This window comes from Takifugu flavidus, chromosome 17 (genome assembly GCF_003711565.1).
Source record: "Takifugu flavidus isolate HTHZ2018 chromosome 17, ASM371156v2, whole genome shotgun sequence".
In the NCBI taxonomy this organism is placed as follows: domain Eukaryota; kingdom Metazoa; phylum Chordata; class Actinopteri; order Tetraodontiformes; family Tetraodontidae; genus Takifugu; species Takifugu flavidus.
This window is the reverse complement of record NC_079536.1, coordinates 12,637,699-12,709,787: the sequence shown is the minus strand read 5'-3', so window position 1 is coordinate 12,709,787 and position 72,089 is coordinate 12,637,699. Positions and strand designations below refer to the sequence as shown.

The following is a 72,089-nucleotide window of genomic DNA, read 5'->3' as shown; positions in this document are numbered from 1 at the left end:
GGATTGTGTCAAATGTGGGATGGGTTCCTTTTGTTCATATTTTTCTGCGGTAAAAGCAAAATATAATGTGAGAAATGTTTCCATTGTTCCTGTGCACCACAGTTAGTTCCATAGGGTGGCGAAAATTAGAAGCCAAAATATTTACACATTTGACCTCCATTCACCTTCTCATTTATACACTCGGAGCAAACACACAAACTGAGTGTAGGAGCACTGGGTTGTACATTACTGCACCCACAGATTGGGTGCCACGCTAAGGGGACCCCCAGACCATGACCTGGGTTATATATATGGTTACAAGACCAAATATACTTCTGTGCTATATTTCTTTAGAGTGAACATTGAGAGACTCACCATTGTTCAGATTGACATCTATGGAATCATCTGTGTCATAGAGATTTCGATGGTCCCTCCACCTCTCTGTCAGATGATTCTTGCTAAAATTCTTCATTCCGAATCCACATTTTTGATCACATCTCCTCAGAAGGGGAAGAAGTTCAGGTCGTCTCCTTTGGAAGTGTGGGTGGAAATATTGAAGGATGTTGGGCTTGTCTCCATTGAAAGGCCTGGATCTCTTAAAACCCTCCTGTTGTCCTCAGTTCAAAATGACCTGCCACTGCATTAAAAACCAAAAACAAAAATCCCCTAAATAATATTTTTTTTAACTTGAAATTGTATGACTTTTCCTAGATTGGCCCCAGCAGTAGAAAAAGTGAAATGTTGCTTTTATTCCCATTTCCATGTAAGCTGTACAAAAAAAGTACAAAGGTGGTCATCAGGTCAAAATGACCTGTGAGGCAAATAGAGTTGAAATCAAGGTCACAAAGTTATTTACACACCACAGAATGTTCGTGTTTTAGTTGTGTCTCAGATCAATCAGTAGTAGACATAAACGACACAAGATAGGTGGCGTTCTCGCAGACTGCAGAGAGAATATAAAGGTGCTGCAGATGACAGGACCCCGAATTCTCTCTATGCTAAGACCATGAGTGCGTGTTATAATGCTGAAGAGGTCCAGCATGTCCAACAAGACAACTCTGATTCAGAAGAGGAAGTGGAGGATTTATCAGAAGAAAAAGATGGGGAGGAATACAACCCAGAGCATGATGAATCATCTTCAGAAGAAGAAAACCCTGAAGCTGAAAGAGAGACTTTTCTTTCAAAAAATGGCAAAATAACATGGTCCTCAGCAGAATATGACCAACACGGCAGGCATGCAGAACACAACGTCATAAAGATGACCCCAGGACCCACAAGGTATGCCGTTTCTCATGCCCGTGACATTGTCTCTACATTTTACCTGTTTATCACACCAGCAATAGAAAAAATAATCCTGAAGATGACAAATCTGCAGGGTTTTCGCAAATATGGAGACAGCTGGAAAAAGATGGATGAGACTGACCTGCAGGCCTACTTAGGGCTGCTAATCTTAGCAGGTGTATACAGGTCCCGAGGTGAGGCTGCAGCTAGTCTATGGGACGCAGAGAGTGGAAGACCAATTTTCCGAGCCACAATGCCACTCAAACTCTTTCACACCTACTCAAGACTGCTACGATTTGATGACCGTGAGTCAAGACCAGCAAGACGTGTGACAGACAAACTTGCAGCCATAAGAGAGGTCTGGGACAAGTGGGTGGAGCGGCTGCCCTATCTCTACAATCCAGGGCCTGACGTAACAGTGGATGAGCAACTGGTTCCATTTAGAGGTAATCTATTTTCATATTTCTAATAAAAGTGATTTTTACTATTGATTTCTTTGACTGTTTTCTGTGACACTGATACTAATCACTGATGCTAATGTCTTCTGTCCAAAGGTCGTTGTCCTTTCCGGCAGTATATGCCCAGCAAGCCAGCAAAAATGGGATTAAGTCACGGGTGGCTTGCGATGCCAAATCAAGCTATGCTTGGAAAATGCAAGTCTATACCGGGAAGCCGACCAGTGGAAGCCCAGAGAAGAAACAGGGGATGCGAGTTGTGCTTGATGTGACAGAGGGACTGAGGGGTCACAATGTGACATGTGATAATTTCTTCACCTCTTATGAACTCGGACAGCAGCTCCTGAAGAGGAAGATCACCATGGTTGGTATAGTTCGAAAGAACAAGCCTGAGCTCCCACCTGCACTGCTTGCATCAAAAGAGAGAGAGGTCCTCTCATCAAAGTTTGCCTTCACACCCACCACCACTCTAGTTTCATACCTCCCAAAGAAAAACAAGAATGTAGTTCTTCTGAGCACATTGCACACAGGCGGTGACATTAGCGATCGTAAGGACAGGAAGCCAGTCATCATCCTAGACTACAGCCGCAACAAAGGAGGTGTGGACAACCTAGATAAGGTGATTGGAGCATACAGCTGCAGAAGGATGACTGCCCGCTGGCCCCTGGTCATCTTCCACAACATCATTGATGTTTCCTCCTACAATGCCTTTGTGATTTGGAGAGAGATCAACCCGACCTGGATGTCTCGTAAGCAGAACAAGAGGAGGGTGTTCCTGGAGCAGCTAGGAACGGCACTTGTAATTCCACTCATTGAAAGAAGGAAGCATGTCCCCCACACAGAAGCCTCAGCAGCAGTTGTGAAAGCTATTCAGAGTGCAGGAGCTCCTGATCAACCTGACGATCCAGCTACCACAGCCACTTCCCCAGCTAGGGCAAGTAAGAGGAAGAGATGTCAGTTTTGCCCTCAAAAGAAGGACTGTAAAACACATACTGTGTGCTGCAAGTGTAAGAAATATATCTGCAAAAGCTGTGCACTTGCATACTACCCTACATGTGCTAAATAATTGAATGGGTTATGTTATTTTTCATATTTTTGTACATTGTCTTAAAATTGTTCACTGGAGGAAAAAAAGACAGAAACTGAGTCATTGGGATGATTAAAAATGCATTCAAAACTCCTTTTTGCACATTTTTTTCCTTTTCTTAAGCTATAGAAATACAAGTAAAGAGGCAAAACTCAGGTATTAACACATTTTGTGGTGAATGACAAGTTGTTTCTTCATGCAAGATGAAATTCGGTGTTAAAAATTCAATTAAGCTGCATTTTGACCCAGAGGACACAGGGTCTATACAGACAATGAGGACAACAGGAGAGTTAAGTAAGAGATTCTGCTCTGACAACTAAGCTGAACTTGGACCTGTTAAGATTGTGCATGGCACAACAGAAAGTTTATGTTCCATGGACTTTTGTTATGTGAAGAATCCAGAAAGGGTTATTTGATTGTGCTTTCTTGAAAACAATACATTTTTACCTTTCGGCACTCCTGCAATCCTCACACTTTTTCTGTTACAAACTGAGCCTGGCCCCTTATCAGAGAAGGGAAAAGTTATGTGGCCCTCACAGGAAAAACTTTGGGGACCCCTGCCCTAACCCCTTAACCCAATTAAAAAAACATTTATGTACAGTACCTGAAAATGAGTCTTCTGTCTTGAACTGTTCATCAAAATAAGTTACATCTACAACGACCATAAGGCGCACTGTATTAAAAGGCGCAGTCTCAGTTATGGTGCTATTTCTGTATTTAAAACATACATAAGGCGCACCGTATTATTAGGCGCATGCTGAAACATACAGTAAAAAATGACAACAGAAGTAAAACAGTGAGTTTCGACACATTTATTGAACAAAATATTCATTCTTTCGCCACAAAACCAAAGTTTTCATCTTTTGTAACAGCTGCGCTATTTCAATGTCCAACATCCCGAATTCCTCTTCTTAACCATCTGAATCGAACTCACCGACCGGTTCCGGTTCAGCGTTGATTTTGTGAAAGTTCTTCCAATACATGAAGACGGTATCATAGCCCATGCGCCTACAATCCACCCGCATATGGTGGCATAACTTGCCCGCCGTTGCCAAATAGTCTTTGTGAAGGAGTGTTCGCCCTTGGTCATCCAGCGCTCTGTCCGTTTCCGTGGCAGCCGAGAACCACAGTGAACGACGACTTCTCGTGCCCCATTGTGCGTATCGCCACCGTGCTGGTCCCTTTTTCTCCACTTTGTGGGTCAAAGGGATGTTAAAAGTCAGAGGGATCTCATCCATGTTGTTAATGTGGCTGGGCGCGGTTATCTTGTCGCGGCAGTAGGTGCGGAAGATGGCCACCCTCTCCTGGTTAGGGTTAGGGAAGATGGCCACCCTCTCCTGGTTAGGGTTAGGGAAGATGGCCACCCTCTCCTGGTTAGGGTTAGGGAAGATGGCCACCCTCTCCTGGTTAGGGTTAGGGAAGATGGCCGCCCTCTCCTGGTAATCCGCTGCCAGCCGCTGCGCAACAATTGTCCTTGCACGTATGGAGAGATGCCGCCTCCTCATAAAGCGAAAACACTAAGATTGCTCGATTGCCATTTTCAGCCGCATATTCCATGGCCTGCAGTTTAAAGTAAGCCTCATACGCGTCTCACTTGACCGGCGCCATTTTGGGGGATCCTTACGCGGAGGTGTGCCGCTAATCGATTGGCGGAGCGTTTACCGTAGTGCACCCACCAAAGGTGCACCGCAGATTTTGGAACTCAGTCCACACACATGGCGCAGTATATAATAAGGTGCACAGTCGTTTTTTTTGAAAAATCTCAGTGTTTTAGGTGCGCCTTATAGTCATGAAAATATGGTACTTCTCTTTGATATTAAGTTTTTGGTTCAAAGTCAAAGCCAAGCTCCCCTTGGCTCTACCCAGAAAGTGGTAATGTGGGTATAAGAAGAGGGCTTTTAAGTACAGAGGAAACAGTGTCTGTTCACCCAAATCAGAAATGTTAGTATTTTAATATCCAAATATTGCCACAAACTGGTTGGGTGCCATTATAAGCAAATGAGAGGATGTGTTGTGTGAAGAAATAGTTGTCAACACATTAAGATGAACAACATTTGAATGTTCAGTGTTTGGTCTGGATACATGATAGTTGGGTGTTTGGCTTATTCCTTCCAGAACAATGAGTGTAGGTGCTCTGGATCACACTGCAATCAGTCTAAAGAACAAAGGATCAACACATTCATACTTTAGAGCCTCACAACTGCGTTGGATGAGTCCTACTACACTGCTACACACGGGAGAGTCTTTTCCATGGTTGCTCCTAAATTATGGAACAATCTGCCATTGGACATTAGATAGGAGGCTCCTTCCCTAAGCCTTTTTAAAAGCCATCTTAAAAGCCATTTTCACCCTGGCTTTTAAGACACTACGACACTTGATCCGGCTTTTACTAGTTTCTATCTTTTGTTTTACTGTTGTTTTAGACTTATTTTTATGAGATAGAGCATTTTGTAACATTTATGATATTAAATTGTTTTATAACTAAAGATATTAGTGGTATTTTTTAAATTTTTTAACACCATACTATAGAACAAGATTTCTATATTTGTCATCAATGTGAATGGAAATACACATTGATAATGCAATAATGGTCCTCAACCAGCTTTATTGTTTTGCAGTCATACTGAAATAATAAAGAAAATGAATACAATTAGTGAATACATTTCAAAAATAGAAAGAATCACACTATTTCCATTTGTAGGTGGATTGCCAGGTGGATTGCCAGTATTAGATTCCCTTTAGTATAAGGGGAAAATCACATGTGTAAATTCATTAGGGTCAGGGTTTAGGGTACTGATGGAACCCAAAAAGAAATGCCTTTATAACAAGTACAAAGGTATTGACAACAGTGTCAGGGCACATCTTAGCTTCACCATCTAATAATTGTTGTCAGGCTGCACAATACATTCGGCCACAAATAGAACATAATAAATCTACAGGTCAATCCTCCTATCTTTTGTAAGACTGTAAAAAGCTATACGAAGATTATTAACTTTAAGAAGTGCTGTTTCTGTGCGGTGATGAGCTCTAGAGCCTGACTGAAACATCTCAAACAGGCTGTTTCTCTGCAGGTGCTCCAGTAACTGAGTCACCACCACCTTCTCAAAAACTTTAGAGATAAAGGAAGGTTGGATATCGGCCTATAATTTGCTATGACATCAGGATCCAGTGATGGTTTTATAAGCAACGGTTTAATCACTGCCACCTTGTAGGACCGGGGTACATAACCTGTCACTAAAGAACAATTAATCTGGTCCAGGATAGAGCTGCCTATCATTGGTAATGCAGCCAGAGACAGGTGTGTTGGGAGGGGATCTAAAAGACACGTGGTGGTCTTGGATTTCTTGTTACACATACGCAGCACTTCAATGCTTCAAATCCTATTTGTCCTCTGGTGTTTTGTATAAAAGTAACTTATAATCTTTGCTGCTTTATAGCCCGCAATTTTCTTTTATATGAAGTTAATTGGATCTGCTTTGATCCTTAAGCCAAAATATTTATAAAGGGTTTCAAATAATGTATATGCTGAAATAGTTCGTCGATATATTTAACTGGCAACAGTCAAATATTAACAGAAACACCAGCGAACGACAATCATGGAATTCCGGGCTAAAGTAAAACTTATAACATGTAGTTTAATCGACCACATAAACGAAAAGAAAAAGGAAAAGTCCAGTGAATCTAGGCCACGTTTTTACATCGGCGCTCCGCCTCAAGGCAAAAATAAGATCATGCTTACTGAAGAAACTTTGACACAGCCAAAGAAGCCAGTGCCACTTATTCAGACGCTTCTTGAGCAGTCCAAACCTCAAAATCGCCAAAATAATGAAAGATTAGAGAGGAGATTTACTGCTCAAACAAAGCCCAAGGTGGTTGAAGAAAATCAAGCCAAAAATAAACCTGTTCTTCGTAGAGGGAAGCCTGAGCCTGAAGAGCTGCCAGCTTTTCATCTGCCTCCTGTGAAGGCAAGTTGGAGGGATCAGCGCCCCAGAGATCTAATCGTGCTTGAGGAAGTCATCACGGAAAAGTTAGTGGTGGGCAAGTGAAGTCTCACAAAGCACTGAGGCTTTACTAACAATTGTTTCGAAAAAGATTCAAAGCTTCGAGACTTCAGTGACGTTGACATTTGGTGGACAACTGAAGCCATAGCAACCTCTAAAGATCACGACTGGCACTGTTTCAATCCCATGACACCAATAAAAGTTCATTGTGTGCTCATCCAGGTGTTTTCTTCTTTCATACCAAATTATTATATTGTCATCACAATAAAATATGCAGATGCTCTCCCCCTTACTCTAAAAAACACATTCAAGATTAACCTAAAGAATAAATGCAAATTATATTAAGGGTTCAGTGTTGGTTAAGGGTTTTTTGAAAACTGAGATTTATTTAAAAACTGTATAAAAATTCCCCAACAGGATTAGAGATCCTTCCTACTTTTCAAATGATCATGGTGTTTGAATTCAGAAACATTGTTTTTGTTTGTGTGAAGTGTTTTTAAGGAAAACCTTTAAAGGTAACGGTTTTCATTTGGGGACTTGTATGTTTGATTTGGAATTATTATTCATAGAAGCAGACAAGTTATTTCCTCTTCACAGGTTTTTATGGAGGAAATATCATTTTTTCTGCTGTTGCAGGCCTCAGTCTGCTCCTCTTCTGGCTGACCAGCCCCCCAGCTTTGGAAAATATTCTTTCACAGGGAACAGATGATGCTGGGATGCACAGATACTTGCATGCAGGTTTCCACAGCGTGGGATATAAAGTCTTTTGTGCCACCTAGTACTTCAAGAGATCCTTGGCTCTGGTCAGAATTTGTTCTTTCAAGTATTTATGACACAGACAGTAAGACAATGAATGACTGAATAAAAAACCCTGAAGTTTCAACAGTAATCAACATGCATACCCCTGGATCTCCACTGCAGCGCTGGCACGTGCTGAGACTCTACATAGTTGTCCAATAAAGCCCACAAGTTGTGATTTTGTTCACTAGAACTGGCAGATGTTGTCTCCAGTGGCACATCTTCTGCCGACGCATCAATAAGAGTGGCACACTCTCGTGTCAGCCTTTCCACAGCAGCCTGAGCATTGCTTTGATTCGTAAAGCCAGCCTGTTTAAATCGTGGATCCAAGATGGTTGCCAGAGACAGGGAGTTCACCTTTTCCAAGCCACTGAATTTTTCATTTGAATTATTTTTCAAATGGTTGGCAAGTGTGGCACCAATACAAGGAGCCATTTGGGCACACTCAGCAGAAATGACCTGTCTCAGCATTTTGGCTAAAGGAATTGTCTTTGACCCTGACACTCTCCTTTCCTCAGAAAGCTCAACAGTTGCCTGATAGAATGGCCTTAAAACTGTTAGGCAATGGTTGATTGCTGCATAGTCATCAGCAGTGAAAGGCACTAAGTCAGTGCTAAGTGATGTCAGGACTGCCCCTAAAGGTTCTCTGCTCATAAAGCCTATGGAGCATGACACAAACGCTGTTCCATCTGGTTTCAACCTCTTGAACAAGCTTTTTTTGGGGCATGCCCATATTAGCTTGAATAGAGCACAATTTTTCCTTTGGTTTGGAACTGGACTTGAAGTGTGCCACCATTTTGCGGGCCCTACTGCACATGTTCTCACGCTCAGATGTCTGACAGAGTGATTTTTTGACAATGAGATTCAGCATGTGGGCAAAGCAATAAATATGTCTAACATTTAAAAGAGTTACACTTGCCACAATATTGTGAGCCCCATCAGTAACCATCTCACAGACCTTTTCAGTGATTCCCCACTCTGTCATCAAATTTGCAATTGCATCCGAAATATTAGCTGCTGTGTGGGCCAAAGGAAAATTCTGCATACCTCAAAGCACAGTAGCAAGATCTAGGCTGCCTGACACATCATGGTAGGTGACACCGAGGTACGCATCCATGTTGACTGATGTCCACATGTCAGCAGTCAAACCAACAGCTGAAGTCTGCTTATTTCTGCCAAGGCCTGCTCTTTGGTTATGGTGTGTCTTGCTTCCACCATTGCCTTTACAGTTTTGCAGCTTGGAATGGAGTATGATGGGTCCAGGATTTTAATGAAATTTTGGAACCCTTCATCCTCAACGATAGAAAAAGGCTGACCATCTTTAACGATCATGTCCACCAAGGCCTCATCCAGCTTTTGTTTTCTGGACACTGTGGGAGAATGGTTGCTATATGAATACGATACTCAACATCTCCAATAAAGAGACACACACATACATATATACAGTATATACACGTATATATTTAGCTTACTGTCAGGATTTCCAGTGTTGACAAGGTCATGATTGTCATCATGCCGAGCACGAAAGTGTCTCAGCATAGATGATGTGTTGTTGCTGAAAGACAACTCTTGTGTGCATTGCAAGCACTGCACGTACAAGCACTTGTAATTTTGAGACCCATTTAAAAATTAAAAATACAATTCAATTATGGAAACATAAAATGTATGCTATGAACTGCATTACTTTATTTGGTTCTATGAGATCAAAATGATTCCAAACTCTAGAATGTCGCTTATTGGTGGTACTCGCCAAGAAACTTTCCAAAATAGGCTAACTCTAACTCTCCAAATCTTTATCTCCTCACAACCCAACGATTTTGAAGCATAATAATGCATCTTATATAGCTGGTATGCCATCAAATCACTCAAATCTGTCGCACCTGTTCAGCTGTCGTTGGATCAGAATGCATTGAAACTCCATGAGACAATGACAAACACTGAAAGACTGAGCCAATGAAAGGCTTCAAAACATTTTGAAGCAAAGAAGCGCAAAGTGAAACAGTGATGAACGTCATCGGTCACGTGACACTGGTGTTTTGATACAAGCTCCGACACAGTGTTTCGAATCACTCCGCTTCGGGAATAGTGACACAAGCTCCGAAGCCTCGGTATCATTTGCCCATCACTAGGAAAAGTGCATGCAGCTGCCTCCACCATCGCACAATCATTATCATAATTTAGACAAGAACTTTGTGAGGATGTTAAAGGAGAAACAGACGAGGGCCAAAGTGGATGCAGAAAACATAGAGTTAATATCTAAATCTAAATCTCTGTGTGAACATAGGGATTGCGATGGTCCCTCCACCTCTCTATCAGATGATTCTTGGTGTAATCCTTCATCCTGATTCTACATTTTTGAGCACTTCTCCTCATAAGGGGAAGAAGTTCAGGTTGGTTTTGTTTGAAGTTGGGGTGGAAATAGTGATGGATGTTGGGCTTGTCTCTATCGAAAAGCCTGGATTTCTTGAAGCCACCGTCGATATTTGAGAAAATCTCAGTGTTTTAGGTGCGCCTTATGCTCGTGAAATTAGGGTACTTCTCTTTTATATTAAGTCTTTGATTCAAAGATAAAGCCAAGCTACGCCCAGGAAGTGGTAATGTGGGTATAAAAAGAGGGCTTTTAAGTACAGAGGAAACAGTGTCTGTTCACCCAAATCAGAAATGTTAGTATTTTAATATCCAAATATTGCCACAAACTGGTGGGGTGCCATTATAAGCAAATGAGAGGATGTGTTGTGTGAAGAAATAGTTGTCAACACATTAAGATGGACAAAATTTGAATGTTCAGTGTTTGGTCTGGATACATGATAGTTGGGTGTTTGGCTTATTCCTTCCAGAACAATGAGTGTAGGTGCTCTGGATCACACTGCAATCAGTCTAAAGAACAAAGGATCAACACATTCATACTTTAGAGCCTCACAACTGCGTTGGATGAGTCCTACTACACTGCTACACACGGGAGAGTCTTTTCCATGGTTGCTCCTAAATTATGGAACAGTCTGCCATTGGACATTAGACACGAGGCTCCTTCCCTAAGCCTTTCTAAAAGCCATCTTAAAAGCCATTTTCACCCTGGCTTTTAAGACACTACGACACTTGATCTGGCTTTTACTAGTTTATATCTTTTGTTTTACTGCTGTTTTAGACTTATTTTTATGAGATAGAGCATTTTGTAACATTTATGATATTAAATTGTTTTATAACTAAAGATATTAGTGGTATTATTTTAATTTTTTAACACCATACTATAGAACAAGATTTCTATATTTGTCATCAATGTAAATGGAATACACATTGATAATGCAATAATGGTCCTCAACCAGCTTCATTGTTTTGCAGTCATACTGAAATAATAAATCAAATAAATGCAGTTAGTGAATACATTTCCAAAATAGAAAGAATCACACTATTTCCATTTGTAGGTGGATTGCCAGTATTATATTCCCTTTAGTATAAGGGGAAAATCACATGTGTAAATTCATTAGGGTCAGGGGTTAGGGTGCTGATTGAACCCAAAAAGAAATGCCTTTATAACAAGTACAAAGGTATTGACAACAGTGTCAGGGCACATCTTAGCTTCACCATCTAATAATTGTTGTCAGGCTACACAATACATTTGGCCACAAATAGAACATAATAAATCTACAGGTCAATCCTCCTATCTTTTGCAAAACTGTAAAAAGCTATAAGAAGATCATTAGTAACTTTAAGAAGTGCTGTTTCTGTGCTGTGATGAGCTCTAGAGCCTGACTGAAACATCTCAAACAGGCTGTTTCTCTGCAGGTGCTCCAGTAACTGAGTCACCACAACCTTCTCAAGAACTTTAGATATAAAAGGAAGGTTGGATATCGGCCTATAATTTGCTATGACATCAGGATCCAGTGATGGTTTTATACGCAACGGTTTAATCACTGCCACCTTGTAGGACTGGGGTACATAACCTGTCACTAAAGAACAATTAATCTGGTCCAGGATAGAGCTGCCTATCATTGGTAATGCAGCCAGAGACAGGTGTGTTGGGAGGGGATCTAAAAGACACGTAGTGGTCTTGGATTTCTTGTTACACATACGCAGCACTTCAATGCTTCAAATCCTATTTATCCTCTGGTGTTTTGTATAAAAGCAACTTATAACCTTTGCAGCTTTATAGCCCGCTATTGTCTTTTATATAAAGTTAATATCTGCTTTGATCCTTAAGTTAAAATATTCATAAAGGTTTTCAAATAATGTATATGCTGAAATAGTTCGTCCATATAATTTAACTGGTAACAGTCAAATACTAACAGAAACAACAGCGAACGACAATCATGGAATTCCGGGCTAAAGTAAAACTTATAACATGTAGTTTAATCGACCACATAAACGAAAAGAAAAAGGAAAAGTCCAGTGAATCTAGGCCACGTTTTTACATCGGCGCTCCGCCTCAAGGCAAAAATAAGATCATGCTTACTGAAGAAACTTTGAAACAGCCAAAGAAGCCAGTGCCACTTATTCAGACGCTTCTTGAGCAGTCCAAACCTCAAAATCGCCAAAATAACGAAAGATTAGAGAGGAGATTTACTGCTCAAACAAAGCCCAAGGTGGTTGAAGAAAATCAAGCCAAAAATAAACCTGTTCTTCGTAGAGGGAAGCCTGAGCCTGAAGAGCCGCCAGCTTTTCATCTGCCTCCTGTGAAGGCAAGTTGGAGGGATCAGCGCCCCAGAGATCTAATCGTGCTTGAGGAAGTCATCACGGAAAAGTGCATAGAGCCGCCTTCACCTTCACACAATCATTATCATAATTTAGACAAGAACTTTGTGAGGATGTTAAAGGAGAAACAGACGAGGGCCAAAGTGGATGGAGAAAATGCAGAAATGATTGCCTCCAAACTGAAGTGCAAGAAAAGGGATGACTTGGAAAACATGATTAATGAAAAGAAAATGCACTTCAAGTGTGACGAGGGTCAGAAGTGGCAAGAGAGAGTGGAACTCCAGAAAAAGCTTCACACCAACTCTCTGGCTGCATTCTGGGCCAAGCAAAAGAAGGTGAGGAACAAGATCAATGGGCACGATTTGAAGACGCAAGAAGATTTCAGCGATGAGGAAGATGGAGAAGATTCAGGCACCGCACAATATTTTGTCTACAAACAGCTGGCAGACATCAAGCTGAAGAAGGCTGCCGCTCGTGCCAGGCTACAGGAGAAGCAGTACATTGAGGCTGTGACCGCTCAGAAAAATGCCACAGAGGCTGAGGAAAAGGAAAAGGAGAGGAAGAGGCTGGCAGCAGTTGGACAGTTCAAGGAGTACGTTCAGAAGGTGGCAGATGAAAGGGAAAGCAAGACCAAAAGAGGCGGAGAGCAGGAAAGAGAAGAAATGAGTCACAAAATGAAGGTGTTCGACGAAACCGAAGATATTCAGAAGGGTCTTCTGAGAGACCATTGCAAGAGTGCGAGAAGAATCCAGGATGGATATGCCAAAGCCATCAATGAAGAGTTTGCCTACAAGCAGTCTAAGAAGCGCATCCTTTGCAATGCCCCCGTCGATAAAGAGCGTGGGCCAGAGAGAGAAGTGGAGTGGCCCTACCTCACCCGGCAGGGTAATTATATGGACACCATCAAAGGAGCGCCCCTGTCTCAGAAAAGCAAGCCGCAGTCCTCCGACAGGTTCTTCTCGCCCCCAAGACTTTGTTTGACAAGTGAATGTTATACCTATAGAAATTAACAGGTAGGGGTACTTAGAGCCCAGGATTCTATTCTCATTGATGATGAGAATCTAATAGAGAAGGTCGTTCCAGGTGATGGTGTCAATGTTGCAGTCATCTGCCAATCGCCGCAATTTCGTAGGGAAGATGTTTCCATTCAGTGAAAACTTTGTTGTCGTTTTCTAATCTGAGGAGGAAATAGCCACAGTATTACTCACTTGCTAGCTTGAGCTTAATTCAATGGGTTTGTTTTAAGGATTTAAATGGGTGTATTCAAAAGAATTTTAGTATGTGCTTGTTATTTCTGGTTGGTTATTTACCGTCATGTTTATCAAATTGATATTTAGATTTGACTGTATATTGCTCACCTACTGTAGACCTAAATACTTGACCATACTTCAAAGAATAAACGTTTTTGTAAGAATCCAATTCTAACAATGTCAGCAAATATCAGCAGCACTTTACTGGAAATGTGATTGATAAGCAGCTCACCTGATTGAGGGAGGGATGACTGGGGCATGATGGGCTCAAAAGAAGATCCTACACTGTTACTGGAACCAGGGACTTCTGAAGGGACTGTGGGTTCAGAGGATTGTGTCAAATGTGGGATGGGTTCCTTTTGTTCATATTTTTCTGCGGTAAAAGCAAAATATAATGTGAGAAATGTTTCCATTGTTCCTGTGCACCACAGTTAGTTCCATAGGGTGGCGAAAATTAGAAGCCAAAATATTTACACATTTGACCTCCATTCACCTTCTCATTTATACACTCGGAGCAAACACACAAACTGAGCGTAGGAGCACTGGGTTGTACATTACTGCACCCACAGATTGGGTGCCACGCTAAGGGGACCCCCCTTCTGTGCTATATTTCTTTAGAGTGAACATTGAGAGACTCACCATTGTTCAGATTGACATCTATGGAATCATCTGTGTCATACAGATTTCGGAGGTCCCTCCACCTCTCTGTGAGATGATCCTTGCTATAATTCTTCATCCCGACTCCACATTTTTTATCACATCTCCTCAGAAGGGGAAGAAGTTCAGGTCGTCTCCTTTGGAAGTGTGGGTGGAAATATTGAAGGATGTTGGGCTTGTCTCCATTGAAAGGCCTGGATCTCTTAAAGCCATACAATTTCAGCTGGCGTCCAAAACTCGAGAACCTGGAGTCTTTGAAGCCATTCAAAGACAAAAACCCCTTCTCCATTAGACCCTTTTTGATGATGATCCCATCACCTTGTTGGTTCCAGACAATGGTGTCAATGTCACCGTCATTGACCAAGCGCCACAATTTTGTGGGGAAGATGTTTACATTCAGTGACAACTGCATTTTTTGCATTTTCTGATTCTGATCTGTGAAAGAGAAAAACATTCACTTTATTGCCAATATACTAGCTTAATGTGAGCTTTGAATTCAAAAATGTAATTTGATTTTTTCCCACATTTTTATCATATACCAATGTTATAAGTTGGCTTTTATGGTCTGTGGAAACAATAACGTGAAAAGTTATCAAAGGATTTTTGAGAGAATTTTATCCAAATGCATTCATAACATGGACTATTTCAGTGAATACTGAAAAAAGGCTAAGATAGGCTAAGGTGATTAATTCTGGAGAAGACCTAACCGTAACCCCCTAACCCTAACCCCCTTACCCCTTAACTTAGCGGTCACCAAACTTTGGCAGGATACGGCCCGCCTCCACATTTGGTCTGGCACCCTGAACAATACCAGAAAGCATTTTGATTTTTTTTTCATATATGTGTATTTGTATTTGATAATAAAGTTGGACCTTAGAGACTGCTTATATGAGTCATTTAATTAAGAGATTCTGCTCTGACAACTAAGCTGAACTTGGACCTGTTAAGATTGTGCACGGCACAACAGAAAGTTTATGTTCCATGGACTTTTTTTATGTGAAGAAACCAGAGAGGGTTATTTGGTTATTATTTATTTAATAAATAGTGTTATTTATTTCCTGGCTTTTTTGTGAAGAATCCAGAAAGGGTTATTTGATTGTGCTTTCTTGAAAACAATACATTTTTACGTTTAGGCACTCCTGCAATCCTCACACTTTTTCTGTTACAAACTGAGCCTGGCCCCTTATCAGAGAAGGGAAAAGTTATGTGGGCCTCACAGGAAAAACTTTGGGGACCCCTGCCCTAACCCCTTAACCCAATTAAAAAAACATTTATGTACAGTACCTGAAACTGAGTCTTCTGTCTTGAACTGTTCATCAAAATAAGTTACATCTACAACACCTACCGTATGTTCACGACCATAAGGCGCACTGTATTAAAAGGCGCAGTCTCAGTTATGGTGCTATTTCTGTATTTAAAACATACATAAGGCGCACCGTATTATTAGGCGCATGCTGAAACATACAGTAAAAAATGACAACGGAAAAACAGTGAGTTCCGACATATTTATTGAACAAAATATTCATTCTTCCGCCACAAAACCAAAGTTTTCATCTTCTGTATCTGAATTAAACAGCTGCACTATTTCAATGTCCAACATCCCGAATTCCTCTTCTTAATCATCTGAATCGGACTCACCGACCGGTTCCGCTTCAGCGTTGATTTTGTGAAAGCTCTTACAATACATGAAGACGGTATCATAGCCCATGCGTCTACAATCCGCCCGCATATGGTGGCATAACTTGCCCGCCGTTGCCAAATAGTCTTTGTGAAGGAGTGTTCGCCTTCTGTCATCCAGCGCTCTGTCCGTTTCCGTGGCAGCCGAGAACCATGGTGAACGATGACTTCTCGTGCCCCATTGTGCGTATCGCCACCATGCTGGTCCCTTTTTCTCCACTTTGTGGGTCAAAGGGATGTTAAAAGTCGGAGGGATCTCATCCATGTTGGTAATGTGGCTGGGCGCGGTTATCTTGTCACGGCAGTAGGTGGAGAAGATGGCCGCCCTCTCCTGGTTAGGGTTAGGGAAGATGGCCACCCTCTCCTGGTTAGGGTTAGGGAAGATGGCCACCCTCTCCTAGTTAGGGTTAGGGAAGATGGCCACCCTCTCCTAGTTAGGGTTAGGGAAGATGGCCACCCTCTCCTGGTTAGGGTTAGGGAAGATGGCCACCCTTTCCTGGTTAGGGTTAGGGAAGATGGCCGCCCTCTCCTCCTTACGGTTAGGGTTAGGGAAGATGGCCACCCTCTCATGGTTAGGGTTAGGGAAGATGGCCGCCTTCTCCTGGTTAGGGTTAGGGAAGATGGCCGCCCTCTCCTGGTTAGGGTTAGGGAAGATGGCCACCCTCTCCTGGTTAGGGTTACGGAAGATGGCCACCCTCTCCTGGTTAGGGTTAGGGTTAGGGAAGATGGCCACCCTCTCCTGGTTAGGGTTAGGGAAGATGGCCACCCTCTCCTGGTTAGGGTTAGGGAAGATGGCCACCCTCTCCTGGTTAGGGTTAGGGAAGATGGCCACCCTCTCCTGGTTAGGGTTAAGGAAGATGGCCACCTCTCCTGGTTAGGGTTAGGGTTAGGGAAGATGGCCACCCTCTCCTGGTTAGGGTTAGGGAAGATGGCCACCCTCTCCTGGTTAGGGTTAGGGAAGATGGCCACCCTCTCCTGGTTAGGGTTAGGGAAGATGGCCACCCTCTCCTGGTAATCCGCTGGCAGCCGCTGCGCAACAGTTGTCCTTGCACGTATGGAGAGATGCCGCTGCCTCATGAAGCAAAAACACTAAGATTGCTCGATTGCCATTTTCAGCCGCGTATTCGATGGCCTGCAGTTTAAAGTAAACCTCATACGCGTCTCGCTTGACCGGCGCCATTTTAGGGGATCCTTACACGGAGGTGTGTCGCTAATCGATTGGCGGAGCGTTTACCGTAGTGCACCCACCAAAGGCGCACAGCAGATTTTGGAACTCAGTCCACACACAAGGCGCACCATATTATAAGGTGCACCGTCGATTTTTGAGAAAATCTCAGTGTTTTAGGTGCGCCTTATAGTCGTGAAAATACGGTAGATCAAGGGTTTGGTTGAAGCTATGAGTTGGTTGGTTTATCTGCTGGAGGAAACCAACTGACTCAAGTAATGAAATGAAGCCATTTCTAAAGCTGCCATTGACAACATCTACAGTCTGGTGGTTAACTTTGAGTTTTATTGTTTCTACATCATAGATCCAAACATAGAACATAAACAATGATGATACTGTAAAATAAAACTGCTGAAGACAGGATGTAACGCTGTGGAGGTCAGGAAGTAGAGGAGGAGGAGGGCTTTGGGAGCTCTGGAATTGTTGTTTGCTTTATCTTTTTCCAGATCCATCTACAGAAGCATTTTTTCTTCTGCTTCTTTGATACTTGAAGCTGCAGAAAAGAGAGATTGTGTTTTAGATTTCACTGAACATCATCTGAAATCTTCTGGAAGAGGAACAAAGGTGACAGCGTCTCACCTCAAGTTGGAGGATTGCTTCAGAGCGCCTCTGGATCTCCTCTTTGGTCTTTGCCTCCTCATGTTCCCTCAAACTTTGGCTCTCTTGGTACCTGTGCTCTAGCTCTTCCTTCATATGGACCCATGTCTGAGCTGTCCTCTCTCACCGCTGATAAACATCAGCCACCATCCTGTTAAAGTTCTGTTCTTTAGCCACCAGCTGCTGCTTCATTGACTCTTCTATTTTTATGATCTTCTCATTATATTTGTGTTTCTCTTCATCCAGCAGTTTCTTGAACTTTTCTTGCTGTAGAAAGAGCTGCTGCCTCAAGGCCTCTTTCTCTTCATTAAATCTGTGCTTCTCTTCCTCCAGCTTCGTCTCAAATTCCTCCTCGATCACAAGGAGCTTCTGATGGAAACCTTCCTCCTGCTCCATCAGCTCTCTCCTGTGTCGCTCCTCTTTCTCCTGCTGCTGACTGTGGAGGGTTTCCTCCAGAGAAGCACATTTGAGGTTGCTCTCCTTCAGAGCAGCTTGTGTGCTGTTCAGCTGGGTCAGGGTCTCCACATGGGCCACAGTCCTCATCTGTCCCCTCTTCACTGCCCTGCTGAGCTGCTCCTCCTTCTCTGCCAGGGCTTCTCTGAGGTGCTGGACCTCTTCCCTCCAAGTCTCCATGGATGATTCCAGTGGTTCTTGCTCTGCCTTCAGCTGCTGGGTTCCTCTCTGTGCCATTGATGTGTCTGCTGGTCACCAGTGTGGTACAAGAGTGTTGAGCTCCTCAGGCGTGTGCTGAATGAGGTAGAGCTGATGTGTTTGATATAAAGGAGATCAAAGACTAAAATGCCAATTTAAAATCAAAGAGAAAAATGCCAAGTGACTAAACCAACTGACTCAAGTGAAGTCATTTCTAAAGCTGTCATTTACAACGTGTACATGGATATTAAAGTCTCCAATGATAATGACTTTATCTGATCTAAGGACCAAGTCAGATAAGAAATCAGAGAACTCAGACAGGAACTCTGAATGTGGCCCAGCAGGGGGCCGATATACACCTACAAACAGAAGTGGCTTTTCTGTCCTCCAGTTCAGATGGGTGATGCCAAGAGTCAGGGTTTCAAATGAACTGGAGCCATGTTCTGGTCTAGGATTAATTAATAACTTGGAGTGATAGATTGCTGCCACCCCCACTCCTCGACCAGTAACATGATATGATAGTTAAGATGGGTAGGAGGAATAGATTCATTTAAGCTCACATACTCCTCCTCCTGAAGCCAGGTCTCAGTAAGACAAAATAAACAGCACTTCTTAAAGTTACTAATGATCTTCTTATAGCTTTTTACAGTTTTACAAAAGATAAAAGCTAAAGTTTGTAACTTCTTTCTTCAGAACTTGTGCCATTTCGGTGATCAGCATTCGCCTTCTTCAGATCCGTTTGACAGCACCTGACGTGGCAGCAGGCAGATCTGACAGCCGGCATGTGCGGAAAAATCTGCGTATTATTCGTTCACTCGAAGGCATTTTTAACTTTAATCAGTCAAAAACGATAGCTTTCATCAAATTTAGCTTACTAATTTTTATAAACAAACATAACTTTACCGATCACTTGCGTATGAATGTAAACGTCTCAGGCGCAGACAGTTGACATCTCCCCCTCCTTCAGCCTCTCAGTGCAGCCTCCACACCAGCGTGAGCGAGACACACACCTTTATTTCTGCAGATTCGGGCTGATTTTTAAGTTATGAAACTGATCAGCGAACATCTGATTGACCACATGGTTCTGTGGTGGTGAAAGAGTTTTTAGGTCGACTAAATAACACGAAGGGACCAAATATACACTGTGCAATGTTGGAGGAGCTCCCACAACAGAGAACCTGGTGTTGTCACATCTTTTGTCACTTTAAGTGAGACATTATTTAAAGTTATAAAGGGTACATTTCATTTCTTATGATTCTAAAGGCAGTTCATTTACCAATGAGAGATCGCTACGGGAGAGAAATTAAGACACAAAGCCGTTACGCATGAAGTGAGTCAGAGTAGGAGAAAAAAGAGACTGGGGCTGTGTCCTAGCCACCCCCTATACCCTACATAGTGCACTCAATCGTATGGACGCCATTTTGAAATAGTGTCCGAATTCTTAGTGAGCATCGCGAGTGCACTCAATGTATCCCACAATGCACTGCGAAAAGTAGTGTACAACCGATGCACCCGGACTCGGTAATATATCCCGTCAGCGTTTAAGGTATCACGTGATAATCTGTCGATGGCGGGTAAACGAGCAGACATGACGTACAAATGTATGTAATATTATGTTATTATTATTATATGCTATTTGTTTCACATATCTTACTAGAGCGTAAAATTCTTTCACTTTAGTGGAACATTGCTGCCTCCATTTTAAATATGTTTTTTGCCTTTATTTATTTATACGTGACTATAAGCATCTTATTAGATTACGTACCGCTTTAATTCTACCTTACTAGAGTCAGTGCATTTCAAATGCAAATTTAAGGTACTGTAGGAGTGGTATTAATATAACGCAGACTGATGGCTTGAATTGATTTCTTAAGGGAGTGACGATGATATAAATAAGATGATCCAATGCCGGATGGAGAAGGACCACCTCTGCTCCGGGAAGAGGTTTTCTGCTGCAGCAGGATGGTGGGTGGTGGCCAAATGTTATTAAAGACTGTATTGTATTGCTGTAACTTGGAATCTGGTGTGATCACAATCCAGAAACTAAACTGATGGACTTCTGCAATTTGTTTATGTCCTTGTTCCAATTTGTAGAGTTGTGCTGAGGGAAATTGGCCTAATTGGAAAGCTGACTCCAGCACGAGCAGCCAAAAAGTGGGAGAACCTTAAAAAAACCTACAAGGTTTGTAATAATTGCTTTAGTCTAAATGAGACAGACTAATAATTATAGCAAATGTAGCATTACTGTTTGAATTATTTGCTTATTCCCTGTTTGTAGGAGCTTCGGAGACCACCATCAGGGTCTGGCACTGAATCTGGGGAGGTCACAGCTGACAAGTGGAAATAGTTCCCTCTCATGGATGAGGCAATAGGTGGCAGGCCCTCGATTCGGCCCCCATCCCTCGTTGCCTCAGCCTGGGGGGAGAGCCATTCTAGGTCAGGCTCCTCATATTCAGTCCCAGATAGACCTGATGGAGAGTCAGGGACAGAGGAGGAGGAACCAGGGCCAGCACCACGCAAGCGCCAGCGGCACGATAGGGTCCTGGAGCTGCTGGAGAGGGCCGAGGAAAGGGCGACACGAGAGGAAGCCAGGGATGAGAGACTTTTAGATCTCTTAGAGAAACTCTTAGATAAAATGTAAAAAAGTATATATTAAATTGTTAACTTCCATCAAAGATTGCTTTCTTCGCATCATATGGTTGAAAACAAATGCTTTATTCAAAGTTTAAATTTAATTGATACAGTTTTTGATTTTGAAATGAAAACTATTTACATAAACACACACACACATAAAGAAATTGAATTTATCCTATTGGGATTTTTTAATAACTATTTACAAAAATGGAACACAAAAATTTTTCAAATTAAGAGGAACCAGCTAGGTTCAACAGACATCATGCTCCAAAACGCTGGATTATGAAGACCAGTCCTAAATGTATATATATATTTGAGAATGTACCATCATGTCATGGTGCGAAAATGTCACCGGACACTAATTATTTGAGATAATAAGGAAGTGTTATGTTATTATTATTGACATTGTGGCAGGACGAGGAACGACTCGGACAGAGCAGGTGGTTTAGACGTCTTTATTCTGCAACCAGCAGACCAACACTAAATGGCGCGTTGAACAGTGCATCCAATCAAGGGCCAACCACGCCCATCACCCCATGCATCACCTGGGTGTGAGATACACCCAAATGTGTCCGCCACACAGCCCCCCCCCGAACACCCAGAAGGGAAACAGCAGAAAGAGGGAAAGGAAAAATAAAATTTTTACATATCAGTCCCTGACAGGGGGTTTAATCAGCCTGCCATAACGGCTGCGGCGCCCCTCTTCCGGAACGCAGATGAGTCGCAGGCAGGAGAAACCGAGTCCACAGCAGGCTGTAAATTAGAACAAAGATCATCAGACGGGACATTCTGGACCTTGGGAGGACGGCCCCGACGGGGGACCTGAGCCGGCAACACATCCTGCCCAACCAGCAAATGTGCCGGCTTCAGCCTATCCAATGTGACCCGCTCCGACCGACCACCCATATCGAGCACGAAACTCTTCGCCCCCGTCTCGAGCACCCGGAATGGGCCGTCGTACGGAGGGCGAAGGGGTGACCGGTGGGTGTCATGTCGTACAAAAACAAAACGAGCTGTTGCTAAGTCCGTCGGTACAAACGACTGCGGGAAACAGTGGAGCACGGGGGATGGAGCCAGAGCAGGCCCAGCCGAAAAGTAACTTCGGGCAGGAAAGTTACAAGGAGGCGCACTCTCCGGTAGAAATTCCCCTGGCACACGAAGCGGTTGTCCCAAGACCAATTCCGCAGGCGAAGCATCCAAATCCTCTTTAGGAGCTGAACGCAAACCGAGCATCACCCAAGGTAAACGATCCACCCAGCTGTCATCCGAAAGCGCGGCACGCAATGCTGCCTTGAGTGAACGGTGAAAGCGTTCACAAAGCCCGTTAGCCTGAGGATGGTACGCAGTGGTACGGTGAACCTGTGTGCCCAAGGACCTAGCCATAGATGACCAGAGTTCCGAGACAAACTGAGGTCCCCTGTCAGAAGTAATGTCGGAAGGGGAGCCAAAACGTGCGACCCAAGCCGAAAGAAATGCTCTAGCGACGTCTGCCGATGTCGTGGAGGAAAGAGGGACCACCTCCGGCCACCTGGTGGTGCGATCCACCATAGTGAGCAGATGAGTGTACCCGTGGGATGGAGGTAAGGGTCCCACCAGGTCCACATGCACGTGGTCAAACCGTCTGGCTGGAATCGCGAATGGTTCAAGGGGTGCCATTGCCGAAGAGGAGATACCATCGTCTGCTGCCTCAAACATGTTCAAAATGGGGTTACCAATGTGGCAGGACGAGGAACGACTCGGACAGAGCAGGTGGTTTAGACGTCTTTATTCTGCAACCAGCAGACCAACACTAAATGGCGCGTTGAACAGTGCATCCAATCAAGGGCTAACCACGCCCATCACCCCATGCATCACCTGGGTGTGAGATACACCCAAATGTGTCCGCCACAACATTAATATTTTAATCTATTATTATTATATAAGATAATAATAGGGTAAAATATTGCATTTTCAAATAAACGACCGCTGAATGTATTTGGGTATGTTTCGGATGGGTTAAAATAATTAAATGGACCTGGCCACTTTTCCCGGCGACCGGTTCGTTATTATTATGCGACAACATTACGTCATTTTACGTGCGCCGTAGTGTCCGAAAGCTAACTTTGAATTGAGTGCGCTACGGAGTTCACTCAATCCATGTCCCCCATGTAGTGAGTAGTGAACAGGGGACGAGGGTGTGGAGTCGGAAACAGCCTATATCTGTGTTTTATCATCTGTTCTGATGCTCCTTAGTGTGTCTGAGAGCAGAGCAGACTGTTCATCTGCGATGAGGAACATATAAAAAGCTGAGGAACACATTTGTATGAATCTTTAGGAAAGTTCAAAGACCACGCATCTTTCACCAGACGAAAAATTAACGCAGATAAAACCGTTGTTATCCGTTTATCCAATTTTCCATTAGAGCAACAAAAATCGGAAAAGGAATCTTTATCCGTGGTTTTATCATAGAGACGAATATTGAAAAAATAATTCATTTTCTCATTGTTTCAATTTTGGTTTTATTCTGAAAATTAACTGAACGAATGATACACGGATTGCGGAAAGCCCAGCCAACAAAAACTGCACAATATCTAAACAAAGTATTTAATTTGTCTTGGTTCGTTTGTTTAATTGTAGTTGTAAATTGTAGATTGCTACAGAGTCCCACATCGTTTTTGCGTAGTTACACACCGACTCGATGTTAATTTTGGTGACCTCCGACTGACGAAGCCGGGTGTCGTTGGCTCCGACGTGAATAATAACTCTACGTTTACCTCTCGCCAGCAACCATAAATTGGCTTCTATGTCGCCCGCTCTGGCCCCCGGAATGCACCTAACTATGGTCGCTGGAGGCGGCTTCACGTAGCGCTAAACAGAGTCGCCAATTACCAGGGTCGGTTTCTCAGCGGGTGTGTCGCCGAGTGGGGAAAGCGATGAGCCACGGGAAGCGGGTGGTGGGGCACCATGGGCCTTTGGTTTGGGCTCCGCTTCCTACGAACCGTCTCCCAGCCGCCCTGGCTAGCCGGCTGCTGCCGGGGGACCGCTAGCTGAAGCTACGCTAGGCGGCTCCGCAGCAGCTAGCTTCTCCTGGCTACCTGACGCAACTCCAGACAACTCCAAGCTGCGGAACCGCGTCTCAAGCTCGCTAAGTCTCGCCTCCATAGCCGTAAATAAACTACACTTTCTGCCCCTATTCCCTTCACTAAGGGAGGCAGAGGAGTAACTAAACATTTCACACGCTGAACAGACAAAGACACCGGGTGAAACAGACAGTGAGGCCATGCTAACGCTAGTGATCGGCGAAGCCCTGTATTTGTTTAATATGGGTTGTTTCTCACTGTTGTTATCAGGTGACTAGAATGTCCCAAGTGTTCAAATTTTAATTACAGTGAGTACAACACACCAAGTGTTTAATTTTAAGTGAATACAACACACCGTGCACAGCGCAACCAACAACGATTGAGAAGACAGGAAGTGACGCAATGCGTTACCCGCAATACGTTATTTCGTTTAAACGAAATTTGGAAGGTTTTAAACAAATATTCTAAACTCCATTTAAACAGCTTTATTTCCCCCCAGGCTCTATATTTAAATTAGACCCAATAGCTGTTGCAACCTCAGGACACTTTTATTCGTATATACAACTATTGTACACATAAAAACCAACAGAGTATTTGCATTCCAGGTACTTATGGGACAAATGTCCATGATTATTTTTTTTACTTTGTTTTTTTTGTATTTGGTTAAGAGTTTCACATATTTGACCTTCTTCAGGCAAGTAAAGCAAAGACACAAACCTTAAAATGAACATTTCCAAAATGTCCTAACCGTTAAAGCTTGTTAGCCGACACCATTATTACTCTTTCCTAAAGGTTTCGAACAGCATATTTTCTCTGTACATTATTAGTAAGTGATAGAGTGACGGTCATTTGTGAAGCAGATGTTTGATGGTTTCTACAGTCGTCGTCTGGAATGAAAGGTCAAACGGATCAGAGATGGGGAACATTTCATATCGGTCCATGAGAAAAGAAACATGCCAACGTTTCTGAAAAATCAAAAGGTAACTTATGACTGCAGAACATTTTAAAGGGTATATACTTCAACGTTTAAAGTGACAGAATTCTTTCATTTTGAAGGAAATATAATACATTTTAGAGGTTGAAGGGTTGCTGGAGATGTGATCTTATGACACATAAATAACAGTATTGCTGTTTGGTTTTACCTCTGCTTTTTATATTGAACATAAGAAAGGAAACCAGGCTGTTTGTTCCTCTGTGTATTCATTTATATTATATATTTAAAAAATCCTGCATTGTTATTTATTATTATCCGTGTTTTCTGGTGGTGTTTGACGGCTTTCTGTATCGATCTGGTCCAATAACTGATAATGGCGTGATGGTCACAAAGCATCTACAAAACAAGTGTCTATTAAAACGTAGTTACATATTCACACATCCCACAGATAAATACTGTTAAGAGCAACACTGACTCATTTAAAAACATCCTCAAAGAAGAAAATATCCACTGACGTGTGACTAAACTGGATCCGTCTGCCCATTCTCTGGGCGCCGCAGCCATCTGACGGCGATTATTACTGTCTGTCCTCAAGTACCAGTCAGGAAATAGACCTTATTTGTTCTCAGTGTTCAGTGTGAATTGGCAACTGCAGTTTCAGGAAGTATTGTTCTTTCCGTTTTTTGTCTTTGGGACCTCTGGAATGGTTGTTCAGTTCATTTTTTCCAGAACTTCATCTTTTTCCAGAACCATCTACTGAAGCATTTTTTCTTCTGTTTCTTTGATACTTGAAGCTGCAGAAAAGAGAGATTGTGTTTTAGATTTCACTGAACATCATCTGAAATCTTCTGGAAGAGGAACAAAGGCGACAGCGTCTCACCTCAAGTTGGAGGATTGCTTCAGAGAGCCTCTGGATCTCCTCTTTGGTCTTTGCCTCCTCATGTTCCCTCAAACTTTGGCTCTCTTGGTACCTGTGCTCTAGCTCTTCCTTCATATGGACCCATGTCTGAGCTGTCCTCTCTCACCGCTGATAAACATCAGCCACCATCCTGTTAAAGTTCTGTTCTTTAGCCACCAGCTGCTGCTTCATTGACTCTTCTATTTTTATGATCTTCTCATTATATTTGTGTTTCTCTTCATCCAGCAGTTTCTTGAACTTTTCTTGCTGTAGAAAGAGCTGCTGCCTCAAGGCCTCTTTCTCTTCATTAAATCTGTGCTTCTCTTCCTCCAGCTTCGTCTCAAATTCCTCCTCGATCACAAGGAGCTTCTGATGGAAACCTTCCTCCTGCTCTATCAGCTCTCTCCTGTGTCGCTCCTCTTTCTCCTGCTGCTGACTGTGGAGGGTTTCCTCCAGAGAAGCACATTTGAGGTTGCTCTCCTTCAGAGCAGCTTGTGTGCTGTTCAGCTGGGTCAGGGTCTCCACATGGGCCACAGTCCTCATCTGTCCCCTCTTCACTGCCCTGCTGAGCTGCTCCTCCTTCTCTGCCAGGGCTTCTCTGAGGTGCTGGACCTCTTCCCTCCAAGTCTCCATGGATGATTCCAGTGGTTCTTGCTCTGCCTTCAGCTGCTGGGTTCCTCTCTGTGCCATTGATGCGTCTGCTGGTCACCAGTGTGGTACAAGAGTGTTGAGCTCCTCAGGCGTGTGCTGAATGAGGTAGAGCTGATGTGTTTGATATAAAGGAGATCAAAGACTAAAATGCCAACTTAAGATCAAAGAGAAAAATGCCAAGTGACTAAACCAACCGACTCAAGTGAAGTCATTTCTAAAGCTGTCATTTACAACGTGTACATGGATATTAAAGTCTCCAATGATAATGACTTTATCTGATCTAAGGACCAAGTCAGATAAGAAGTCAGAGAACTCAGATGGGAACTCTAACCGTGGAACAGAGACTACCTCTATAGTGTTAAATATGTTATTGTTGGCAGATGAGGGTTCTAAGGAAGCAGCAGAGATGTGTGTAAGACTACAACTCTGCATCCTGGTCTGGACCCTGGATTGTCAGGTCACTTTGGGTCTAATAAAATTAGCCAAATTACTAGAAATGAGAGAGGCACCATCCCGTGTGGGATGGACACCGTCTCTCCTAATCAGACCAGGTTTTCCCCAAAAAGTGTTCCAATTGTCTATAAAGGCCACCTGGTTATCGGGGCACCACCGTGACAGCCAGCGACGGAGCGATGACATGCGGCTAAACATCTCCTCGCTGGCCAGATTGGGGAGGGGACCAGAGAATGCTACGTAGTTGCACACCGATGTTTTAGTGACCTCCGACTGATGAAGCCGGGTGTCGTTGGCTCCGACGTGAATAATAACTTTACCAAATTTACGTTTACGTCTCGCCAGCAGCCGTAAATTTGCTTCTATGTCGCCCGCTCTGGCCCCCGGAATGCACTTGACTATGGTCGCTGGAGTCCTGCGAACCGTCACCTAGCCGCCCTGGCTAGCCGGCTGCTCGGCTGCTGCCGGGGGAACGCTAGCTGAAGCTACGCTAGGCAGCTCCGCAGCAGCTAGCTTCCCCTGGCTACCTGACGCAACTCCAGCTAACTCCAAGCTGCGGAACCGCGTCTCGAGCTCGCTAAGTCTCGCCTCTATAGCCGTAAATAAACTACACTTTCTGCACCTTGAAGATAATTATTTTATCTTGTTAGCATCTTTTATCTTATTAGCATGTGTTATACTATATGTTTTTGTTTTATGTTACAGTTAGTTTAGAAGTTAGGGATAGTATATAATCTTTAGTAGGAATACACAGAAGCAAGTCAGTTGACCCTTCCTTGACATGAATACTGCTTAGACAGTTGGAGCCAGGCAGACAGGAAATGGTAGACCCCCATCGTAAAACATGACAGCATAATTTACTGGTGATTGATAAGTTCCTGGACAGGAATAAGACATCTGATCTGGCCATCTGAGAAGACGATGGAGAAGAAGGACTGCACCAACACCAAAGGAGGCTGGAAGAAAAAGATGAGGTCACCCAAGAAGAAGGACTGGATTGGACTGAATTAGCATCAATAATTTACATATGTCTTTCTATAAAAGACTGGGTCAAGGGATAGTTAGGTTGTCAGACTTCATGCCCTGACAATTGACTCTGTTGTTGCTAGGGTTATGAACTGGCCCGGGGCTCTGTAATATTTGTATCTTGAATTGGTTCTATTGCTAAATACATTTTGAAATTGGCATTTGTTTACTTGAAGTCTTCATTTAAAGAACACGCGGATTGGCAGTGACACACGAGAGGTATTGCAATCCAACAACCTATTCCCTTCACTAAGGGAGGCAGAGGAGTAACTAAACATTTCACACGCTGAACAGACAAAGACACCGGGTGAAACAGACGGTGAGGCCATGCTAGCGCTGATAATCGGTGGAGCCCTGTATTTGTTTAATATGGGTTGTTTCTCACTGTTGTTATCAGGTGACTAGAATGTCCCAAGTGTTCAAATTTTAAGTAAAGTGAATACAACACCCCGTGCACAGTGCAACCAACGAAGGATTGAGAAGACAGGAAGTGACGCGATACGTTACCAGGAAGTCCAGGAAGAAAATATAAGAACTGATCACAGAGCAGTAGATAAAATTGAACTGATAATTTCACAATGTAATCCCATTTGATCACATTTAAACTAACATTTGATTTAATTTAAACTAACATAACACATCTGATCACAGTAGATAAATTCAATTCATACATTCCTCACAAATGAGCACAACATGTCTGTGCTCCTTGCACACAGGCCTGGTGCACTGGAAACACCAGCTGCTGGCTTTTCTGTCCTTGGAAGTTGTGCAGATTGCACATCTCTTCCTCTTCCCTTGGCCGGCCTGCCTGATGTCCTCCTGTGGCTGTGTGGTGCCTGGGTTCTGTTTTATGATCCCGCATCTTCCCATAGCCTCTACAATGGGCTTTTGGAGTACGGGTGTGCTCTCCATGTGCCTCTTCATGTGTGGCATTACTAACTCCTGGCCCAGCTCTTTGATGAACAGGCGGCGTGCGTTGCTTATGCCACTCCTGTACCCCGGGTGTTGTGATGTGAAGCTTGCATATGCATTAGGGGTCGCAACATCCAGCATGTTAGACCAGAGGACCATTGGCCACCTCCTTGTTCTCTGCTTACATGTGTATGTGCTAACCATTTGATCCATTATGTCTACACCTCCTTTTTTTTGGTTGTAGAACAGGATCACATCAGGCTTCTTCTTGTGGTTGCTCTCATCCACTGCTTTGTCGTCGTGCATTGTACTCAAGAGGACAACAGACTTTCCTTTTTTTGGGACGTAGCTCACCATGGTCATGTTGCCTCTGAATCCAAACTCTGAGCTGTAGATCTCACGCAGTTTGGATGGCTTCATCACAGGTGGGATATCAGCCTTGTTCTGTCGGAGAGTGCCTACAATTGTTAGGTCCTTCTCAAGGAGCTTCTCAGTCAGGGAGACACTGGCGAAAAAGTTGTCCGTCGTGATGTTGCGGCCTATGGGAGGAAAAAAAAGATTGCACTTTATCAGTATACAACATAGAATTAAAAATTAAATTCACTGACCTCACATTTATTCTTTCTTTCAGTCTTATTTATTCTATTCTATTTTGCTTACAAAGAAGACATATAAAATAAAATGATACAGTACGACTATAAACATGGATAGAACTGATAATCTGCATTCACCTGTCCCTCTGATCCCACTGCACAAGTCTCCCCAAGCTTCTTCTTAATCTCCTCTCCTGGCTGCCTCCCTGTGTGGACAGTTCCGTCTATTGCGTAAGGCACCCTTGCATCGCACATCCAGAATATTTTTAGCCCATATTTTGCCGGCTTGCTGGGCATATATTGTAAAAACCGGAACCTGCCCCGGAACGGCACCAACTGCTCGTCAATGGTGACACAGTCACTGCGGATGAAGTGTCTTCTGCAGTTGTCCAGGAGGCACTCCCGCGCGTATCTGAATGCCGCCATGTGGTCTGTTTCCAGTCGCAAAGCCCTGGTCCTCCTGTCGTCAAACCGTAGGAAGTGACGGATATTTTCATATCTCCCGACACCCATGGTGGCCTTGTAAATTGGATTTTGCAGGGGGTCGAGAAACAGCACCCGCAAGGCAACATCCCAGCTCTTGTCCCCCCCTGCAAGTAGGGTCAAACCGATCAAGGCCAGGAATTCTTCCTTGTCGATACTTTTCCAGCGTTTTCCTTTTACTGCGGCTGCTCTGCGTCCCTCTAAATTGGTGCATTCCAGAACCTCCTCGATGATGTTGTCGCTGATGAATTTATCCCAGGCATCCTTAGGTGAAACTGCTACTGATCCAGGTGTAGGTCCTGGGCAGCTCCTCAGAATGTTATGGCTTTTTGTTCTGCCGTGAGTGGGGGGATTCTCATTCCAGTAAGACCTAAATCTATCTGACTGGGTCTGGATTTCCTCCTCAGAAGACTCATCAGATGAGCCCTCTTGGTCATCAGAAGAGTCTTCTTCATTGAGGAGAGACTCACCCATAACTACAGCTTGACCCTGAGGCACATAGGCTGGGTCATTATCTGTATATGAAATTTCAGACTCAGAATCAGGACCAATTCCATCCTCATCTTCCAGTCCCTTCTGCAGCATCTCCACAACCATTTCAGCTGTGAATCTCTGAACAGCCATGATCTGAATATAGAAAAGCAAATTCACAAAATATCATCATCAGTATACAGAGACAAGCTTGATAGTGGGGCAGCTAGGGTTTAATATGATCTCTAGGCATTTCTAGTGACAGGATCTGTCAACTGTCACACTAGTTTAGCTTTATTTTGGTGACCAAGTAATGTACTTTTTCTCAAGGTAACTTAAACCTTATGAGTTATATTTACTTATTTTTATTATTATATTTATTATTTATTTTATATTTACTTATTTATACTTCACAAGTCTAGCTAGCTAGCAGCAGTTACTTTGACAAGTCTAACTAGCTAACCAATAGGCTGGTTATTTTTCTTTCTGAAATAAGTAGTCTAATATACTTATGACGAATTAATAGACTGTATGACTGATTTTCAAGGTAACCCTTATCAATTATCATATACTTATGTTTCACAAGTCATCAAATGTCAACAGCTAGCTAGCAAGCTACTGTAGCTATGGTGGCCGATCGAAAATGTTTCCCTTTCTGACAAGAAATGAAGCTACTTATTCTTCAAATTCAAATTAATGACATAATCAATAATTATGCAGTTATCACATCAAATTTCTAATTAGGTAATATGATAATTATTGTAAAATAAGACTTACATGTTTCAGGTCTTCAAATACAATCTTCTCCACAGTGGTAAATACTGTATGTTACACAAATGTGGGTCTGACCCATGTGGACGTGGGAAAACTTCATGAAGCCTGACAAAAGCTATGCTTATTCATAAAGGAAGAACAGAACACTTAATTTGAGGATTTGTGCTAAATAAAACAATTAAAATTTAATGAATAGTTTGATTAATAAATGAGTAAATACATAGATTATAAACATTCAGCATAGAAACACATGAAATAACATGGGAAATGGTTACGGGTCATTTTAGACCCATGTTGTGCATTAGAGGGGTAGTGATATAAAAAGAGTCATTATTCAAAATGTAAAAAAGAAAAATACACAAGAAGGATGAATTATGATCAAAAACAAGTTAATTGAGGAATACCTGGAATGCTGAGTAATAAAATTAATTAATGGCAAAGATAAAGCAAATAAAAACTCAGTCGGGTCACTTTAGACCCATGTTGTGCATCAAGCAACGGCTTAATCACTGCCACCTTGTAGGACCGGGGTCCATAACCTGTCACTAAAGAACCATTGATCTGGTCCAGGATAGAGCTGCCTATCAATGGTAGAACATCCTATAACATGTGTGTTGGGAGGGGATCTAAAAGACACGTGGTGGTCTTGGATTTCTGAATTAGCGATGACGCCTCAGAAAAATATATAGGGCTGAAGGAGTTTAAGGGCTCGTTGGAGAACCTGTATGTTCCCACAGTCAGCACATCTGGTGATGGTCCAGTTGTTGGGATGGCCTGGTTAGCTTTTTCTCTGATAGCTAGAACTTTCTGAGCACATCTCCTCAGAAGGGGAAGAAGTTCAGGTTGAAGTTGGGGTGGAAATAATGATGGATGTTGGGCTTGTCTCTAATAAAAGGCCTGGATTTCTTGAAGCCATACAAATTCAGCTGTCGTCCAAAACTCGAGGAACTGGAAGCTTCGAAGTAATTCAAAGACAAAAACTCCTTCTCCATTAGATCCTTATTGATGATGATCCCATCTCCTTGTTGGTTCCAGACGATGGTGTCAATGTCACCGTCCTTGAACAAGCGCCACAATTTTGTAGGGAGGATGTTTACATTCAGTGGTGGTCCTCTCAAGACCTTCCCTTTCGGGTAGAATCGTCCAAACTGGCTCTGCAGTTTCTCAGACCTTTCGCAGTGGACCAGATGTTGAACTCATTGCCCGTGCACCCTTTCCAAGTTGCCTTTTTCCCCTCAAGCTGTGTCCAACATTCCAAGTGTCTGTGCTGAAGCCGGTGTCTTAGTTGGACCTCGTTCTGCCTTCCTGCCCCCCTCCTTTCCCCAGTGTGATCAACAGCGGAGCAGCCTTTGCTGTCCGACAAATTTTGGACATCCACCAACAAGGACATGGTCTACAGTTCCTGGTTCCTCTAACAATTTTGCTCTGACCAGCAAATCAGAGGATGGAAATCCGAATGGTGAAGGAATCAATGCCATTACTGATAGAAATTAGACAGTCTCAAAGCAAGCAGAAAGTGTTTATTGTTGCTGACACACCCAGAACCCATCACAGACATTAAATATTATTATACTATGGAGCAATTGTTAAAGAACAGTCATGATATTAAGACAGCTTCTTAAATTGGCTGCTATCCAACCAGGTTGGTCCTTCAGCAGTCATGACATCTATGTCAGATGTTTGCAGCAAATTTTCCTTCGCTTGCTGCCTGGAGTCTTTATCATGTTCCAGTTGCCTGGCTTAAGATCCTGCAGTGGTTTGGATGGAGATGATGGGAGATGTTCCTCAATCTGCTAAGAGAAAACCGCTTCTTAGTTTTGCAACCTTTTATCTTCACACAAACTCATGACCTCACTAAAGGTTCAATTCCTCCATTTGCATCTAAGACAAAAAATAGAAATGGATGCAGATGTACTAGTTCCAGAGTTCACATGATCTCCTGAAAAGGCAGAGCTTTGAATTCTAATTATAATAAGCAAGTTTACCAGGTGCAGGAAAAGAACAAGGAGAGTATAAATGAGACTTGAGTAAAACATGATCTTAGTTCATCTATTACACTATTTTAAAGTCCTCCTGTAAAGAAAATCTCAGCTATCTTTCATGGCATTCTAAACAAAAATGAATGCTTTTAAAAAGGATAATCGACAAATGATGTCTGGAATACCCTTGCTGAAGGAAGGTGCAATTCTGCAACCTCTGTGGAATTTTGGTCTTCAATCTGGTCTATCTCCATTGGGGATCCCATCTGAAAAAGTAAAATATAAAGGTTAGAGACAATTTATTAATGTTTGTTAGCTTTGAGCAACGATGTCACAATAAACCAAAGTACTCCACTGGGTGGTCAGTTAATCTGGCACCAGTGCTCACAAGATGAATCTGTTACACTAAAATTCACCAACCTGGTTAGAATCATGGCAGGGGACAAAGCCTGTGATCAGAGAGCTGCCCTTGTGCTGCCCAAGGTCTGAAACAGTTCAGATAATCCTTTTAGATTATGTCTCACAATTTAGTAGCACATCAATTTACGAGTTCAAGACACTTCTTAGCCATTGTTGTGCTGTGTGTGACAGCCCCTACTACAATGATGGGACAATTTCTATTGTGCTCGCCTGGGACCATGTAGCCAGGAGCTAACACATCTGGATTTTCTAGAATCAAATGAGTGGGTGATTTGGATCGAGATTTGGGGCCACCCTTGCATGATCCTTTGTTGGAGTCAAAAGTATATCTCATATCATGACTGGAATAGTGATCTTCTGGAGGGACCTTGGTTTTACAGCATGTCACAAGGGGGATGGGATGAGTAATTCTTCATCTAAGGTGTTTTCTGCCAAAACAGCAAAAATACAAGATGCCAAACCTCTGTTCAACTTTCCTGTGTACTTCAACTTTAGTTTCAGAGTGATGAGGATTACTATACTTTTTAAACACTGAAAGCAACACTGAAACATGCAGATCAGTTTTGTCAATTTGCAAAAGTTTCACATCTTCACATCAAGAGGCCACTTCAGTTCTAAATGAACTCTTTGGAATCCCAGAGCTACATACTGTGTTGTTGTCATAGCATCCTCTGTTAAGACAGAGGATTTTAAGGTTGAACAAAGATGGCTTCTTTTTATCCCCTTTCCTTCAAACCAAAATCTTTGGTAAACTGGATAAACTGGTGTTGTAAGCCACCTCCTTGGTTAAGTGATGGTGTTTCCCACAGGGGTTAGGGTTACCAAAGTGTTCGGGTTAGGGTTAGAGTATGGGTTTGGGTTAAAACCAAAGGGACTAGGGTTAGGGTTAGGGTATGGGTTACGGTTGAAACCAAAGGGACTAGGGTTAGGGTATGGGTTAGGGTTAAAACCAAAGGGACTAGGGTTAGGGTTAAAACCAAAGGGACTAGGGTTAGCGTTAAAACCAAAGGGACTAGGGTTAGGGTTAAAACCAAACGAAGTCCAGTTGAATTTTACTAAGCCAAGAATTTAACAACTAGACCCTCATGCAGATTTAGCTCTATGGCATCATTACCTGTGTCATCAAGATTACGATGGTCCCTCCACCTCTCTGTCAGATGAGTCCTGGTATCATCCTTCATCCTGTCGCTACATTTTAGGTCGCCTCTTCTCAGAAGGGGAAGAAGATCAGGTTGGTTTCGTTTGAAGTAGGGGTGGAAATAATGGTGGAGCTTGGGCTTGTCTCTTCTTAAACGCCTGGTGATGATCCCATCACCCTGGTCGTTCCAGACGATTGCGTTGATTTCACAGTCACTGACCAAGTGCCGCAATTGTGTTGGGAAGATGTTAGCATTCTGCGACAACTGCATTTGTTGCATTTTGTGATCTGAAGAGAGGAAAAGAGTCAAAGTATAACTCTGCTATCTTATGATTAGTTTACAAGATTTGCCCTTTATTATTAGTATTATTATTATACAGTGCTTCTTATCTGAGCAAACACACAAACTGAGCGTAGGAACACTGGGTTGTACATTACTGCACCCACAGATTGGGTGCCACGCTAAGGGGACCCCCCAGACCATGATCTGGGTTATATATATGGTTACTAGACCAAATATACTTCTGTGCTATATTTCTTTAGAGTGAACATTGAGAGACTCACCATTGTTCAGATTGACATCTATGGAATCATCTGTGTCATACAGATTTCGGAGGTCCCTCCACCTCTCTGTCAGATGATTCTTGCTATAATTCTTCATCCCAACTCCACATTTTTGATCACATCTCCTCAGAAGGGGAAGAAGTTCAGGTCGTGTCCTTTGGAAGTGTGGGTGGAAATATTGAAGGATGTTGGGCTTGTCTCCATTGAAAGGCCTGTGTCGCAAGGATGAACGGCAGTTGAGGAGACAGAGGGAGATGGGAGATTCTTTCCTCCAAAAATGTATTTTAATTTACCAAAAATAAAGCGGCGTCAGAAGATGCCAGGCTAAATCATACAATACGTACAGACCCTGCACACTCTTACACCCCACCACTTTAACTCTTTTCCAACAATTTTCTTTTTCCTCCAAAACAATGACCAACCAACTCACCAACCACCAACAAGAAGCCCTGTCTTGGGCCTACTACAGGGCTTTTATACCTGTAGCCCCTCCCACAGGTGAAACCAATTATCAAAATTATTACGCTCACTAATACATTTACAAACTCAAAATTACAACCGAAAAGAAAATACAAAATATGCGTAAAACTTCCAAAACAAATTTCCACCACCAACAACCCCCCAGTGCACAGTAAAATACATGTTCAATTTACCCCAATAAAACACCCCCGCTAAAATAGATTGTGCCGTAGCACCCCGCGAAACCCCTCCATATATACAATCATGGTCCAGTCCTTCGGTTTCCCCAAACGAGGAAGTATGTCCTGCTGGTGAGCTATGGTAAAAAGTGGTGTGTATGAAATGCTTAAACCGAGTAACCCAAGACAGAACAGAATGGAAATGAAATGTTTGTGTGTGCGTATGAAGTGTGTGCGTAAGTGGCACGGCTCACTCTCTTAAAGCCATACAATTTCAGCTGGCATCCAAAACTCGAGAACCAGATGATGGTGTCAATGTCACCGTCATTGACCAAACGCCAAAATTTTGTGGGGAAGATGTTTGCGTTCAGTGACAACTGCATTTTCTGATTCTGATCTGTGAAGAGAAAAACATTCACTTTATTGCCAATATGCTAGCTTAATGTGAGCTTTGATTTCAAAAATGTAATTTGATTTTTTCCCACATTTTCATCATATACCAATGTTATAAGTTGGCTTTTATGGGTGGTCGTCAGGTCAAAATGACCTGTGAGGCAAATAGAGTTGAAATCAAGGTCACAAAGTTATTTACACACCACAGAATGTTAGTGTTTTAGTTGTGTCTCAGATCAATCAGTAGCAGACATAAACGACACAAGATAGGTGGCGTTCTCGCAGACTGCAGAGAGAATATAAAGGTGCTGCAGATGACAGGACTCTCTATGCTAAGACCATGAGTGCGCATTATAATGCTGAAGAGGCTCAAGAGCTGATTTTTTCAGATGTCCAACAAGACAACTCTGATTCAGAAGAGGAAGTGGAGGATTTATCAGAAGAAAAAGATGGGGAGGAATACAACCCAGAGCATGATGAATCATCTTCAGAAGAAGAAAACCCTGAAGCTGAAAGAGAGACTTTTCTTTCAAAAAATGGCAAAATAACATGGTCCTCAGCAGAATATGACCAACACGGCAGGCATGCAGAACACAACGTCATATAGATGACCCCAGGACCCACAAGGTATGCCGTTTCTCATGCCCGTGACATTGTCTCTACATTCTACCTGTTTATCACACCAGCAATAGAAAAAATAATCCTGAAGATGACAAATCTGCAGGGTTTTCGCAAATATGGAGACAGCTTGAAAAAGATGGATGAGACTGACCTGCAGGCCTACTTAGGGCTGCTAATCTTAGCAGGTGTATACAGGTCCCGAGGTGAGGCTGCAGCTAGTCTATGGGACGCAGAGAGTGGAAGACCAATTTTCCGAGCCACAATGCCACTCAAACTCTTTCACACCTACTCAAGACTGCTACGATTTGATGACCGTGAGTCAAGACCAGCAAGACGTGTGACAGACAAACGTGCAGCCATAAGAGAGGTCTGGGACAAGTGGGTGGAGCGACTGCCCTATCTCTTCAATCCAGGGCCTGACGTAACAGTGGATGAGCAACTGGTTCCATTTAGAGGTAATCTATTTTCATATTTCTAACAAAAGTGATTTTTACTATTGATTTCTTTGACTGTTTTCTGTGACACTGATACGAATCACTGATGCTAATGTCTTCTGTCCAAAGGTCGTTGTCCTTTCCGGCAGTATATGCCCAGCAAGCCAGCAAAATATGGGATTAAGTCATGGGTGGCTTGTGATGCCAAATCAAGCTATGCTTGGAACATGCAAATCTATACTGGGAAGCCGACCAGTGGATGCCCAGAGAAGAACCAGGGGATGGGAGTTGTGCTTGATGTGACAGAGGGACTGAGGGGTCACAATGTGACATGTGATAATTTCTTCACCTCTTATGAACTCGGACAGCAGCTCCTGAAGAGGAAGATCACCATGGTTGGTACAGTTCGAAAGAACAAGCCTGAGCTCCCACCTGCACTGCTTGCATCAAAAGAGAGCGGTCCTCTCATCAAAGTTTGCCTTCACGCCCACCACCACTCTAGTTTCCTACCTCCCAAAGAAAAACAAGAATGTAGTTCTGAGCACACTGCACAGAGACAGTGACATTAGCGATCGTGGGGACAGGAAGCCAGTCATCATCCTGGACTACAACCGCAACAAAGGAGGTGTGGACAACCTAGATAAGGTGATTGGAACATACAGCTGCAGAAGGATGACTGCCCGCTGGCCCCTGGTCATCTTCCACAACATCATTGATGTTTCCTCCTACAATGCCTTCGTGATTTGGAGAGAGACCAACCCAAACTGGATGTCTCGTAAGTATAACAAGAGGAGGGTGTTCCTGGAGCAGCTAGGAAAGGCACTTGTTGACTCATTGAAAGAAGGAAGCATGTCCCCCACACAGAAGCCTCAGCAGCAGTTGTGAAAGCTATTCAGAGTGCAGGAGCTCCTGATCAACCTGAGGATCCAGCTACCACAGCCACTTCCCCAGCTAGGCCAAGTAAGAGGAAGAGATGTCAGTTTTGCCCTCAAAAGGACTGTAAAACACATACTGTGTGCTGCAAGTGTACGAAATAAGTAACATCTACAATACCTACCGTATTTTCACGACCATAAGGCGCACTGTATTAAAAGGCGCAGTCTCAGTTATGGGTGCTATTTCTGTATTTAAAACATACATAAGGCGCACCGTATTATTAGGCGCATGCTGAAACATACAGTAAAAAATGACAACGCAAGTAAAACAGTGAGTTTCGACACATTTATTGAACAAAATATTCATTCTTCCGCCACAAAACCAAAGTTTTCATCTTCTGTATCTGAATTAAACAGCTGCTCCATTTCAATGTCCAACATCCTGAATTCCTCTTCTTAATTATCTGAATCGGACTCACCGACCGGTTCCGCTTCAGCGTTGATTTTGTGAAAGCTCTTCCAATACATGAAGACGGTATCATAGCCCATGCGTCTACAATCCACCCACATATGGTGGCATAACTTGCCCGCCGCTGCCTCATAGCCTTTGTGAAGGAAGTTCGCCTTCCGTCACCCAGCGCTCTGTCCGTTTCCGTGGCAGCCGAGAACCATGGTGAACGACGACTTCTCCTGCCCCGTTGTGCATATCGCCACCGTGCCGGTCCCTTTTTCTCCACTTTGTGGATCAAAGGGATGTTAAAAGTCGGAGGGATCTCATCCATGTTGGTGATGTGGCTTGGCGCGGTTATCCTGTCACGGCAGTAGGTGCGGAAGATGGCCACCCTCTCCTGGTTAGGGTTAGGGAAGATGGCCACCCTCTCCTGGTTAGGGTATTTAGGAAGATGGCCACCCTCTCCTGGTTAGGGTTAGGGAAGATGGCCGCCCTCTGCTGGTTAGGGTGAGGGTTAGGGAAGATGGCCACCCTCTCCTGGTAATCCGCTGCCAGCCGCTGCGCAACAGTTGTCCTTGCACATATGGAGAGATGCCGCCTCCTCATGAAGCAAAAACACTAAGATTGCTCGATTGCCATTTTCAGACACATATTCCATGGCCTGCAGTTTAAAGTAAGCCTCATACGTGTCTCGCTTGACCGGCGCCATTTTGGGGGTCCTTACGCGGAGGTGTGCCGCTAATCGATTGGCGGAGCGTTTACCGTAGTGCACCCACCAAAGGCGCACAGCAGATTTTGGAACTCAGTCCACACACATGGCGCACCATATTATAAGGTGCACTGTCGATATTTGAGAAAATCTCAGGGTTTTAGGTGCACCTCATAGTCGTGAAAATACGGTACATCTCTTTGATATTAAGTTTTTGATTCAAAGTCAAAGCCAAGCTCCTCTTGGCTCCACCCAGAAAGTGGTAATGTGGGTATAAGAAGAGGGCTTTTAAGTACAGAGGAAACAGTGTCTGTTCACCCAAATCAGAAATGTTAGTATTTTAATATCCAAATATTGCCACAAACTGGTGGGGTGCCATTATAAGCAAATGAGAGGATGTGTTGTGTGAAGAAATAGTTGTCAACACATTAAGATGAACAACATTTGAATGTTCAGTGTTTGGTCTGGATACATGATAGTTGGGTGTTTGGCTTATTCCTTCCAGAACAATGAGTGTAGGTGCTCTGGATCACACTGCAATCAGTCTAAAGAACAAAGGATCAACACATTCATACTTTAGAGCCTCACAACTGCGTTGGATGAGTCCTACTACACTGCTACACACGGGAGAGTCTTTTCCATGGTTGCTCCTAAATTATGGAACAATCTGCCATTGGACATTAGACAGGAGGCTCCTTCCCTAAGCCTTTTTCACCCTGGCTTTTAAGACACTACGACACTTGATCCGGCTTTTACTAGTTTATATCTTTTGTTTTACTGTTGAACCCAAAAAGAAATGCCTTTATAACAAGTACAAAGGTATTGACAACAGTGTCAGGGCACATCTTAGCTTCACCATCTAATAATTGTTGTCAGGCTGCACAATACATTCGGCCACAAATAGAACATAATAAATCTACAGGTCAATCCTCCTATCTTTTGTAAAACTGTAAAAAGCTATAAGATCATTAGTAACTTTAAGAAGTGCTGTTTCTGTGCTGTGATGAGCTCTAAAGCCTGACTGAAACATCTCAAACAGGCTGTTTCTCTGCAGGTGCTCCAGTAACTGAGTCACCACCACCTTCTCTAGAACTTTAGAGATAAAAGGAAGGTTGGATATCGGCCTATAATTTGCTATGACATCAGGATCCAGTGATGGTTTTATAAGCAACGGTTTAATCACTGCCACCTTGTAGGACCGGGGTACATAACCTGTCACTAAAGAACAATTAATCTGGTCCAGGATAGAGCTGCCTATCATTGGTAATGCAGCCAGAGACAGGTGTGTTGGGAGGGGATCTAAAAGACACGTGGTGGTCTTGGATTTCTTGTTACACATACGCAGCACTTCAATGCTTCAAATCCCATTTGTCCTCTGGTGTTTTGTATAAAAGTAACTTATAATCTTTGCTGCTTTATTGCCCGCAATTTTCTTTTATATAAAGTTAATTGGATCTGCTTTGATCCTTAAGCTAAAATATTTATAAAGGGTTTCAAATAATGTATATGCTGAAATAGTTCGTCGATATAATTTAACTGGCAACAGTCAAATATTAACAGAAACACCAGCAAACGACAATCATGGAATTCCGGGTCAAAGCAAAACTTATAACATGTAGTTTAATTGACCACATAAACGAAAAGAAAAAGGAAAGGTCTAGTGAATCTAGGCCACGTTTTTACATCGGCGCTCCGCCTCAAGGCAAAAATAAGATCATGCTTACTGAAGAAACTTTGAAACAGCCAAAGAAGCCAGTGCCACTTATTCAGACGCTTCTTGAGCAGTCCAAACCTCAAAATCGCCAAAATAACGAAAGATTAGAGAGGAGATTTACTGCTCAAACAAAGCCCAAGGTGGTTGAAGAAAATCAAGCCAAAAATAAACCTGTTCTTCGTAGAGGGAAGCCTGAGCCTGAAGAGCCGCCAGCTTTTCATCTGCCTCCTGTGAAGGCAAGTTGGAGGGATCAGCGCCCCAGAGATCTAATCGTGCTTGAGGAAGTCATCGCGGAAAAGTGCATAGAGCCGCCTTCACCTTCGCACAATCATTATCATAATTTAGACAAGAACTTTGTGAGGATGTTAAAGGAGAAACAGACGAGGGCCAAAGTGGATGCAGAAAATGCAGAAATGATTGCCTCCAAACTGAAGTGCAAGAAAAGGGATGACTTGGAAAACATGATTAATGAAAAGAAAATGCACTTCAAGTGTGACGAGGGTCAGAAGTGGCAAGAGAGAGTGGAACTCCAGAAAAAGCTTCACACCAACTCTCTGGCTGCATTCTGGGCCAAGCAAAAGAAGGTGAGGAACAAGATCAATGGGCACGATTTGAAGACGCAAGAAGATTTCAGCGATGAGGAAGATGGAGAAGATTCAGGCACCGCACAATATTTTGTCTACAAACAGCTGGCAGACATCAAGCTGAAGAAGGCTGCCGCTCGTGCCAGGCTACAGGAGAAGCAGTACATTGAGGCTGTGACCGCTCAGAAAAATGCCAAAGAGGCTGAGGAAAAGGAAAAGGAGAGGAAGAGGCTGGCAGCAGTTGGACAGTTCAAGGAGTACGTTCAGAAGGTGGCACATGAAAGGGAAAGCAAGACCAAAAGAGGCGGAGAGCAGGAAAGAGAAGAAATGAGTCACAGAATGAAGGTGTTCGACGAAACCGAAGATATTCAGAAGGGTCTTCTGAGAGACCATTGCAAGAGTGCGAGAAGAATCCAGGATGGATATGCCAAAGCCATCAATGAAGAGTTTGCCTACAAGCAGTCTAAGAAGCGCATCCTTTGCAATGCCCCCGTCGATAAAGAGCGTGGGCCAGAGAGAGAGGTGGAGTGGCCCTACCTCACCCGGCAGGGTAATTATATGGACACCATCAAAGGAGCGCCCCTGTCTCAGAAAAGCAAGCCGCAGTCCTCCAATAGGTTCTTCTCACCCCCAAGACTTTGTTTGACAAGTGAATGTTATACCTATAGAAATTAACAGGTAGGGGTACTTAGAGCCCAGGATTCTAGGTTCCTTTGCTGACAAAGTACGGTCAGACATGACGAAAAGACAGTCGGGCATTAGAAGGATGCTTCCTAAAATGAAACGTGAGCATACAGATTACGTTGGTCCCTCCACCTCTCTGTCAGGTGATTCTTGTTGTAATCCTTCATCCTGATTCTACATTTTTGAGCACTTCTCCTCATAAGGGGAACAAGTTCAGGTTGGTTTTGTTTGAAGTTGGGGTGGAAACAGTGATGGATGTTGGGCTTGTCTCTATCGAAAAGCCTGGATTTCTTGAAGCCACCGTCGATATTTGAGAAAATCTCAGTGTTTTAGGTGCGCCTTATAGTCGTGAAAATAGGGTACTTCTCTTTTATAAGCCAAGCTCCACCCAGAAAGTGGTAATGTGGGTACAAGAAGAGGGCTTTTAAGTACAGAGGAAACAGTGTCTGTTCACCCAAATCAGAAATGTTAGTATTTTAATATCCAATATTGCCATAAACTGGTGGGGTGCCATTATAAGCAAATGAGAGGATGTGTTGTGTGAAGAAATAGTTGTCAACACATTAAGATGGACAAAATTTGAATGTTCAGTGTTTGGTCTGGATACATGATAGTTGGGTGTTTGGCTTATTCCTTCCAGAACAATGAGTGTAGGTGCTCTGGATCACACTGCAATCAGTCTAAAGAACAAAGGATCAACACATTCATACTTTAGAGCCTCACAACTGCGTTGGATGAGTCCTACTACACTGCTACACACGGGAGAGTCTTTTCCATGGTTGCTCCTAAATTATGGAACAGTCTGCCATTGGACATTAGACACGAGGCTCCTTCCCTAAGCCTTTTTAAAAGCCATCTTAAAAGCCATTTTCACCCTGGCTTTTAAGACACTACGACACTTGATCTGGCTTTTACTAGTTTATATCTTTTGTTGTAGACTTATTTTTATGAGATAGAGCATTTTGTAACATTTATGATATTAAATTGTTTTATAACTAAAGATATTAGTGTTATTTTTTTAATTTTTTAACACCATACTATAGAACAAGATTTCTATATTTGTCATCAATGTGAATGGAAATACACATTGATAATGCAATAATGGTCCTCAACCAGCTTCATTGTTTTGCAGTCATACTGAAATAATAAAGAAAATGAATACAATTAGTGAATACATTTCCAAAATAGAAAGAATCACACTATTTCCATTTGTAGGTGGATTGCCAGGTGGATTGCCAGTATTACATTCCCTTTAGTATAAGGGGAAAATCACATGTGTAAATTCATTAGGGTCAGGGGTTAGGGTACTGATGGAACCCAAAAAGAAATGCCTTTATAAGAAGTACAAAGGTATTGACAACAGTGTCAGGGCACATCTTAGCTTCACCATCTAATAATTGTTGTCAGGCTGCACAATACATTCGGCCACAAATAGAACATAATAAATCTACAGGTCAATCCTCCTATCTTTTGTAAAACTGTAAAAAGCTATAAGATCATTAGTAACTTTAAGAAGTGCTGTTTCTGTGCTGTGATGAGCTCTAAAGCCTGACTGAAACATCTCAAACAGGCTGTTTCTCTGCAGGTGCTCCAGTAACTGAGTCACCACCACCTTCTCTAGAACTTTAGAGATAAAAGGAAGGTTGGATATCAGCCTATAATTTGCTATGACATCAGGATCCAGTGATGGTTTTATAAGCAACGGTTTAATCACTGCCACCTTGTAGGACCGGGGTACATAACCTGTCACTAAAGAACCATTGATCTGGTCCAGGATAGAGCTGCCTATCATTGGTAATGCAGCCAGAGACAGGTGTGTTGGGAGGGGATCTAAAAGACACGTGGTGGTCTTGGATTTCTTGTTACACATACAGCACAGCTTCACATGTTCATTGTCACAAGAAGTTAAGATTTGTTATGTTTGTATAAAAGTAACTTATAATCTTTGCTGCTTTATTGCCCGCAATTTTCTTTTATATAAAGTTAATTGGATCTGCTTTGATCCTTAAGCTAAAATATTTATAAAGGGTTTCAAATAATGTATATGCTGAAATAGTTCGTCGATATAATTTAACTGGCAACAGTCAAATATTAACAGAAACACCAGCAAACGACAATCATGGAATTCCGGGTCAAAGCAAAACTTATAACATGTAGTTTAATTGACCACATAAACGAAAAGAAAAAGGAAAGGTCTAGTGAATCTAGGCCACGTTTTTACATCGGCGCTCCGCCTCAAGGCAAAAATAAGATCATGCTTACTGAAGAAACTTTGAAACAGCCAAGAAGCCAGTGCCACTTATTCAGACGCTTCCTTGAGCAGTCCAAACCTCAAAATCGCCAAAATAACGAAAGATTAGAGAGGAGATTTACTGCTCAAACAAAGCCCAAGGTGGTTGAAGAAAATCAAGCCAAAAATAAACCTGTTCTTCGTAGAGGGAAGCCTGAGCCTGAAGAGCCGCCAGCTTTTCATCTGCCTCCTGTGAAGGCAAGTTGGAGGGATCAGCGCCCCAGAGATCTAATCGTGCTTGAGGAAGTCATCGCGGAAAAGTGCATAGAGCCGCCTTCACCTTCGCACAATCATTATCATAATTTAGACAAGAACTTTGTGAGGATGTTAAAGGAGAAACAGACGAGGGCCAAAGTGGATGGAGAAAATGCAGAAATGATTGCCTCCAAACTGAAGTGCAAGAAAAGGGATGACTTGGAAAACATGATTAATGAAAAGAAAATGCACTTCAAGTGTGACGAGGGTCAGAAGTGGCAAGAGAGAGTGGAACTCCAGAAAAAGCTTCACACCAACTCTCTGGCTGCATTCTGGGCCAAGCAAAAGAAGGTGAGGAACAAGATCAATGGGCACGATTTGAAGACGCAAGAAGATTTCAGTGATGAGGAAGATGGAGAAGATTCAGGCACCGCACAATATTTTGTCTACAAACAGCTGGCAGACATCAAGCTGAAGAAGGCTGCCGCTCGTGCCAGGCTACAGGAGAAGCAGTACATTGAGGCTGTGACCGCTCAGAAAAATGCCACAGAGGCTGAGGAAAAGGAAAAGGAGAGGAAGAGGCTGGCAGCAGTTGGACAGTTCAAGGAGTACGTTCAAAAGGTGGCACATGAAAGGGAAAGCAAGACCAAAAGAGGCGGAGAGCAGGAAAGAGAAGAAATGAGTCACAAAATGAAGGTGTTCGACGAAACCGAAGATATTCAGAAGGGTCTTCTGAGAGACCATTGCAAGAGTGCGAGAAGAATCCAGGATGGATATGCCAAAGCCATCAATGAAGAGTTTGCCTACAAGCAGTCTAAGAAGCGCATCCTTTGCAATGCCCCCGTCGATAAAGAGCGTGGGCCAGAGAGAGAGGTGGAGTGGCCCTACCTCACCCGGCAGGGTAATTATATGGACACCATCAAAGGAGCGCCCCTGTCTCAGAAAAGCAAGCCGCAGTCCTCCAACAGGTTCTTCTCACCCCCAAGACTTTGTTTGACAAGTGAATGTTATACCTATAGAAATTAACAGGTAGGGGTACTTAGAGCCCAGGATTCTAGGTTCCTTTGCTGACAAAGCACGGTCAGACATGACGAAAAGGCAGTCGGGCATTAGAAGGATGCTTCCTCAAATGAAACGTGAGCTCTCAACACTTTTGATGTAGACATGCTGTGAAACTGTGGTTTTATTTCATTTGTCCTGGTTGTAAGTCAATAAATAGAACAAAATTAAAAAATAAAGTGCAGCTGAGTGACTGTCCGTTGTGTTTATTATGGGTAACGGCTGGACACGTGGTCTCCTAACCTGGGTAAGGGTTCGGGGCTCTCCAAAACTGGACCCACGCAGGATTATAATGTCAGCATTAATAAGAGGGAGGTTTAGGTCAGCACAGACTGGGCCCCTAAAGAGGTGTGGTACCCTAAAGAGGCATGGTCCTCTAGAGCAGTGGTTCTCAACTGGTCTGGCTTCAGGACCCACCATCACCCTTAATGACAAGCCACGACCCAAATCAAGGAAAAATTTTAACTTTAACAAATTTATTGAATGAAAAGATCGTGCAGTTTGAATCGGAGATCGTAGAATAGAATACCACAGAATGCCAACACAAAAAAACAAGTTTATTGATGAACCAAAATGACTTCAAGTGGTCATAATAGAAGGAAATATTCCCTTTGATGCTCAATTAGCTGCATTTTAATTAAATTCAAAACACTTCACTTCAGTAACTTCAGCCTTTTTTAACAGACGCAACATGCACAAACATGAAATAAAAAAGTGCAACCACTGAGCAGTACTTTCAAAAAGAACTCAAATATGTAGCGTTCGCTGAGTACCCACTTACTGAATATACATGTATAACAATTTCCTATTAAAACAATTTAGTCACTTATTCAAGCATTAATCATAAGGCTGACATAACAATCAGAACATTTCAGTAACAGCCATTTTTAAGACTCAACAGTGCTTTTATGCACAAACATGAAATAAAAAAGTGCAACCACTGAGCAGTAGTTTCAAAAAGAACTAAAAATATATAGTTTTAGCTGAATAACCACTCACTGAATATTTAAAATGATCTAGTCACTTATTCAAGTATAAATCATAAGTCTGACATAACAATCAGAACATTTCAGTAACAATCATTTTTAATAGACTCAGTTGGGGTCTTCATGCAAAAAACATGAAATAAAAAAGTGCAACTACTTTTTTTTTGCAGAGAATCGTCACTCATTGAACGTATACAATCAACACTGCACTATGAGAAAGAAATCCATTTCCTCAGGAGTAGTTTTTATCCACAAACTCAAAATAAATTAAACAAAACGTGCAATCCAAAATGATTCAAGTACACAAAATGAATTTTCTTCTGATTAGCTTATCAATAGGTAAATATTGAAAAACAGTGTGCTTTGAAGAAAATTAAGCAGCACTTATTTCCACCTTAGGTGTAACACTAACATCATAGACCTGAGTTTGGAGGAATTAATGGGAGAACTGGGCATGTTTTTTACTCCTGACAAGAGTCTCAAAGTCTGGAGTTACAGTAGACAAAGCAACTCTGAGGTCATGTTCAATGTCCAGTCTGTTTCGATGCTTTGTCTTCAGCTGAACCAGAGCTGAGAAGCCACACTCACAGAGATAGGTAGTGCTGAATGGCAAGAGGATCTTTACTGCTCGAGTGGCAAGGGAAGGATACTCGCTCATCACAATGCTGCACCAGAAATGGGAGAGGCTTACCTCCATGAATTTCTTTTTCAGCGTGCGGTCACATGACAGCTTCACCAGCATACTCTCTTCGTTGCTTGGCAACATGATGCTTTCCATGTCGATTCCAAAGGGGTCGCGTATCCAGTCATCATCCCTCTTTTTCTCAGGAAAGTGGTGATTAAACCACTCCAGAAGTTTATTCAGATGTGTCGTGATTGTTTTCGACATTACATTTTTTCCTGCCGTGTCCAGTTGCTGTCCCTCATTAAAGGCATTGGGGAACATGTCGAGCCGGTTTTTAGAAACATGACTTGCCCATAAGGAGATCTTTTTTTTGAAAGCTTCGATTTTGTCATATTGTTCAAAAATGTTGTGCCCTCTCCCCTGTACAGGCACATTTAATGCATTTAACTGGTCAAACACACCAGCAAGATAAGCAACGTGTGCGAGCCCCACACTGTTACTAAACAGGTCTGCATGAGGCGAATTGTTCTGGGCAAGAAAGGCTGCGATTTCAGCTCGTAGTTCATAAAAACGGGACAATACCTTTCCCCTCGAAAGCCAACGTACCTCGGCATGATGCAACACTTGTACATGGTCACTACCAAGATCTTGGCATAGTTTTTGAAAACATCGGGTGTTCTTTGCACTCCGTTTAATGTAGTTTACCACTTGGATGACATCTTTTAATGTTCCATGAAGCACGGGTACCATATCCTTTGCTTCTAGGGCCTCCCGATGCAAAAAACAGTGGTTCCATGTTGCATTCGGAGCTTTCTCAAGTATTCTCCTCACGACCCCCAAGTTTTTTCCTATCATGGAGGCAGCACCATCAGTTGTGATACCGACGCACATGTCCCAGCTTAGGCCCACTGAACTCAAATACAAGTCCACGGAGCTGAAAATGTCTTCTGCAGTCATAGTAGTAAGGAGCTCTCTTGTGCAGAGAAATTGTTCCTGTAAGTCTCCGTCCCACACATGTCTCACGTAAACAAGTAAAACTGCTTTGTTTGTTATGTCAGTAGATTCATCCATTTGTAAAGCAAAATGACCACTTGCCTTGATGCAGCTGTGGAATGTTGTTTGATGTCCGCCGACATGTCTTCAATTCGCCTACTTATTGTGTCATTTGACAGAGGTATCGTTTTTAGTTTATCAGCTGCGGATTGATCCAAAACTTCTCTGACCATGTCCATAGCTGCAGGTAAGATGAGGTCCTCTGCAATGGTGTGGGGCTTTTTTAACTTTGCAATACGATGTGCCACCTGGAAGATGCACGCAATGCCTGTTCGAACAAGTAAGACACTTTTGTGATGTCCTCACGTCTTGAAGTCGTCTTCTGAAGTACTCAACAGGTTTATCTTTGAGAGAGTGGTGTTTTGTTTCCAAATGCCGCTTCAGTTTTGATGGTTTCATGCTTTCATGTGCCAGCACCTCGCTACACAAAACACACTGAGGTTTTTGTCCTCCTTTGTCTTCAACATAAGAAAATCCATATCTCATATATTCTTCGTTGTATCTGCATTTCGCCATGCTCAACATATGTAAACAAACTTTGCAGGTCTTTTTCTATGGTGTGAAATGGCGGATGTCAACGCGCATTACAGCCACCTACTGTTAAGGAGTATGAATTACACTCAGTTAGTTTTTTTTTCTTTAGCATTTCCTTCCCCAGGCAAAGGCCCACGACCCACTGAAAACGAGGTGTGGTCCTCTGGGGAGACGTGGTCCCCTAAAGAGGCGTGGTCCCCCCAAAATGGGTGGTCCCCTAAAAAGGAACCTGATTTTAGGTTGAGAGTGATTCCTGTCTGGTGCACCTTTCCTGCTAGTTTGAGGGTACAGTGGTCTAAAGCTCTATAAATGATAGGTCACCTGTTCAAGCCCTGACTGGTAGGAAGGCCACAAAAGAAGCCAAATATAAATTAGCTTTAATGAGTATAGTAACAGGAGTCTCTGAAGGCTGTTGACTGATTAGCTTCTCTCACTAAACATGCTGATATGTCAGGTTGTACTTTTAGAACACCTTCAAAAACCTGAGTAATGGCACTTAGCCCAAGAGAAGCTTTCCTTGTTGTGTATGAATGTATGGCTGCTGCAGGAGGTATCTGATGGTGGAATGCAGCTGCTCTGGTGCTTCTGCTCACGACACTTCAGAGGAACACACAATGTTTGAGTCTTGTCTGACGTAAGAAAGTCAAGAGTTTATCTGGAGACTTTTCATGAGCGCTCCCACATCAAATTGTTCCTGCTGTTCCTGAAGAACAGGGCACACGGGAAGCATTTGCATCCCCTCGACCTGAATGATGGATCGCATTAAAATAGGAACCATCTGGATCCACTCAGGATCAACAATAAAATCAGCGTACACACAGAAGAAAAACTGTCTTGGTGATAGTAGAGAGGAAGAGGGGTGCTCTTTTCCACACCGACGCTCGCACCTTTTGGGCAGATACATATTGAACTAGATCAAAACAAGGAATGCAGACAGTCAGACCATCTGCTTCTCTTAACGGTGCGGCCGTCATCAAGTACCACCAGATGTCCCTGCTGAGCAGTAAATGACCTGTGACCGTTCCATTTTCAGAATAAAAGCACCGTTGCCCTGTGCAACCTTTATTTATTCATGGTTTTATAATCCAACAATCAGCTCATTCCCCCACATGTGCCAGAGTAATGCATCACTACACACTTTACCTTGCTATAAGGTTACATAACTTAGCAGGTTGCTTTATGGCCAACGCCCCTTGGCTTTGATCTGTGAAATATCCAAGGTAAAAGTCCCTCCAGAATCCAGAAGATCACATTTAATGAGCTCTTCCTTGGCCCATCAACATCTCCTGAAAATGTTCATGACGTTGAGCTGTTTTGCTGAGACAGACGGACGGCAGCTGTCACATGACCTTGGTGGAGATTATCATAATTTAATCAGTCACCTCTTCAAAGAAAAAAGATTCAAGGCCACCTTCAGACCAGGTGGTCTTTAAGTGGTCTCGGATTTTATACCTTAAGCCAGGAGTAGCAAACATGACAGCATGCGTGGAGATGTTTCTCCTGACTGGCGATGGTCTACCTGGGGTCTGTCTTCACCAGGTTCCACTGAAACCTACCGAGAACAGAAATAAAAGGGAGCCTTATCCTGAAACAGCATTCAGATCAAAAGAAGGCCGTCAAAGCCAGATTAGAGATAAAACCTGAGCCTGTTGGAAAAGGGCTCTTCCACACATGAGGGACAGAGTCCTAAACCGACGGCTCCTCCTGGGTTCTTGTGGAACATGTGCAATAACTCAATAATCCACTTTCAAAACGTCAGAACCCTAAAAATGTTGATCCTCAACGATACGGGGCGCCAACGCAGAGCTGTTAAAACTGCTGTAATGTTCTCCTGGCCTGGGGTCCTCCTCAGCCCGCGTGGACCTGCATTTGGAAGAAGCTTGATTTGATGAGGTTTTCCTGTTTGGAAGATGCAGGATGGCTGCCGCGGCCTGACCTTTTGACCTGTCCTGCTGCTGATGTGGCTTCGTTCCCAGTCTCCTCACCCTGCTCCGGTTGCTGCTCCAGTTCAGATGGACACTGGCCTAATTGAGTGCTGCTGCTGTGCTGAAGACAAACGTGTCCCAGTCTCGATAAGACCCGACCTGTTCATCGTTGGTGCTGGTGCAAAGCCCCTTCAGCTCTACTGCATAGTTGGGTTGGTCCAGTGGAAGGAGCAGAACCTTTAGTTGATCCTCAGATTAGTCTAGTTTAGGTTAGTTAGCAGCTAATCCAGCCTAAAGGGTCCAGACACCAACGCCCCTCCTGGCGCTGCTTTTGACAGGGAAATCTGTCAGAGAATAATGAGACTAGGAAAAGTAAATCAACAGGCAGCACAATAAACATGCCACCAACACACAGGCTTGACTTTGGGCTCTAACCCTCCCTATTAGAGCCATCACTCTCATTTACTTTTAATGTGACAGAGACAGAGAGCACGGGAGAGCAGCCTTTTATTACAGGGCCTAAAAAAGCCAGGCTCATGCATCACTCTCATCCTCCCTTTGCTCTCCCCAGCTCTGCCTGTTGTCTCTCTGTCCTCCATCTGCCAGCTTCGCTCCGATCAGACAGAAACCTTCTCTTCACATTCATACCGAAGATTCTGGTCCAAACACTCAGCGCTGATCTGTCTCCTTTTCCCTGGAATTGACTTAAAGGTAGCAATTTCAAATCATTAAAAAGAAGTGTCCATGCATGGGATCTTCGTGTGTGTGTGTGTGTGTGTGTGTGTGTGTGTGTGTGTGTGTGTGTGTGTGTGTGTGTTGTGTGTGTGTGTGTGTGTGATAGAGAGCGGCAGTAACGAGGTCCCACCCTTGCTGTAGATTTTAGGTGACCACAATCAGACCACGGTGAGGAACAACGAAGACTTGGTTGACAGCAGGAAAACCAGCAGGAGGGTCCCCCCATATGAGCCTGGTCCTGCTCAAGGTTTCCTCCTGTTAAAGGGTAATTTCCTGCCATGGTGGCGTGTTAGGGCTCAGGCCCACGTAATGAAGGGCTGGTCTCTGGGTTCATCAATCAACACGAGCTAAGCAGGCAGCTGAGGGGATTTTAGACTGGGGAAAAAGGCCAACCAGGACACGATCATTTGCTGCTTCACACAGGCATCGGTCCAACATCTGGGACCATCTGAACCAGGAGCTGGTCAGAATCCCACCAGCCTCGTCAACAGGAGAACGTGTGTGGAGAGTTGGGCTGAAGGGCTGCAGCAGGAGTGGCGTTAGGACTGTGATGAGCTGCAGCTGTCTGAACAACCACTCGTGGACTTCTGTGGGTCACCCGCCAGAATAACAAAGGGTTTTCAAAGTAGGTTCTGACTTGCAAACATCTTCAGGTGCTGAAGAACTTGTTTTCTCTTGTTGAACTTTCAGCAATGGTCTGGTAACATCACAAATGCCCAAATGGAGAGCAAGAAAATGATCAAGAAAGCTCCATGAAAGGCTGGTCATGCTCTGAAAACCTCCCACTATCCATAAAACTCACCGTTTCTGAAGGAAGAACAGAAACCGGATGCTGATCCAAGCCTCCGGTGTGCTTGTTACAGGAGCATTAATTATGACACCACGTGACACGGCAGCTCAAAGGCTGCAAAGCCTCATAGCGCCCAGGACTAACGAGTGGGGCAGTTACACTCAGAGGCCAGCAGGTGGCAGTGTTGCCACATATTAGCCCGAGTTGACCAACAGCCTCTCATGTTTAATTACAAGATGCTCAGAGGGAAACGTTCTGCTTTGATTGAAAGAAAACCTTTCATTAGTCGACACACTTCCCCACAAGTTCTTAAATGACCTGACAACTGACACTGTTCATTCATGCACCAGTTTTTCTTTTTTTAATGTCAAATCTAGACTTCACATTCAGCCTTTACAGTTTTTTTCAGTTTTAATCTTCTTTTGTGGAAGAACACAGTTATTGATTAATGTTAACCTTCAGCTCAGTGTTGTTCACATGGACACAAGTGTAAGGTAAGTCTTGGCACAAATGCTGACACTAAAGGTTGTGTATTCACAGTTGTGTAGTGTATGATCGCCCCTCCATTCACCCCCTTTATGTTCAGGTTTCCCACTAAACTCATCACATTTTTAATTTCATTAAACAGTTGGTTGAGCCTGAACCAGACATACTGCAGATGAATCTGTCATAAACTGTCAGACAATTAGTTTTTTAATTGTATTTTCCCATTTGCTTGGTTGCTTGATGAACAAATGCAATCAACATTGTGTGCGACCATCCTCGGCCATCCTGCGTTCACAAAGGTGAGCAGTCGTTAGCTAAGACGACCATGTCGGAGTGGAGGAGGCCTGCAACAGCCAACGACTCCCAACTGGGGGTTTGGTGATGAAGCAGCTGAAGCTTTGTTGAAGAAGCGTGCAGAACAGCCAGACAAGGAGCCACAGGCGTATCGACGGCCACTGGAACCTAATGCAGCAGATAAAAAACACATCAGGCTTCTTCCCTTCTGAATTTAAAGCTGTCCAACGGCGCCATCAGCACAGAACTGAGCAGAGTCGTTTGGCCAGAAGTTGTCTGCAGGGAGGAATCGTGGCCAAACAGCCATCAATCTGATGTGGAAGCAGCAAGTGACTGGAGGTAGAAAGAGCAGCTGGGATGGAGGAACGGGGCAGCAGCTGACCCAGACTGATGAGTCTGCATTTAAAGGGTTGCATCCTTTTGAAAATGGTTGAGGACTGAAGGTGTCCTGAGAGCCAGGCAGATACTCTTAGACATGCTTCATCTACGCTGCAGCAGGACCGGCTCCACGCTCGCTAGCTGCGGTTAGCATGGACCCAGAAGACCTGACGCCGGTGCACAGATTGACCCTCTCATTTCCATTTTGTTAAAGTGGATAAAGTTTGAACCCATTTTCAAAGCATTCTTAATTTACAGGACTGTTTTTCACCCCTCATGTGTGTTTACGTGTCCAATCCGAACCCACTTTACATGGACTGCACAAACATTTGAATAGCACCTAATAAAATAATATGAAACCAATAAAAGCACATAAATACATCATTTAAAAATAGATAACCCAGCCAAAAGGTAAAAACAAGAGTGAGAATACAAAGACCAAAGACTGGCTTTAAGAATTATCCATCACTTTACTGGTGAGAATCTGTGAAAAGTGGGGGAACATGTGCGAAAGAACGAGCATGTGTGGATGTAACAGAGGTGCCTTCAGGGCAGCCTGTGATAACACATCGCCGGGTCCCAAATCACCAGCCTGGGAGTCAAGGAGATTAGCCAGGCCCCGGTCCGCCGGAATCCAGGTTAGCAAACACACACCTCAATGAATAGACGCGTCGATCATATCGTGTTTGGGCTCAGCGTGGTGCTGCTTATCTCAGTGACCTTTCAAATCCACCAGATTCTTGTTTAATGTGAAGAGCCGTCGTTATTAACGCAACAGCTCCTAAATAATCTCTCCGGCATGATCCCGATTCACACACTAAGCTGAGCTAACGCTTATATTGTTGCTTCTGATCGCCCATGAAAGAGTTATACACTGTGTGTGTGTGTGAGCAACCTAAGGATTTCTAAATTGCAAAAACTGTGTCAGTTACTGAATCACAAACCAAATGCTCAATTAAAAACTCTCAGATGCTGCTTCAGCCCATCTTCACATTGTTGGACCAAAATCAGGCAGAAATCAGACCCAAATCGAGCAGAAATCAGACTGAAATCGGGCAGAAATCAGACTGAAACCAGGCAGAAATCAGGCAGAAATCAGACTGAAATCAGGCAGAAATCAGACTGAAATTGGGCAGAAATCAGACTGAAATCAGGCAGAAATCAAACTGAAATCGGGCAGAAGGGATCCAGAGTAGATCAATGATTCCCAGCAGTGCTGGCAGATGGAGACAGGAAGTGTGCAGGGACCCTGGAAGTGGTGCAGCTCTGCGTCTCCATAAATCCAGATTCCCCCTCAGGAACGCAGCACAATGACAGTCACAGAGGTTAATGAGAAGTGTAAATAACCGCTGGTGGGGCCGTTTTGGGTTGGAATTACAGAGAAAGAAAACAACGTTGGTGACAGTGATCAATTCATAATTAAGTGCTGCTGTTTTGGCTATTAAAAATGAATTAAGCCCCATCACAATTAGCTGTATTGTTATGCAGACAGGGACATATTGTGTGTTAGAGCAAAGTTTAATCTAAGGAAAGGCAACTGCCTCAATGAGAGGAAGGAAAGCTACCGCAGGTGTTACATCAAAGAAGAAGTGATGATGTAACCACGTAGATGTGCAGTGACACCCCCCACCCCCATCCCCCAGGGATCAGAGAAGGACCAGAGAGAGATCAGAGAAGGACCAGAGAGGGACCAGAGGAGGACCAGAGAGGGACCAGAAAGGGACCAGAGAGGGACCAGAGAGGGACCAGAGGAGGACCAGAGAGGGACCAGAGGAGGACCAGAGAGGGATCAGAGAAGGACCAGAGGGGGACCAGAGGAGGACCAGAGAGGGATCAGAGAAGGACCAGAGAGGGACCAGAGGAGGACCAGAGAGGGACCAGAAAGGGACCAGAGAGGGACCAGAGAGGGACCAGAGGAGGACCAGAGAGGGACCAGAGGAGGACCAGAGAGAGATCAGAGAAGGACCAGAGAGGGACCAGAGAAGGACCAGAGAGGGACCAGAGAGGGACCAGAGAGGGACCAGAAAGGGACCCTAGTAGGACCAGAGAGGGATCAGAGAAGGACCAGAGAGGGACCAGAGGAGGACCAGAGAGGGACCAGAGGAGGACCAGAGAGGGATCAGAGAAGGACCAGAGAGGGACCAGAGGAGGACCAGAGAGAGATCAGAGAAGGACCAGAGAGGGACCAGAGGAGGACCAGAGAGGGATCAGAGAAGGACCAGAGAGGGACCAGAAAGGGATCAGAGAAGGACCAGAGAGGGACCAGAGGAGGACCAGAGAGGGATCAGAGAAGGACCAGAGAGGGACCAGAGAGAGATCAGAGAAGGACCAGAGAGGGACCAGAGGAGGAGAGAGAGATCAGAGAAGGACCAGAAGGGACCAGAAAGGGACCAGAGAGGGATCAGAGAAGGACCAGAGAGGATCAGAGGAGGACCAGAGAAGGACCAGAGAGGGACCAGAGAGGGACCATAGAGGGACCAGAGAGGGACCAGAGGAGGACCAGAGGAGGACCAGAGAAGGACCAGAGGAGGACCAGAGAGGGACCAGAGGTTTTTATCTGGACAGCAACATTGTAGCAAAATGAAGGAACCTTAATTATTGTCAGTCCTCATCACAGAAGATTCAGATTCAGATCCTTTCTTGTCCCAGACGGGGAAATTTACAGTGCAACAACAGCAGCAAGAGCACGCAGAGAAAAATAAGATACAATCAAATAGAACAGGATTTGGAATATACAAGAGGATGTATATTTACAATAATCCAGATAAATGGATACTCGGCCTCTGTGTACCTGTACAGAGTACACAGGGTGAATACGATATACATATCAGAATATATAGAAGAAGAGTGAACCTGAAACTGAGGACACGTTTATTATAATTGTTACTGTTGCAGCTTCAGGGGAGCAGAGATGACATCATGAAGTCTCATGTTAGTCACAAAGATCTCGAGTCACTGACTGCATCCTGATCCTTTCAGCGTCAGAGGTGAGAGACCGAAAGGGTCTCGGCTGCTCCAGAGCGCTTGGCAGACACACAGAACCTCCCAGAACCACCAGGCAGCGTTCTGGACTCGCTGAGCACATTTCTGACTCTTCCATGAATCTGCAGCTTTAGAGAAGCCATCACCGGCTGCACCGCCGCGATGCCCACAGCAGCGCGTAGTCCACAACAAGACATGGACGTGAGTAGCGAGTGAGCAAAAACAAAGGATGACACAAACGTAGCTCCTGGCTGTTGCTGAATGTTGGTTTGGAGTATTGCAGTTAGGGGGAGGAGATGTCCAGGAGAGCTGTCCCAGAGATTCCGACCTTCCAAAGTGTTGCGTCCTCATCACCACAGCTTCCAACAGCTCTAGTCCTATTTTCCTCAGTAGCCGTAGGCAGACGGGAACAGAAGATGGACTAAAGTGTGTCCATGACCTTTGGAAGTGTTTGGAGTCTCACAGCACCGCGCTGAGGAGCACCTCCTGTTTCAGAAGAACTCCCACAAAGCCGAGCGAGAATCAGATCAGAGGGATTCCTGTTTGGAACTCAACTCCTAAACTCGTGATTAACTTCCCCCTCCTCCTGGTCCGTCTCTACACGGCGGCTTCGCCTGCACCCAGCCAGAACATCAAAGTGTGGTTGACCCATGTGCCTGGTGCCGGCGCGTGGAGGACTCGTCAGCTGCTGCTCGCTTCAGCATCCTCCGCATGGAGCCGATATCATTTCTCACATGGCGAATATGCTGATGGAGCGTCGTCCTGGAAACTGATGCAGTCTTTTCTTTAGTTAATTGGATTCCACAGGACCCATTGTTCACTCAAGAGCCTATAATGAATTCTCTCCCAGTGCAATTACTGGCTAACCGCTCTATACGTCCTCCGATACAAATGACAACAAGAGAGGCCTCCGCATCCAAACAACAAACACAGCATGAAGCTCTCTCTCTCCCACACACACACACACACACACACACACACACACACACACACACACACACACACACACACACAATAGACACACATGGAGCGGCATAACCAGGTGGCTGGCATAGTGGACAGGAACATCTGAGTATGGACTGGAGGTCCCAGGATCCAGGTGGAGAAAAGTGCTGGAGAACAAGCAGGCCAAGATCCTGTGGGACTTCCAGATCCAGACTGACAAGATGGTGGTGGCCAACCAGCCTGACATAGTGGTGGTGGATAAACACCAGAAGACAGTGGTGGTGATGGATGTAGCAATCCCAAGTGATAGCAACATCAGGAAGGAGGAACAGGAGAAGCTGGAGAAGTACCGAGGACTGAAGGAGGAGATGGAGAGAATGTGGGACATGAAGGCAACAGTGGTCCCAGTGGTGATTGGGACACTAGGGGCAGTAACCCCCAACCTGAGTAGATGCTCCAGCAGATACCAGGAACCACATCAGAGATCTCTGTCCAGAAGAGCACAGTCCAGGAACAGCTAAGATCCTGGGCAGAACCCTCAGACCCCCAGGCCTCTGGTAGAGGACTCAAGTCTGGAGGAGGCACCGCCCAGGAGGGAGAGGAAGAGAGTTTTATACATATAACTAAAATGCATAATTTACAGTTGCTTTTAAATTAAATACATTTCTGAAACTTTACATTTTTCTCCAGTCCCTGAGGGTCATGTGATCCATCAACAGATTCTTTCGGGTTAAGGACACCTCGGTCCAAATCGACATAAGCAGCTTGTCTTCATGTGCTGAGATCTTTATTACAGCTGAGAGGTGTCGTGGAAGAGCAGAGGTCGGGCTCTTCTCTGAGGTTACGCCTCCTGGTGCGACGTACCGTGGAAAACCCACAAACTTTGTGCTTCATTTGCAGCCTGTCTGACTTTGTCCACCTGCCTCCTTGCTGATCATTAGCAGCGTCCCACCTGCAGCCAGGCTGTCAGCCAGCCCCAACCAGCCTGTCCAGAGCACTGACGAGACTTGGGAAACTGTCACGGCTGCTGTCATGGGCACCCGCTCCAGCTACTCCCAGGAAATATTAACATGAGAAAATATCACAACATATTAAATCTAGTTTAACTCATGCAAAATACACGAGAAATTAAAAAAAACACACATACATTTATGACAAACAGAAATATGTGAATTTCGTCCTCAAAGTGGTGGACACATGTTTGCCCTTACATCCTGGACCTTGTCCTCAAATACTTCAGACGTTTGTTGTATTCAGATTCTGAACCTGCTTGAATTTGAGACAGAGGAGATAAAACAATATTGTTTCCTGAAGTTCTTCCTGCAGAAATGTCCTTATTCATCCATGTGCATGACTGGAACCGTCCAGTTCATCAGGTTTATTTGATCTAGAATGGACACATTCAACATTGTTAACTTCATTTAAGAGAGTCGGGGTCAAACAGTCCTGAAAAGCTCTTAGACTGACAGATTTCCTCACTTTAAGCTGGAAGAACTGGACTAAAGAGGAAACCAGGGGGACAGTGGGACCGTTCACATGGGTGGGACAGAAATGTCCTTAGAAGAAGATTAAGAGAATCAGACTGAGGCAATATTGCAGGAGGGATTAGCACTATGATTGTTGACACCAAGAATTAGCACCGATTCTGGATTAATGATGGTGGTTAAAAACCTCTTCGAGGCATCTAAAAACGCTCACATGGTCAGAGTCTGTGGGTCCAAACAGGACAGAACAGGGGAGTCATTCCAAACACCCTCATTTGCAGCTCAAACCAACTGAGCTTTATTCTACATGAGTAAGGTTCCCTGTGGTCAAGACTGAGTCCTCCACCTCTGCAGCCAGATCACGTGCACTTCCAACCACAGAGGATTTCAGTGGGCTCAGTTTAGGATGAGGATGAAAGGGTGACAGGCTCAATCCAACGACCAGGCTGGTTCAAATCAGCCTGGAGGTCCACTGCTCCAGTTCCACCACTCCTGTCCACCACTCCAGTCCCCCACTCCTGTCCACCACTCCACTCCCCCACTCCAGTCCCCCACTCCAGTCCCCCACTCCTGTCCACCACTCCAGTCCCCCACTCCTGTCCACCACTCCAGTCCCCCACTCCTGTCCACCACTCCACTCCCCCACTCCAGTCCACCGCTCCAGGTCCCCACTCCAGTCCCCCACTCCAGTCCCCCACTCCTGTCCACCACTCCAGTCCCCCCACTCCAGTCCACCGCTCCAGGTCCCCAGTCCAGGTCCACCGCTCCAGCTAAAGTTCAAGTCTAAGAGCAAACTGTCTGAATACTGATGTTAGGTTTTCTTTTTAATAACCAAGCAAAAGTTTGTTTTTAATCTTTAAGGAAACCCAGATCTGCTTTGATCTGATGAGTAAAAACCTGAAGGTGGATGGGGATTCATTTGGAACAGCAAAAACAAAGCGTTGCTAAACAAGTGACGGTGAAAATCAATGGCCACTGCGGAGGCTTCTTCCACTCTACAACCGGGGGCTAATTAGACAAAAGGGGGATCCAACCAATGAGGTCCATGAGATCCAAGAAAATAACTTTCTATTCACAATGGAGATTCTTTAATTCCGGTGCTTTTTCAGTGTTGATTCACTCAGGCTGAACAGGGTGAGACCTTTGGGAGGATGTTAAACCTTGGTCAAGTTGATGAAGCTGTGCTGCTCTTATCGGAAGCAAAATGGAACACCTTGTTCAAGAAATATTCACGTAACATTTGACCTTTTCATGAAGCTTTAGGAAGATCCTTTCCAGCCCTACTATAATATCTCTTAGACACTCAAACAGTGGCGGCTCTGTCATCCCAGTTCCATTGGAAAGGTGGAAAAATCTGGAGCCTGAGGTGTTTTCTCCTATGAACAGAGACACCTGGCAGAGAAGGACTGCAGGTGAATAAAACCACTTTTTCTAAAACAGTAGCTTAGCAACAGCAACATGGAGCTTCTCCTTTTCCCACTTCCTTTCTGAGGGAAGACCTGAGGGTGCGAGTGGAATCATTCAACCATGTTCCTAAAGTCTTTATAAGTGGGGCACCAGGGTCCAAGAGGGCCGAGCATGGAGTTAGCTCCTCAGCGTTGAGAACGGGATTATTCAACATCGATGGCTGCAGCAAAGATGGTGGGAAAACTGAGTGTGTGGATTCGTTCTGTGGGACACAGGACTCAGAATGAAAACCGTGGATAAAAGTGGAAAATGAGCCCCAACTGCACAGCTGGTTCAACGATTCCATTACACATTCACAGCAACGACGTGGCAGCAGGAGACCGACCCAAAGATTGGCCTTTCTGGTGTGCTGGGCCAGGCACAGACTGCACACGATCAAAGCAAGTGATGAGACTTTACTGCTCCTTAACCTTTGGAGGACGATAGACAACTGCAAACGCAACAGGAGACCCCTTCAGATGGAGTAGGTTTGTAATGGGAAGAGAGATCGGAGGTGGTCTACAGGGTCAAGAGTGGAGCTCAGACAACCTGGCAGAGGCTCAACACCAGCAGGTGCGCTGATGAGTCCTGAAAGAGCCGCAGGTGTCCTGGATTCACCTGAAACCAGGGTCCACGTCACTGCTGCAACCACCTGATGTCTCTGAGAACAACCAGAGGAAACACACATTCCGCTGACTCAGCACAGGTCTACCAGGAACCCAGCTTCTGAACCACGATGCAGCGGTGAGGGACTGAGCAAACACACCTTCCTCATCCCTCACCCTCATCATCATCATTATCATCATCATCAGCATCATCAGCATCATCATCAACATCATCATTATCACCATCATCATCATCACCATCATCATTATCACCATCACCTTCATCACAATCATAATAACCTTAATCATCACCATCACCTTCATCACAATCATAATAACCTTTATCATCACCATCACCATCATCATCATCACCATCATCATCATCACCATCATCATCATCATCACCATCACCTTCATCACAATCATAATAACCTTTATCATCATCATCATCATCATCATCATCATAACCTTCATCATCCTCATCATCATCACCACAATCATCACCATCACCACCATCATCTTTATCATCACCACCATCTTCATCATCGCCAGCATCATCATCATCATTCTGTAGGGGAACCGTCATATCTTTGGCCTGTTGGTGGAGGTGCGTCACAGGAAGATCATCATCATCACCAACATATTAACCTTCCTCATCCCTCACCCTCATCATCATCATTATCATCATCACCACCACCACCATCATCATCTTCATCAGAATCATAATAACCTTTATCATCATCATCACCATCATCACCACCACCATCATCATCACCATCATCATCACAATCATAATAACCTTTATTATCATCATCATCAACATCATCACCATTATCATCACAATCATAATAACCTTTATCATCATCAACATCATCACCGCCATCATCACCATCACCACCATCATCACCATCATCACCATCATAATAACCTTCATCATCATCACCGCCATCACCACCACCAGCATCATCATCACCATCATCATCACAATCATAATAACCTTTATCATCACCATCACCACCATCATCACCACCAGCATCATCATCACCATCATCATCACAATCATAATAACCTTTATCATCATCATTGCCACCATCATCATCATTCTGTAGGGGTCGTATCATATCATATCAACCGTCTTATCTTCGCCCTCTTGGTGGAGGTGCGTCACAGGAAGAGCAAATACATCCGTGTGTCACCATCAGCCTCTCCTCTGGACCACAGCTCCTGTGCTGCCCAGAATGACCCTCTTGCTGGGCCTCAGATAATGAAAGGGAGGAGAGCCCTTTGAAGCATGATGAGTTTGTTCTGATGTCACCGCCCATCTCTGAACAGCAGAAACATCTGCACCATGTTCAGAAATGGCTCCTTCACAAAGAAGCTGTATTAAAGAGAGAAGGTGTTTCAGATGAATCGTTACTTTTGTCCTGCAGACAATCAGAGTGAACTCCTGTCCTGCATAATTGTGCCTGTCTGAGCCACCACAGGCTCAGGAGATGAAGGAGGAGATGAAACCTTCATCTGATTCGATGTAGACAGCTGTCTCCCTGCACCCACAGCAAAGCTTTGAGGACCACCAGAGAACCTGCGTCTAATCAGGTGTGAGCTTGTTTTAAAGAAAAGAACAAAGCCTAAATGGGAGAGAGAGAGCGAGACCAGGACCTGGAGACCAGGAACGAGCAGACTCAGAGCAAACATCAGACCTCAGTCTTGATGCTGAAATTATGGTAAGTTTCAGATTACTGTGTTGTTGCTGTGGATCCTGTAGTTTAGCCACTGTTTCACCAGCAGATGAGCGATAATTCAAGAAGTCCTGGTTCTGGTTCTCTGCTCCAACGTCAGAGAGGAAGTCCTGGTTCTGGTTCTCTGCTCCAACGTCAGAGAGGGAGTCCTGGTTCTGGTTCTCTGCTCCAACGTTCAGAGAGGAAGTCCTGGTTCTGGTTCTCTGCTCGTTCTCGTCTTTAAGGGCAAAATCTGCATTTTCTTTTAAAACTTCTGTCAGATCAAACTGGTCCTCTGGAGCCCAGAGCTGCAGCAGGGTCTGTGTCACACACTGCTTGTGTGTGTGTGTGTGTGTGTGTGTGTGTGTGTGTGTGTGTGTGTGTGTGTGTGTGTGTGGAGGGGTTATTTCTGATCAAAGCAACTTTGATGATCTCCTCGGCCAACCCGGCCTCTGTGCATCTCGACATGCTCATTATGAGAGAGGGAGCCATTAAATCACATTAGGAGCATCAAACATGGGAGCTTCTGCAACCGCTGCTCAAATCAAACGTGCACGTTGGTGCACGAGTCAAGCGCGTTCACTGCAGCCCCTGGAAAACACACAACACCAGACGTTACAACCAACAACTGTTTTATTCATATATTGCATAATTATTATAACGCAAGGAGATCTAAAACAGCAGAGTGGACGCTCACTGTCTCCTGTGGTCCTCGCTTTATATCTGTCTCTTTAAATCTGTCTCTTTAAATCTGTCTCTCTAAATCTGTCTCTCTAAATCTGTCGCTTTAAATCTGTCTCTCAAATCTGTCTCTTTAAATCTGTCTCTCTAAATCTGTCGCTTTAAATCTGTCTCTCAAATCTGTCTCTTTAAATCTGTCTCTCAAATCTGTCTCTTTAAATCTGTCTCTCTAAATCTGTCGCTTTAAATCTGTCTCTCAAATCTGTCTCTTTAAATCTGTCTCTCTAAATCTGTCGCTTTAAATCTGTCTCTCAAATCTGTCTCTTTCCAATCTGTCTCTTTCAAATCTGTCTCTCTAAATCTGTCTCTTTAAATCTGTCTCTCTAAATCTGTCGCTTTAAATCTGTCTCTCAAATCTGTCTCTTAAATCTGTCTCTCAAATCTGTCTCTTCCAATCTGTCTCTTTCAAATCTGTCTCTCTAAATCTGTCTCTTTAAATCTGTCTCTCTAAATCTGTCGCTTTATATCTGTCTCTTTAAATCTGTCTCTCAAATCTGTCTCTTTAAATCTGTCTCTTTAAATCTGTCTCTCAAATCTGTCTCTCAAATCTGTCTCTTTATATCTGTCTCTTTAAATCTGTCTCTCAAATCTGTCTCTTTAAATCTGTCTCTCTAAATCTGTCGCTTTAAATCTGTCTCTCAAATCTGTCTCTTTAAATCTGTCTCTCTAAATCTGTCTCTTTATATCTGTCTCTCAAATCTGTCTCTTTCCAATCTGTCTCTTTCAAATCTGTCTCTCTAAATCTGTCTCTCTAAATCTGTCGCTTTAAATCTGTCTCTCTAAATCTGTCGCTTTAAATCTGTTGCTTTAAATCTGTCTCTTTATATCTGTCTCTTAAATCTGTCTCTCAAATCTGTCTCTCTCAAATCTGTCGCTTTAAATCTGTCTCTCAAATCTGTCTCTCTCAAATCTGTTGCTTTAAATCTGTCTCTCAAATCTGTCGCTTTAAATCTGTCTCTTTAAATCTGTCTCTTTAAATATGTCTCTCTCAAATCTGTCGCTTTAAATCTGTCTCTCAAATCGGTTCGCTTTAAATCTGTCTCTTTAAATCTGTCTCTTTCCAATCTGTCTCTTTCCAATCTGTCTCTTTCAAATGTGTCTCTTTGAATCTGTCTCTTTCCAATCTGTCTCTTTCCAATCTGTCTCTTGTTTGTCGTCAATCTCACAATCTGCTGTCCGGACCCGCAGAAAGTATCGCCTCGAACCAACTTTCGCTAGTCTACGCTCTAGGTGTGTCCAGATCTGTAGTGATGCCGATCGATGGATCGTCAAGAATATGGAACTCCAAACGGAACTGAAGTCGGCAATCAGCAAAGCTCCAAAAAAATCAACAAAAAAAATCTACGAACTAAAACTAAAAAATCACACCAAAACCAACGTCGAGAAAAATAAAACGAAACAGCAGTGACGAGGCACTGGAACAACCACAGCTCACAGAGCTCACAGAGGGTGGGAGCTGGACGCTGTGGGGAACCAACAACCCGGCACCGGAGGCAAAGATGGGGGCTTAAGGGAACGCGCTGCAGGTGCCCCAGAGGCTCAGCGCCCATCAGAGACCGGCCCGCCCCTGCCTGCCGCCCCTGCAGGTGGGGGAGGAGGCGAGAAACCCCAGCCACAACCCTGTCTTTCCAATCTGTCTCTTTCCATCTGTCTCTTTCAAGTCTGTCCTCTTTCCAATCTGTCTCTTTCAAATCTGTCTCTTTCCAATCTGTCTCTTTCAAGTCTGTCTCTTTCAAGTCTGTCTCTTTCCAATCTGTCTCTTTCAAATCTGTCTCTTTCCATCTGTCCTTTCCAATCTGTCTCTTTCAAGTCTGTCTCTTTCCAATCTGTCTCTTTCAAATCTGTCTCTTTCAAATCTGTCTCTTTCAAATCTGTCTCTTTCCAATCTGTCTCTTTCCAATCTGACCTTCACAGCTGATGTTGGGATAATTTTAGAATTTCTTCAATATATTTCTTTCAGGCAGTCGGGTCAGTGGGGCATGCAGGATAAAGTCAGGGGCAAAGTTGGCAGTTCCTGGCCCTGGTCCTGGCCCTGGCCCTGGCCCTGGCCCTGGTCCTGGTCCTGGTCCTGGTCCTGGTCCTGGTCCTGGTCCTGGCCCTTGCCCTGGCCCTGGTCCTGGCCCTGGCCGTTTCCCTGGCCCTGTCCCTGGCCCTTTCTCTGGCCCTGGCCCTGATCCTGGCCCTGGCCCTGGCCCTGGCCCTGGCCCTGGCCCTGGTCCTGGTCCTGGTCCTGGTCCTGGCCCTGGCCCTGGTCCTCCAGCAGCATCAGAGATGTTCAGTTGTCCAGAGGAGTTAAAGACTGTGGACTTCACTGCAGGACAACAAAACCGTAGTTGTGGTGGGAGACCAAGTGGAGAAAAAGTGAATAGATTATGCTAGTATATAAAAGGAAACACATTCTCATTACCTCCACGTTGTTCTTTGATGCGTTCTCATGGGAGCTTATTAGTCTCATCACACTCGTCAATTCCAAACAGGGCTTGTGTCTCTGGCTCAACATGATTTAATCATCATCAGATGAAGAGTGTTGATACAAAGAAAAGGGTCTGATTTAGTGTGTACACATTCCTGCTGAGGTGTGAGGGATGCAGGACTGATGTTACAGCAGCGCTCACGCTCTGTAGACATGCAGCTTCCTCTAGATTTAGGATCTCACGACTGCCGATACTGGGGTGGTCGTCATGGCGATGATGCATGTAAACAAGACACGAAGCTATAAGATCCATAAGTTCCAGAATCCTATTTAAATGACCTGCAGGACTGCAGTTTCATTCTTCTCCAAAGATTGTCTTCTAATCACTCATCATCTGTATGTGTGTGTGGTGTGTGTGTGTGTGTGTGTGTGTGTCCATAAAGTTGAAAAACGTGTGGCTGTATGATTTAAACAGAGATGATGTGTTTCTATTAAAGAAAATTCTCGCTCTCCCTCTACCTCTCTCTCTCTCTCTCTCTCACAAATACACACACACACACACACACACACACACACACACACACACACACACAGTCATAAACATGTGCTAAAGCATTATTAATCTTCACAAAGTCAAATAAATAATGTGAATATAGAGAATGAATTCCTGTCTTTAAAATATTGATGCCAACGTGAATATGTCGTAGTTTTGCAGCATGAATATTTCATGCTGCACTTATTAGATAAAGCAAACACAAGCCATTTTTCTTCTGCACCAATTCCAGCTGAGGAGGCTCAGGGAGGGTGTGAACGTGATATTTGCTCTTTGATGAACTTATGAAGATGTGAGCCTCCGTTTAGCCCACGCTCATTTGTAAAACCCAGACCTCAGCTCAGATAAAGCAGTGGACCCCTCACTTATTGCTGTTTGGTTAACGGCGAGTCTGCAGAGCAGCGCCACTGTGTTTATGCTCTCTGGTCTTTAATGCAGAGAGAACTCAGCCTTGGCGGCGTGATGGAGGCAGGAAAAACCAACCTTCAGGGTCTGGGCTGCAGGACAAAGCAGATTCTTGAAGCAGCAGTTCCTGCTGCACAACAGCCAGCAAGGATTTGATGGATGGACGAGGGAGGGGAAAAATGCTGGTGAAAGATGAAATCCATCATAACCAATGAGTAAAGGACTGGTGCTGCTAGCATAACCTCCAGTACTGTCAACTGGGCCGGTGCTACAACCAACTGACGATAAAGTAAGATGTGGTAAACTAACGGAATGGTCACCTGATCCAGGTAAAGGCCGATGTACAAGGAGGAAGCCTGAGGAAACATCTGGATGCAGCTCACACAGTAATACAGTGGGACCTCTACTTAAGAACGTCTCTACATACGAAATTTTCAGGTTACGAAGCGTCTCAATGAGAAAATATTTCCTCTTGTTACGAAAGGAATTTCAGGATACGAAGTAAAAAATACGCTACCGCTGCTACTCGCAGCTCACGGAGTTTAGCGAACACAAACATGCTTGTAGCTGCTCTGCCATTGGCTATCACCTAGCATCTTCCTGTCATCCCACTGGCTAGGAGGGACGTCAATATGTACAAGTTTGTGTGTATCCCAGCGTCGTCATCATCGTTTTCGGGATTTATTGTGGGTGTTCGTATGTTTGTCCATTAGATGGCGGTGTTACCACAAGTGTTTAATTACAAATTAATTTTGTTCCTGGAAAAGCCTTGCACTGAATTCCTACATTTATTGTGCGGTAATCTAATTGTAACAAGTATTTGTTACATGTTTTGATGCATTTTTATAATTTATTAAAAATAACAATTTTCGTAAGTCCCACTGTACAGCAGGAGGAAAACACACCTGCGGACGACTGTGACGCAGGTGTTTGAGCCTTCTCACGTCAGGACAATGACGCAGCTGTTCAGGAGGCAGAGCCAAGTTCTCCGTCCTTGATGTGCTTTGGTTTCCTCCTGTGGTCACAGGAGTCACCTGCTCCTGCAGAACCACCCTCCCTCTAGAACCAGCGAGGTGTCACCGGTGACGGCAGCTGATTCAGCATCTGCAACACTGGATTTCAGACCCAGTGTGTTTGAACGATGGATCCAATTACTGCTAACACGGCGGTCACCACTGTGGTGGGACGGGACACCACAGGACGCACACACGCGGCGGCCGACCCTCGGAGTGGAGGACAGCTCATCCAGGAAGCCACGGAAGGCTGCAAATAGCTCCTCACTCCTGAAACCAGTGTTCCCAGTGGGACAGTGGTAACGCTTCACACCTGGTGAAAATAGTGATTTTTGTTTGGATATGTGGACACGTGCAGCTATCAACGGTCATTAAAACCATCTGATCTAACAAACCGGCCTTTTTAGCGGAGCAGCAGTGAACACTGGAGGGGCCCTCTGAACTTCCTCCTTTTCCAGCTGGTGATGCCAACGCCAGTGACCTTGGGTCTTTATTTTCCATGAAAGGTTTACGGGTTCTGCTCACAGACTCACCAGAACCGCACGCTGCTCAGTCAGGAATTAAATGGACGTTCCTGAATTCCTCGGCTTCCAGCATGCTCCTGGTCTCCACTGTTGACCTTTCCCTCCACATGCAGCACTGCTCAGCTCCACCGGCAAGATGTTCTGCTGTGGGCTTCTTGAGGGCAGCGCTGCTCTTGTTAGGGCAGTAAAGAATCTCCTGGAGCTCCAGGGGTCATTCAGCAGGGGTGCTTTCGTCTTCCCTGCAGAAACCTCTGCCCTGCCTCGCTGAAGGAAATATTTCAAGTCAAGTTTGGACCTGTAGGACAAATAATTTGTTTCCTCCACATAGACTGAGACCACAGTGATGCGTCCAGGCTGATCAATAAGTGTATTGATGCTGAGTTTGGATTAAGATCCTCACCCAGCTGTGGAGGACTGAAGAACCACGTGAGCTGCAGCCGTTCAGGAGACATCAGTCACAACACGTCCTGTATTTCAGCAACATTTTAGAATCTGCAGGGAACCTTCCAAGAAACAAAGCCCATGGCTCAACCTTGATGTCACTTCCTGTCGTCACAGTCATGATCGATGACGGTGAATGGCCAGAACAATAAAGTTAAACAAAATCACACAGAACTGAGCAGGAAATAAGCTCCAAACTGAAGTTCTCGACACGGAGCAGGAGTTTGGAAGTGCTCGCAGATCTTTCTGCACTTTGTCTCAACATGCGTCGCAATCTGTCTCCAATGAGGATCAATGTGGACATCTTTTGCTGCCAGCTGGGTTTTATCGTGATATTTAAAGCTCACTCGCTAGGACCAGTGAGAAGGTGCAGCGAGCCGAAGCTCTGTGTTCTTCTGCCAGAGAAATCGGAGGCAAGCGTCATTAATAATAACAGATAAAACAAAACAAACATCAATAATGTTCCAAATACAGAGAAAGGACGTGAAGTCAGGCGGCCCTCAGCGCTGCTGCTTCCAGTGTAACATCTGGAGACACCTTTATCACTTTGTCGAGTTATTACATGTCTATAACATATTTACTGTGGTCGATCAGACATAGGAGGAGACAGTCGCCTACAGGGGGCGCCAGAGAGCAAGCAGGCTCCTGCTGCTGCTCTTCTTCTCAGGTGCTCTGGTGACTGTGAAAACCAGTCCAGAACCAGCAGCCGTGTGAGCTTAAACCCCCAAATGGGCCTTATCAGTATCAGAAGAACATCGGGACACTTTGCTTTGCAAAAGTTCTCCTTTAGTTGAACGAGACTTTAGTTTCCCCAGGATGCTGAAAACAACTGAAGACTCCTTCAACATTCCCTCTTTTCAGACAGTTTTGAACATCTTCTGATGAGGATTCGGATGATTGAGAATTTTACGCAGGACTTCAGCTGTCCCTCTGGAGGCTTTGTGGATGATTAGCGCCCCCTCCTGCATTAATCCTGACATTATCCCATCATAGTGAACGTGAATAATGAGCAGGCCGCGCTGTTGCTTTGACCTCGGCCTCCCACACACTAAAGCAGCGCTGCAGAACATCGAGACATGAAAAACACTCGGAAACTGCTGATCTAAAGCTGGAAAAACAGCACTATAATACAGTCAAATGGTGATGAGGTGGAGCCGATGAACCAGGAACTAGGTCCACTCATCATCAAATCAAATCAAATCAATCAATCTTTATTTATATAGCGTCTTTTACAATCAAAATTGTTTCAAGGTGCTTTCCAGAATCCCAGGGCCTGACCCCAGACAAGCAACAGTGGCAGGAAAAACTCCCCTTTAACAGGAAGAAACCTGGAGCAGGACCAGGCTCATGTAGGGGGACCCTCCTGCTGATGGGCGGGGGGGAGGAGAGGAGAGGAGAGGAGAGGAGGAGAGGAGAGGAGAGGAGAGGAGAGGAGAGGAGAGGAGACCCTGACCCAGTGGAGTGACAGAGGCCTGTCAGGTGATCATGTTTCTGGACCCCGGCAGCCTTGGCCTATAACAGCACAGCTAAGATGTGACCTAACGATTAGACGACCCCCTAAGTGTGATAATTTGTCTGTCTATGATAGTAACTGGAACTACAGAATTAGTAACAATAAGCTGTCTCAAAGAGGAAGGTTTTAAGTCTGATCTTAAAAGTAGCGATGGAGTCAGCCTCCCGTACCTGGACAGGGAGCTGGTTCCATAGCAGGGGGCCTGGTAGCTAAATGCTCGGCCCCCCATTCTACTCCTAGAAACTCTGGGAACCACAAGTAGACCAGCATTCTGAGAGCGGAGCGGTCTATTGGGCTGGTAAGGTGTCACTAGCTCCTCCAGGTAGGATGGAGCTAGGCCTCTGAGACCTGGTAGGTCAAAAGAAGGGTTTTAAAAATTATTCTAAATTTAACGGGCAGCCAATGAAGAGACTCCAGTACAGGAGTCATGTGACCTCTGTGGTCAATACCTGTCAGAACTCTGGCTGCAGCATTTTGGATCAACTGGAGGCTTCTTAAAGAGTTGTTTGGACACCCTGATAATAAAGAATTACAATAGTCCAGCCTGAAGTAACAAAAGCTGGACTAACGTTTCAGCATCATGGTGGGTCAGTAGCTTCCTGATCTTTGTGATGTTCCTCAGGTGAAAAAAGGCACTTCTAGAGACTAATTTAATGTGTGAGTTGAAGGAGAGATTTTGGTCAAAAGTTACTCCTAGAATCCTCACAGAGAGACTAGATGTTAATGAGATACCATCTAGAGTGATCATGTGATCTAATCTATCCCTGAGAGGTTCAGGACCAAACACCATGACCTCAGTTTTTCCTGGGTTAAGGAGGAGGAAATTTGAAGACATCCAGGACTTTATGTCTTTAAGACAGGTCTGGAGCTTCACTAACTTCTCTGTCTCCTCTGGTTTCATGGATAAATAGAGCTGAGTGTCATCAGCATAACAATGAACATTTATCCCATGCTGCCGAATAATGTTCCCTAAGGGAAGCATGTACAAGGTGAAGAGGATTGGTCCAAGTACAGAACCTTGAGGAACTCCATGGCTAACCCTACTGTATGAGGAGGGAACACCATGGACATGAGCAAACTGGGATCTATCAGATAAGTATGATCTAAACCAGTCTAGTGCTGTCCCTTTAATCCCAATCACATGTTCCAGTCTCTGTAACAGGATGCTGTGATCAACTGGATCAAAAGCAGCACTGAGGTCCAGCAGAACCAGCATAGAGACCAGTCCATGATCTGAAGCTATGAGAAGATCATTAGTGACTTTAAGAAGTGCTGTTTCTGTGCTGTGATGAGCTCTAAAGCCTGACTGAAACATCTCAAACAGGCTGTTCCTCTGCAGGTGCTCCAGTAACTGAGTCACCACCACCTTCTCTAGAACTTTAGAGATAAAAGGAAGGTTGGATATAGGCCTATAATTTGCTAATACGTCAGGATCCAGTGATGGTTTTTTAAGCAACGGCTTAATCACTGCCACCTTGTAGGACCGGGGTCCATAACCTGCTCATTGGAGAACCTGT

The 72,089-nt window shown here is 44.1% G+C and overlaps 1 protein-coding gene, 3 long non-coding RNA genes and 2 pseudogenes across 5 annotated transcripts; 3 read left to right on the top strand and 3 right to left on the bottom strand.

Moving 5' to 3' along the window:
* Positions 1-985: 985 nt before the first annotated feature.
* On the top strand, positions 986-2,853 carry LOC130514268 (piggyBac transposable element-derived protein 4-like; annotated as a pseudogene).
* A 16,988-nt stretch (positions 2,854-19,841) lies between these two features.
* Positions 19,842-20,987, top strand: LOC130513546 (uncharacterized). Its single transcript, XR_008946744.1, has 3 exons — positions 19,842-19,948; positions 20,442-20,529; positions 20,626-20,987. It is a non-coding gene; the product is annotated as an uncharacterized LOC130513546 (long non-coding RNA).
* Positions 20,988-28,662: 7,675 nt separating this feature from the next.
* On the bottom strand, positions 28,663-30,614 carry LOC130514267 (piggyBac transposable element-derived protein 4-like). Its single transcript, XM_057013751.1, has 2 exons — positions 29,669-30,614; positions 28,663-29,453 (listed from the first exon to the last, which is right to left on the bottom strand). The coding sequence occupies exons 1-2, from the start codon at positions 30,612-30,614 to the stop codon at positions 28,663-28,665; spliced, it is 1,737 nt and encodes a 578-aa protein (XP_056869731.1).
* Positions 30,615-32,541: 1,927 nt separating this feature from the next.
* Positions 32,542-36,220, bottom strand: LOC130513554 (uncharacterized). The gene is made up of 3 exons (XR_008946755.1): positions 35,337-36,220; positions 34,749-35,060; positions 32,542-33,028 (listed from the first exon to the last, which is right to left on the bottom strand). It is a non-coding gene; the product is annotated as an uncharacterized LOC130513554 (long non-coding RNA).
* Positions 36,221-37,538: 1,318 nt separating this feature from the next.
* Positions 37,539-38,459, top strand: LOC130514266 (piggyBac transposable element-derived protein 4-like; annotated as a pseudogene).
* An 11,768-nt stretch (positions 38,460-50,227) lies between these two features.
* Positions 50,228-55,411, bottom strand: LOC130513547 (uncharacterized). 2 transcript variants are annotated; one of them, XR_008946746.1, is made up of 5 exons: positions 52,644-55,411; positions 51,118-51,450; positions 50,822-51,044; positions 50,634-50,733; positions 50,228-50,530 (listed from the first exon to the last, which is right to left on the bottom strand). It is a non-coding gene; the product is annotated as an uncharacterized LOC130513547 (long non-coding RNA). The 2 variants fall into 2 exon arrangements; XR_008946745.1 differs by lacking the exon at positions 52,644-55,411 and adding an exon at positions 51,972-52,629.
* Positions 55,412-72,089: the final 16,678 nt, after the last annotated feature.

Coding starts and splice junctions, on each gene's coding strand:
- LOC130514267 (XM_057013751.1), bottom strand. CDS start 30,614: ATGGCTGTTCAGAGATTCACAGCTGAAATGGTTGTGGAGATGCTGCAG. Junction 29,454..29,668: donor GAAGAAGCTTGGGGAGACTT/GTGCAGTGGGAT, acceptor TTCCTCCCATAG/GCCGCAACATCACGACGGAC.